Here is a 72,089-nt window from a genome sequence, read left to right as displayed (position 1 = left end):
GATTTCTCCATGCAGAGGCATCCCTGGAGTGAGTAGGAGCACTTGTGAGGAAAAGCATTCAAGAAGAGGAAGTCTTACAAGATTAAGAAATTAATTGAATTCTCCTTGCTTCTTTTCTTTCCTTATGCTTTATGGAAGGCAGTCCAGGTTTCCCACTGCAAAAGAATACTTTATCTGGAAATTTCTGGGTTTAGTCCCATATTTATTCACTCTGTGATCAACTTTTCTACAGCATATAATTCTGTTGATACAAACAGAATTAGTCACACTACTCATGTTACATATGTGCTCAAATATTTGTAGGCAGCAGCTCTTAGACGATACACAAGAATTTGTCTCATCTAGCTCTTCCTGTTCCTATGAAATTACTTTTTATGTATCAAAGGACTCAACAGTTCTGGAACATCTGAAAGGATGTGCAAATCTGCTTCTGAATATTTTTGGCTAGAAAAAGAAAATGACTAGCCATCTTGGAAATCATAAAAATATATTAGGAGCGTTCTTACTTCAAAAATTAGGAAAATGAAGCATGAAAGTTGACAGAATAAATTGTAGTGATAGAATGAGGTGCCTTATTGATCCAAGAGCCTGGTGGTTAATGCATTCCCCAAGGATAAGGAAGAAACAGGTTCATTTCCTCAGTCCAAGATTCCTGGAGCCCAGAGCCTTCTCCCCACCCCCAGGTTTCACCTCCTAAAAGCTGCCTTCTGTACATTCAGACCTTCACACCTCTCATCTCTCCTTTTTGTGCTCTGTTGCTTTGTGCTGAATATAAGAACAGCCCCATATCCACAGACCCTTCTGGAAGATGCGATACCTACCTCTGCCCAGGTTTCAATAAATATTCCTTTCAAAAACTGCTACAGCTTCTCTGTGAAAAGTGAATCAAATTCTCCTTCTCCTTCAATTTTACTGGAAGTACATAAAAGTGAACACATTTAAAGGATTTTTAACCAGCTGAGCTGAACCTAGATCAGAATGTCTTTTCACATTTCAAGTTCTGGCAAGTAAAAATGAATCTTTAAATACAAGTTCATCTGCTTTAAATTTCTTTCCCATTTCTTAGGTGCAAAATAAATTATTTTAAGAGATCTAGAGTGGCCATCCCATGACAGCCCTGAAATAAATGAATAGTTTGCAATCTTTGTGAAAACCTTGCATTTATAAACTGTGAAGTATTAGCATTTCTTTTGCTTTAAAGCTTTCATGGTTTTTTTTCCCCACTAAAAAGCACTTGGCTTTTTGTTTGTTTGTTTGTTTTTTGAATTGTATAACCTATCTTTCATACTGGTAAATGTATATTTTTTGACATGGAGAGTCCTTTTCCCTGTCAAGATGTTCCCATGATGATAGAAATGACACATAATTTCCAGAACTTCTGAACAATCACCCAAACATTGTTCTCATTTATAAACAACAGTAGAATTGTTGGGATCTTCTTAACAAATGTGATAGTTGGTGTGAAAGAATCACTGAGGTTTTTCAGGAAGATATCCCGTGCTGCTAATCAGATTCAAGTGTCTTCATTTAGGCAAAATCAAACACGTTAGTCTTAATTTCCGAAGCAAATTCTTAAAAATTGCTCTCACAACATAGAAGGCATGGTTGAAGTAGAAGTAGACCCCTCAGGAAGTGTTTTGCTTCTGATTGTGACAGATGACTGGTTAAGCAGTCACTTATGTGTTCTCCTATATGAGCCTCTCTATCTCCATTTTCTTAGCACGGAAGTCCTATCGTTGACTATGGACTCACTTCAACTTGCCTTAGTGCTACAGGTTACTGTTAGTGACTTGAGTAGGAAGTGTGTGGATGCTTTTGAGGGGCTCCTTTTACTTAATTTAGCCATAGCCTACTGATGTCAGTCTGTGGTTCATTGTTAAAACACAAAGCCCCTTCTTAATGATTTTAATGATTGCCATGGTGTTCTGGGTCTCAGGTACTTATTTCTATTGCTTTTCAGTGAAATTAATATAGAGTAATCTAGCTACACATGAACAGGCAGATAACATATGACCTTAAAACTGAATTCTACCACACTAGTACTGGCTCACTTTCTTGTTGATTTCAGTAGGGATCTGTGGGTGGACAAATATCAGATATTTATTAAACAATCATTTAGTTTCTTTTTTCTTTTTTATATGCAATCATGATTAACTCTACAGAGAAAGAGAGAACCACAACTGCTGTGCTCATCATACACTAAGTTAGACGTCTTGTGCAAAGTTTTGGTTTAAAGAATTCTCGGGTTATGCTCCAAATCTAAACAAATTCACTGAACAGATTCCTATTGACTTCAACGGGAGCTGGACTGGACCCTCCAACTCTGGATAAGATAGGGCATTCACAGAAAGGAATATTTCTTTAAGTACTTGAATAAAAATCAAGGTCTCAAGAAGCTCAAGTCATCAAAGCCTAAACCTGCATTTAGAACAGGATGCTAAGATCAATGACCACTGTAAGCTACTGAGGGTGAAAGAGCTGTTTTAATGGATGATGGATGTGTCTCACAACACACTTTGCACAAGTTAAGCATCATTTATGTTAAAATCACTGTTGATTTTGGTCAGAAAGACTGACGCCTACCTCAAAACTCCATGAGTAGCCACCCAGAAATGGCCTCTCAAACGCTTGTGGACAGGGAATGAAATCTGACATTTGATTTTATGTCAGCACTGTGAAAACAAACAAACAAACAAAACCCCTTTGATTTTTTAAATTTTCTAATTGAAGTAGAGCAGTAACTCAAGACTTTCATCTGCTATAGATTATACGTGCATACACAGGTGTTTACCTACCTCTTTTTGGTTCTTTGTTTCTATTCTGTCCTGCAGCTCAGAGAAACTATGTTGTGCGATTCATAGACGATTGAAGTCAATGCAAAGATCCTCATAGACTCATCTAACTCTGGGCCAAGTCCCTGATTTTATAGGTAAGCATTTATATTCAATGATCCTTGGCTGCTGCCCGACCTGACATAAGTAGCCTAATAAATATACAAAGCTCTGACATATTCTGCTATCAGGGAAAGGGCCAATCAGGAGAAAAAGATTGAATGCAAGTTAATGTCAGTCTCAGCTGGAATAACTTGTGTTCTTCAGCATCTGTAGCTCTCTGTTGGTTCAGGGTTTCTTTGGCTAAATGATGATGGGCTTTTCATACCTCTCAGCTCAATCAGAAGTCCAAATGTAAAGGCAACACTGAATTTGTAATGCTTTGTGGAGGACTTTATGTCTACTACACCAGTGTGAATAAGCATCTTCATAATCTGTTTTACTCTTTGGCAAATGTGACAGCTACTCTCTTGGTCCAGATGGCAGGACTCCACTGCTTGTGTGATCTAAATGTGTTTGTAGTTACAAACACTGGCCCTGTTGGTTTTCTGTTCCTTGTTTGCATCAGCTTTGTCTTTTTACAAACCTTGTAAGAACTTAAAAAATCCAAGATGCAAACTCAAATAAGGCATGATCTTTTGAGATAGATGAGTCTTGCAATTCACATGTGCAGTGACAATTAGCCATAGTTTTTGTATCTGTCAGCTCGTCACATGAAAATAGTCTGGCTTGTCCACCAAACTTACTGCAAATGCATAGTAGACTTGTTATGTTTCAGACTCATAACATGTATAGATCAGTCCTAACACCCCACATTCAAGGTGATCTGTGTTGCTATATATGGCCATGCTGTCAATAAAACCCAGATTCAAGGCAGCTTGCTCAGAGGTGAGACTTTTTGGACAATGGCTATAAACAGCCTGATTGCTCACGAAAAGAAGAGATCTGGGAAAAATAGATGTTCTTCTGTGTCCTTTTGTGGCGGGTTGACCCTGGCTGGACACCAGGTGCCCACCAAAGCCGCTCTATCACTCCCCTCCTCAACTGCACAGGGGAGAGAAAATAAAACAAAAGGCTCGTGGGTCGAGATAAGGACAGGGAGATCACTCACCAATTACCGTCACGGGCAAAACCAGACTTGACTTGGGGAAAAATTAATTTAATTTATTGCTAGTCAAATCAGAGCAGGATAATGAGAAATAAAACCAAATCTTAAAACACCTTCCCCCCACCCCTCCCTTCTTCCCAGGCTTAACTTTATTCCTGATTTTCTCCACCTCCTCCTCCCCAGTGGCACAGGAGGATGGGGAATGGAGGTTGCGGTCAGTTCATCACACGTTGTCTTTGTCTCTCCTTCCTCCTCAGGGGGAGGACTCCTCACACTCTTCCCCTGCTCCAGCGTGGGGTCACTCCCACGGGAGACAGTCCTCCATGAACTTCTCCAACGTGAGTCCTTCCCACGGGCTGCAGTTCTTCACGAACTGCTCCAGCATGGGTCCCATCCATGGGGTGCAGTCCTTCAGGAACAGACTGCTCCAGCGTGGGTCCCCCACGGGGTCACAAGTCCTGCCAGCAAACCTGCTCCAGCCTGGGCTCCTCTCTCCATGGGTCCGCAGGTCCTGCCAGGAGCCTGCTCCAGTGTGGGCTCCCCACGGGGTCCCAGCCTCCTTTGGGCATCCACCTGCTCTGGCGTGGGGTCCTCCACAGGCTGCAGGGGAATCTCTGCTCCACTGTGGACCTCCATGGGCTGCAGGGGGACAGCCTGCCTCACCATGGTCTTCCCCACGGGCTGCAGGGGAATCTCTGCTCCGGCTCCTGGAGCACCTCCTGCCCCTCCTTCTTCACTGACCTTGGTGTCTGCGGAGTTGTTCCTCTCACATCGTCTCACTCCTCTCTCTCACTGCAACTGCTGCTGCGCAGTAACTTCTTTTCCCTTTCTTAAATATGCTGTCCCAGAGGTGCTACCACTGTTGCTGATGGGCTCGGCTTTGGCCAGCAGCTGGTCCATCTTGGAACCCGCTGGCATTAACTTTATCGGACATAGGGGAAGCTTCTAGCAGCTTCTCACAGAAGCAACCTCTATAGCCCCCCGCTACCAAAACCTTGCCACGCAAACCCAATACACCTTTCTTACACTCTGAAATGCATTTCTTCAAGCAAATGTTGTGATGAAACAAATTCAGCCCTGTGAAGAGAGAGCCAAAAGGAGAGAGAATATTAACTAGTCTATAAAAACGTGCATCTGGCCTGGGTGGTACTGAGGAAAGAACATCTTTTAAAGAGTATAGGTTTGGACCTTGCTCATGAATACAGGAGCCAATAACAGGATGTTAGAGTGGATCCAACAAGTTTTGACAAGTGGGAATCTGGGCTGGAAAACAGGCATCAATGCTTTTGGAACTGCTGCATTGGATATAACCTGAGGTCAATGATTTGAAAGAGGAGCCTGTAGGAAAGCATTGCAAACAGATAAAATTATTACATTTTTGTGAATTGTTTGGCTTCAGTAGCTTACTGTGGCAGTAAATTTGATATTCTAATGATGGGTTGTTTGGAAAGAATTTGTTACTGGCTCTGAATGTGCTGCATTTCAACTGAAATGAAAACCCGCAGTTTCTTGTCCCAAGACTGAAATAGCACTGAAATGCTTTCTTGATATTATCTGGAATTTCTCTGTGTATATACTTATTTATATTCTTTATTTTGGTCACCTGTGGTACAAAGGCAGAACCTACATTTATTCTTAAAATATGAACATGAGCTCTAATTTTTGCCAAGTCACACTTTGATGGTGATTTGCGTTAATCATCCAAAGCCCACAAAACAAGTTTAAATGATAAGACAACAAAAGTAGTTGCAGCTTCAGGAGTCTTTGTCTTGTTTCACCTAAATAAGTATTGGTCTGCTGGGGTGTTTCAAATGTAATTCTCTTTGATAGACCACGCTTTTTGCTTATTTATGTAAAAACACCTAGCTGCTTGCCAGTGGTAATGTAACACTCACATTGTTTGTGTAGCAGTATAGAAAGGCAGCCTATGAACGGTATTGGCTGTTTCAGGCTAGTGTGTTTTTATCAGTGGCATGTAAACTGAGCATTCTATGTCTTTTTTTAAAATATATCTCAATCACTGGAAATTTTCTGAGTTCTGAGATCTATACAGTACCAGATTTAATTCAGACAAGACTACTAAAGTACTGAAGTTTGACCAATTGATTCCTTAGTAGAACTTGGTAATATTTGCAATTAATTGATATTGAACTAATAAAAAACTGAGGGAAACTAGCAACAATTGTTTTTCTACATCATATTTCTTTGCCACTGATATTTATATACTTCCTTTATATTGTCTGGTGGCAAAACAATGATCTTTCAGGACTGGCTTGTAAAATCCGTATCTGTCATGTATCTGGGCCTTAATTTATAACCCCCTCAGGTATCCTTAAGAGGAAAAATTGTCTCAGAAATATATATTAAGAAGATTTTCAAAAGCTTTCTTTGTTGCCATAGCTCTTTCTCTACAATTATCATCTGGAACTTTGTGACTTTTGAAGGAGAAAAGCATGCTCTGTACACAGAGCTTGAGAAATTCATAGCATTTGAGTTTTTGAACTCACCAGTTTCTCTACAACAGCAGCAGTTAGGCATATGTCACACTGGGGTCTGAACCTGGGTTATCTCACTCGTAAAAAATTGTGACAGTGTCTAGCAACATCTATGACGTCCAACGGTTACTTTCTCAGAATTATAAGCACTGTGTCATGCTTTTTTACATAGATGTTTAATAGCTAATCCTCATGAATAATAAACAGTAGATGAAAATTACAGTTCTGCTAATCACTACCAAGTAAACAATTTTCAAACCCCAACATTTTAGGAAATATAAAATGAGATTTTTGAAAAGAAATTACAGTTCTTAAGTTATTTTTCTGAAATAAATGAAAGTGTTATTTCAAGTCATACCACAAATTTGACCCTTATTTCAGACTCATTAAAAGGTTTGCTACACTTCCATCTATTTAGATGGTTGATGGCCTTTGCATTGCAGCCAAGTGTCTAATAGTCATGGGCTTTGGATCACATAAAGAGTTGTGTACAGATCAGGTGAAACATCATATCTTCAACTGAGATGCGTTGGCTGGAATAACTAAATTAAACCATAGCTCAAGTTATGGATGTATGCATGTGTGGTGGGGAGACAGAGTAGGAAAGAGAGCGGTGGCTCATCTTCCCATGGGGAGACTGAGATCACTGTTCTAAAGGTAATAGGCTAAGTCCACCCCAGGGTAACACCAGGGAAGGAACTCCATGAGAGCCTTTCTTGGAAAAGTACTTAAAGTATCTTGAATAAATGCAGATAACCCAAAATATCTAAGTACAAGACACTTTTTGGAGATTTCAGGAGATAAATAATGATGAGCCAGATTTTGCTTTTAGATAAAACTGCTCAGTTTGGCACTAAGTTGTAGTGTAAAATTAAGATGAAGAGCAAAACTGAATATAAATTAGTTGAGTGGTCTTTTCAAGATAAAACTCCACTGAAAAGAAAAAAAATCCTGAAGAAGGTAAATAAACAACAATTATTTTTCTCACATATTAATGGAAACAAAGCTGGCTTTATATAGGTAAATGCTCCTAGCATTAAACATTTACTCACAGGTTGCCATCAGGATTGGAATGAAATAATTAAAGCATGTGGATATAATCTGCATATTTCCTCAGAGCAGTGAATCCAGACACAGTTGGGCTAAATCCCTTACAAACAAAGGAAGCATTTTTCATAGTATAATTAGCTGATTAATCAATAATTGTGTAATTACTTAGTTACATAAGGCAATACACAGTTTGAATTTCCTTCTCATGGACCACTATAAATGGCGTATTTGCAATAGCTGTGAAAGCAGTATAAGGAACTCACAAAAGGGAGATAGGCTTGGAGGTTTATGAAGTAATAAAGTTTAATTGGCTGTATTCCATTAAGATTAACAAATACCCATGTAAAAGCACAAAACAGTAAGCTTTGCAGATCTTCTTAGCTATAATTCTATTTACCTTGTAAAGTCTACCTCTGTAGGCATACTCTAGATTGGCTATCAGATGGATACCAGCTTGCAAAAGCTCAACTGTGTCTCTTCTTCTCAGAACACCAAGAGTGCTGTCAGGTTTTTGTGCCTCAGTTCTCTCTTGCTTTCAGTTCACTGTCCTGTTATTGTCCTGCTCTTTTACTATCTTTTGTTACAGTCTTCACTCTAACTCAGATGCCTAATACATTCTTATTCTGGTATTCTGTTAAATGTATAAAAATATCTTAACGTGATTTGGCTTTCAGTGACATTGGTGGTGTTATAGCTTGTAAGAAGGTCAGCTTAGTTTTGCAATATTTATACTTCAGATTTATTTAAACCTTAAATTAGAGGGAATAAATTAATATTTATTCAGTCCAAAAATAGTACAATGATTACCATGATTCTGAAATGCATTTGATTGTACTAATAAAGCTAAGAAACTGTTCTACAACATGGAGAGAGAATGGCAGAATTTGAACAAACTGGTTTACATCACTTTGCAGTGTCAGAGTTTGTTTCACCAAATTACCGTTTTGCTGAACCTTCACTGAAATATTTCCTGAAGGATATACAAATAGTGGGGTTCAGTATTTTCTCACAGATGCACTTGACATGTAAAAATAACACCTTACTGTGCTATTGTCTTGCAAAGCAGCTACCGTGATTAGTAGAAAAGAGTAGGAGTGGAGAGGAGAAAGCCATCAGTTATAGAAAGTTATTCTGTGTGCTTGTTCCAAACTGTCCTGGTTTCAGCTAGGACAGAGTTAATTTTCTTCCTAGTAGCTGGTATAGTGCTGTGTTTTGGATTTAGTAGGAAAATAATGTCGATAACACACTGATGTTTTTAGTTGTTGCTAAGTAGTGTTTATACTAAGTCAAGGATTTTTCAGCTTCTCATGCCCAGCCAGCAAGAAGGCTGGAGGGGCACAAGAAGCTGGGAGGGGACACAGCCAGGACAGCTGACCCAAACTAGCCAAAGAGCTATTCCACACCATATGACATCATGCCCAGTATATAAGCTGGGGGAGTTGGCTGGGAGGGGTGGATTGCTGCTCGGGAACTAACTGGGCACCAGTTGGCAAGTGGTGAGCAATTGCCTTGGGCATCACTTGCTTTGTATAGTTTAATTCTTTTAGTATTACTATTGTCATATTATTATTATTATCATTATCATTATTTTTCACTCGTTTCTGTCCTATTAAACTGTCTTTACCTTAACTCACAAAGTTTTTTTCTTCCGCTTCTCTCCCCCATCCCACTGGGTGGGGGGCAGTGAGCGAGCGGCTGCGCGGTGCCTAGTTGCCAGCTGGGGTTAAATCATGACACAAACGTGCCTGTGCAGCTAGTATTTTCACTCTTGTAGGTCATATTGACCAAAATTATGCCTGGAAATTAAATTCTTCTTTCGAATTCTGTCTGAGACATTGCATAGATTTTTTATCCCCCCCCCCCTTTTTTTTTTTTGATGAAGCATCTTAAACTGATATTGGGGAAGAGTTCAGAACAATTCTGTAGTGACAGTCCTTTGCAATGATGCCAAGGTGCATTTCTTTGTTTGCTTATGCAAATGAATTAAGCATTGCACAGATGAACTTAAACCTAAATAAATCCAACAGATCCTTTAATTTCTACTTGGGTGGCTAAGTGTTTCACCCATCAGCTACTGTGTTATTTCTATCTTTGCATCTCTTCCCTGCAAGCAGGTCAGGAAATAAAATTAATTAATTTAGCATACTATCTGGTTTCGGCTGGGATAGAGTTAATTTTCTTCTTAGTAGCTGGTACAGTGCTGTGGTTTGGATTTAGTGTGAGAATAATGTTGATAACACGCTGATGTTTTAGTTGTTGCTAAGTAGCGCTTATCTTAAGCCAAGGACTTTTCAGTTTCCCATGCTCTGCCAGCAAGCAGGTGTGCAAGAAGCTGGGAGGGAGCACAGCCGGGGCAGCTGACCCGAACTAGCCAAAGGGCTATTCCATACCATGGAACGTCATGCCCAGTATATAAACAGGGAGGAGTTGGCCAGGAGGAGCAGATCGCTGCTTGGGCATCGGTCAGCGGGTGGTGAGCAGTTGCATTGTGCATCACTTGTCTTTTCTTGGGTGTTACTTCTCTTTTTTTGTTATATTCCTTTTCATTACTATTATTATTATTATTATATTTTTATTATTATTAGGTAGTATTATATTTTATTTTATTTCAGTTATTAAACTGTTCTTATCTCAACCCACGAGTTTACTTTTTTTTCCTGATCCTCCTCCCCATCCCACTGGGAGGGGGGAGGTGTGAGTGGCTGCGTGGTGCTTAGTTGCTGGCTGGGGTTAAACCACAACACGTACACAGCGTTTCCCGTTCAGAAAACATAGAGTTATCCCCATTTTGGTGCCTTGTCATGTGCAGCTAATAAGTGCAAAAGCTAGAGAGTCTTAAAATACAATACTGACATCTTGGACAGGTAAGTGCTTATAACAGTGTATGGAGCTAAACTGTTCCATATCCTGTGAAAGCATGGAAGAACATTTTTGGGCTGGTTTTCATGGCTAAATTTAAATAAGCATCTGATTTATACACACGTGCTATACTTCTTAGTAGTAGATAGTGTGTTTCTGTGACAAACTGTTTATCTCCTTCATAGACATTTTCCCATCATCACATGCAAGAGTGCTTTCTACTGCTGACTGTGGACAGCAGATGATGATCACTCCTCGACTGCTGCTGACAGGGTCTCATTTCTTCCCCCGAACCTTCCAAATCCCACTGCAGAAGCACAAATACAGTGACAGCAAATACTACATGTGCCACGGACAAATATTAGGCAGCGTTAACTGCTACAGTGACGAACAGAAGGATTAGTGACTAATTTGAGGATGTTCTTCTTTTGATAGTGACAAAACAGTGTCATACTGTTCAGTCATCCCTAGTTGCTTTCTGTTACACAGAAGGCATCTCCCACAGGCTTCTCTACATGGACGTGACCTGCTACTAGAGAGCTGACTCAAAAATCCCTATGCGAAGAATTATTATATTTTTACTGAAACATGAGTTTTTGTGTGAGTTTGCCTTCAGTCAAGTGAAAAATAATTCAGCATTGTTAATTGGTAGACGAAGTGCAGAAATGAGTTTCTGAAGCATTGTTAAGTCTGGTATCAATTGCTCTGTATGCAAAAGGAGTACAGAATACATAAAGAGAAATCCCTGAAGTACAATCTTGAATGTCTTCATGGACTAAGAAATAACACAAAATAAGTAAGTATAGAAACAAGTTTCTGCCAGGGATCATCTAATTTATCCCCAATTCACATTTGAGTTAAAAAAAAAGAAGCAGCTGAGCATGATCTTTACTAATGCTAACTCCAAGCATCTACCAGTCCTATTGCTCCTGCATGAACGTCATGACACTGAAACAATTGAAATAAATATATACGTTTATTTCCTTTAGCAGTTGCTCTTGATTTCTGTGGGTATGCCTCCAAGTTTTTTAAATACCTCACATACATGGATTATGTTGCTAAGCTTCTTTTGAACCACAAAACTTGTTTTTTGGAAAGGTGATCAGACCTTATTTTTCACCAGGAACTTTATCTTAAACTGCTGGAATATGAGGACTTAAAAAAGCATAATTTTATCTACCCAGTAGTACCATTAGTACCTGAATATCAGCTGGTACTCCATCAAACAGGCAGCTGGAGGAAGATATAGCTATGGAGTTGCCCTCTAACATTTCAGGGTTGGGGGTTTCTGATAGTCTTTGTGGAGAATGGATCAAAAAAAGTGAATTGTGCTGCTTTATTACACTTGGCTTAATTGCTAAACTATTGGCGATCATTTTTCCATACCTAATGAGAACTAAGCGAATAATTTCAGCCAAAGTAGTAATTTGAAGAAAGACCATATATTTCACCTGAGTTCTCTATTACTGACAAGAAAATAATATTTAGGGTCTCTCACTGCCTTCTTTTTTATTATTCAAACCTCAGTTCATCTTCCCGATATTGGGGGGAAAAATCTCAGTAGGAATTGTAATTATATCTTGTTTGTATTGATTTATTTTAGCACGCTCTGATTTTCCACAAAACAGTTAAGGACCAAAGTAAAATATCATTGAATACCCATTCCATAGCCTTAATGATTTTTTAAATAATTTATTATAAACTATTTTAGGTGTCCAGATAACTTGGCACTAACCTTGGCATAGTCCAAATTGCAATACATGTATTAAAGAGTTACCACTTTTGCTGCATGTGAAGGTAATCACAGAAATTATATTCATATTAGTTATTGCTTGATATTGAGAAGGTTAGTAGACTATTGGAAACATTTGGCACTTTCACTGGAACTGTTATTTAAAATGGGACAGTGGAATCCTCCACATATTCCCCCTCCCTCCCCCCCAGCCACTGTTACTCTAAGTAAAATTGCAGGCAGAAAACTGTAAGGCATTGAAATCATATGAAATTTTCTCTAGTTTTCCATGAAACTAGTGTGCAGTATATTTGTGTAACATTATTCTTACGAATCCATTTGCCTACTGTCATCTGCAATGAGATTCTTTGTCTGCAATCTGCCACTAAGTTATTCCTTTTCTAAAGTCTTCATTCCTTAGGGTCCAATACTTCCCTTTTTCAGCAGACAAGATTCCTTTTAGAATGAATGAAAGCATGCTTACGCATCTATTAAAAAATTGTCCTAATAATATTTACCTGGCCTTGAAAAAATAACTGTTTTCATTCAGCCTGCCATGCTCATGAGGAAGTCCTCACTTCTAAAGGAAAAATCAAATGATGCTCATTATCAGCTTCTCTTCCCTTCCTATTTTCCTTAGCAAATCTCAGTCATGCTGGACTCCTATTGGTAACCTCATATCCTTATTCCTGTTTGAAAAACACATGGCATGGAAGATACTCATCTTTCACACAGAAAGTTGGAATATGCCATCATGGTACGACTAAGCAGAAGCAGCTGAATTAGTAAACTGCCATATGATAAAAAGCACCCAATTTTAGGTGTTGCACTCCAAGAAAGTTATGAACCAAATGAGAGAATCCAGGGGATAAGAATAATTTTCAGATGTACAGTAAATATGACCTAGAAGGAAAAACTGAACACTTTACTTTGCATCTAAAGAAGAGTGGAAACGTAGATACTTCACTAACAGGAGAATTGCCTCAAGCAGAAAAGAAATGGTCTGTCTTCCATGCATGTGAAGGATAGGATAAGAATTATCAGCTGTAGAAAAAAAGACAGAGAGATTTAAATTGTACATTAGGACAGCTTTGCTAATGGTAGATAATAAAGCACTCAAATAAATGGTCTGAGGATGATATGGAGTTTCTCTAACTGTAACTTGGACAAACATCAGTGATGAATTAAATCAATATTGCTGAGTTTGTCTTATGCAAAGAGATGGGCTAGATGATCTTTAAATTTCCATTTTAACCTTATCATTCTGTGACAGTAAATGTCATAAGCGAGGATCACGTTTTTAACAAGGAAAAGCATACCCCCTGTGCAGTGTCAGTTTATGTGACTACAGTGAAAAATGTTATTTCTTTGGTTTCACCAACACAATTAACTACAGTTTTTAGAAAGAGTGGCCTTGGGTGGACTGGTGTAGTTTAAGAAGACAGAGATATTTGGTTTGGGATTAAAGTTTATGGCAGGCTTTTTGCATCTATCTGGTGCTGATCTGTAATCATAAACCAGCAAGTGATAAAACCATCTGGAATGTGTTAATATTCTAGATTACATTAACGCTCTTAATATATTGCCAGTGTTGCTTACCTGCTACCAGCACTAGAAAGATCTGAAGTACTGATGATAGGATGTTCAGCAATTCTTCTGGGACTCTTCTTCCAACTTTCATGACCATCCATTTTGGAGAAGAAAACCCTTATGGAGCTAGCCGAACAATAGTCACCAGTTTGCATTTCAGAAGTACAGTACTGACGAGCACACTGCTTATCATCAGTCTAATTTGTAGACTTCTTTTTAATTGCCTAAAGAAAATAAAAAAATGAATTAACTGGAACTCCTCCACACCACTTAGAATATGATTAGTTTGTCATTTACCCTAGATTAGACTAGACTAGATTAGATCAGATTAGTTTGCTCTGATGGTGAGATTAGGACAAATGGCCAGTCTCACTAAATTCTCTTTTGTTCAATGAAACCTTAATTTTATATTTAGACATAGCACTTAACAAGAATACTGCCATAGGACACTGGCAATAAACACTGCTTCATTAGCATGAAGTTGTGAGTGGATGGTGCTGTCAAGAGTGTGCTGTCAAGAAACAGAGTGGTCATTAGCATTCTACTAGAAATCACATTTATTTTGATATAATTGAATTCTCTTGTCCTGCACTTCAGTTTCACAGTGGATAATTAGACACTGAGAATCACAATTTAAATAACTTTTTTAATTTATGTGCTGTGCTTGCTTTCTATTTGCCGGGTGACATTTCTATTAGAGCTCTAACTTTCTCTAGTAGTTAGATTTTTTAGACTTCAGAAGTTAGATTGGTACAATTAATGTCCAATTATATACATAGCAAAACTGTCAAATAGCATGGGGTTGAATCACAAGTCAAGTTATACAATAAGGCTAATGGTTCAGAAGTGCAAAGCAAGATCTTTGGGTTTATTTGTACTAAAGCAGTAAGAATGTGCAAGACAGAAATCCTATTATCACCCAAAGGCAGGAGATGCTCTGACTGACAGAACTGCTTATGAATGGGGTAAAGCTATGGCTAGTCAGGGCATTAGTGACCTAGACTGCATGCACATTGCCTTGAACAACTGTTCTACCTGATACATGGGCTGCAGCTTGATATCTGAAGCAAAAAGGTTATGCCAAAATTTTGTGTTGGGAAGAATAAAACTTTTGCTGTCATCAGGCACTTGCTAGACAGTTTTAAGCACAAAATAAAAGACAGCTGACATCTGCTCTAACTTTGCTAGTCTCCTTTCTTCTAGCAGAAATCAGAGCCATTTTCACTGTGTAAGGTTTCCCTTTATTCTTGGAAACTAAGCATTGGCTCCTTTCATTAGTGAGACTGTTCCTAAAACTTTTCCACCAAGCTTTCCATATCCAACTTTCTGCACTGTACGTCTATTTAATATTGGAGCACAAATAGTTGTAATAACTTTCTGTAAGCCTTCTGATCATTTCTTCTGCAGCTCTGTTGATACCAAAAACTTAAACAAACTTAGGAAAAAAAAAAAAAACCTCAGGTGGTTTTTCTTATCTCTCTTTTTCATATCCAATATTTCTTTCTGCACTAAGTAGTTTTCTTCTACGATGTCAGACGGAAATTATCATAGTTGTGACCTGCTGGGTTAAATACAGTACACTACAAATGAAGTATTCTCTGTTTAATGTTTGAGAATATTTGTATTTCCTACTTTTTTCATTTTAAAGAAAGAACACTATTTTTCCGAAATATGATTAATATTGTTCATTTTTGATACTTCCATGGCCTGGGGACATTTTACAAAAAATGTAATAACTTCATACTGCATAGGCAAGTGAAAAGGACATACTTGCTAAGACTAATGTAGATCAGATGACACCAGCCGCTGCTGAGAGAACACAAAGTTATTGGAAGCCTTTGAAATTCTCATTGACTGGATTTGGAAAAAAACAGCATTTGTTGTTTACAACAGGAGCAGCTGGATGCTTGAAAATCTGGTCTTTCATTTGTATGCTTTAGGCCTTTTTCTAAACAGAGAATTTACTCTGGCTTTGTTAAAGTAACCTCAGGGCTTATCTACATGGGCATGTTTGTGAGGAATAAGCTAGGATATGAATTTTTAAGTGTCACAGCTGGTTCCCACAGAGAGGATGCTCTGGGATGTAAGTGCCTTGCTGTAGTTAAGGTTCATCTACCAGCAGAAGAACAGATTCTTTCTGCATTTTGCAGCTATGTAGTCAATTCCTTCTGAAAAGTTGCTGTTCTTTGAGTTTTTCTTTATTTCTCACCTATTGAAATTGGTTTGTTATCTCTTGCTACAAACTTTTTTTCATTATTATCTAGAATATTTCAGGTGCAACTACAATACCATGATAGTATTACACCAAACTGGTTTTAACTTCTGAGACAGCTTGTGTGCTTCTGCATTTATATATTGTGTATTAAAAAAAAAGAGGATTTAAAATTTATTTCCCCCAGGTGTGATAAAGAAATTAGTAACTCCAATCTGAAGCTCTTTTAAATTCTATTTCTTGAATATATCTGCCTGCTTACTACTGACCCTTGAAGTAAAGAAAGTATGACAGAGCAAACTGATTGAATGTTCCCAGTTCTGCTCCTGCAGAGTTTTATGGAAATTGTGACATTCACAATTGTTGATAGGGTGCTCAGTTCCTTTAGCTGGGACATACACCTTTTTTTTAAAGTGGAAGCAGATGTTAACTTTCTGTATTTTCACTGTAAATTTGCCAGTTGGTGAGAGATGAAGGTGTAGCAGGAAATTTATGGAAATTACGTCAGTATGTTAACTATTCATTTTTGTTATTCCCCTCATCTCTACAATGTAGAAATAAGCAAACACCCACAATCTCTCTCTCTCCCTCTCCAGTGGGTAAGCTTGCAAAACGTACAAAACACTGAACTCCCTATGCAATAAACATATTTGCTCTGTGCAACAGGGAGCACTTTTGTTTTCATTATTTTCTGTACTTAATAGGATTTTTCCACTTCATGTGTGGATTAACTTTGATGTGTAGTTCTGCAGATGCACAGTTTTCAGGTAATGTACCAGATAAGCTACAATTCTGCTGCCTGATATTGGATCACTGGGACTGGGAGAAACTTATGCTTGTGTGGCAGCATGATGGCAACTCCAGTTAAAAAAGTAGCAGACTTGGTCTGCTCCTCCTTTTTCTTTATTGGCTTGACTTTATTTGCCGTGATACCTTCAAGTGATGGAAACACACTGAAACAACACTCCGTGCTAACAAGGAGGAGAGCAGAAAAAAGGACACATGCTTGCTTGGGCAAAAGGGAAAATAATTAAAACCAAATAGCTGTCTGCATTTATAACATGCTAAGTGGTCATTTATATCATTGCAAAGACTGTACTGGAAGACTGTCTTGCCCACCCCCTACCCCCAATCCCCAAAGAAAAGTTAGAGTTTTTATATCTATTCTGTATTCACATTGTAAGTAGTAATAACTGAAATTTTTCAGTTATTCAGCATAACAGAAGTTTTATAACATGTTTTTTTTGATAGGTAAATGTTAGATCTGGCAGAGAAAGGGAGGATTATCACTGCTAAGGATATATTTTAAAGAATTAAAGACGGCAAATAAATTAATTTCTTTTTTCTTTTTTTTCCTTTTTTTTTTGTTCACTTAATGAATTAAATTCTTTAAAGAGCAGAGTACATCAGTACTTTTCCCACATTCAAGCAGGAATCTGTAAGGGTATGTGGGAGGAGACTGTCTGCTCCTTTAAGCGTATCTGGACAAGGACCTTTTTAAGTGCAACAAGGGATAATAAGAAGGAGGAACCCAGAGTCAAAATATGTGGAGACACAGACCTGACAAAACAAACATGGAGAAAATGACAAGAAACAAACCTTGCCACTCACACTAGTTGATGGGCTGTCAAGAAACTACAGGTGCCACTTCCAGGAAGGTCAATCTGGGCTTTGCAACAGATAAGACTGTAAACCAGGACTGGGACGGGTGTAGGAATCGACAGAGCTGTACAAACCCACGGGGGACATGCAGGGGAAGGGGAGCAGGGCAGAACAAAGCAGGGGTATGCAGAAAAGGTACAAAAGGGGCTGGTTATGTGTAAAATGGGGCTGGTCAGTACACGTGTGTGGCTGAGCCCTGCGCCTGACCACCACAGCCTGTCCTATCTTCTTATATCTTCATATTAAATCTTTTCCTAACTAGCTCTCTGTGTAATCTCACTCTCTATCCTGTGTGTGTGTGTACTGCAAGGGCCAAGTGCCAGCTAGTGGTGAGACCTCCGTGTGTGAGGGGACAGGGTGCCAGCTCCTGGAGTCAGACTGCATGTGGGTGCCCCAGCCCGTGGTGTCAGCTACAGCAGCGAGTGGGGTCTCAACATCAGCTACTGGAGTGAGTGGGGGTCTTTAACCACCAGCCATGCTGCGGGAAAGGTGTGTGTCCCAAAAACCAGCTACTGAGGGGGGACCAGCACGAGTGACGCAAGTGAGGGGCTCAGCACTGGTGGCTGGAGCAGGACTGCGGGCCACAGCCCCTGTGCTGGGGGTGACCATCTGTATCTTCCTTAGCCCTAGTGTGCATGGCAGGGTGTGTGTGTGTGTACTCGCTGGTAAACATCAAGCTGGACCGTCTGGGATGAGTCTGTGCGTGCTGCGTGTGTGCAGCGAGCATCGAGCTGGACCAGCTGGCAAGTTGCTACACAGCGTCGTTACCATTTGAACCCGCAACCAGGAAAGTGGCAGCTGTGTCCTGCAGCCCAGGCAGGGGCCCCAGGTCTTCCAGTGGCTGGGCACGGGGAAGCCCCAGGCAGGAGCAGCTGGAGTAGGTGGCCATGCTCCTAACATCCCATAACAGGATCTTGATAATTTCCCCCTCTTTTCAAATTGCATAACTCCACAGAAACTCATGTAAACCCCTTCACTGTATACCATTCCTCAGTTTACTTGGGACACATAATTTTTTAATAATGTGGCTTCAGTTGCACAAGGAGGTGTGGCAAGCAGTTTAAAGCTGCTGTTACCTCATACACTAAATGAGAAGAAGTAGTAGATGTTTACTTTTACTTGCTGTAAATACCTGTATTATAAGGTACGACTGGGTGGCAGATTTAAACTACTGTTGATGACCATCTCCATGACCTTTCACGATAATACAAATATTTTTCTCAAAGCTTCCCTGAACAGGTAGCTGATGAAGAAAGTCCCAATTTGTCTTTCTTTGTGCTGAAGCCATTATAATGGCTAATTCAAAGAATGATTCCCTCTGGTAGCTACCAGCTATTTGAATTAGTTACTGCTAAATGCCATCTGTTTTACAGTTACTCTAAAATACGACAAACTGAAAAGATATGCCCAAAGGATCTTTCACGCAAATGTGCGCAGGGCAGGTTTTCCTCAGCTGTTTGGTAACTGTCTAGAAGCGAGGCACTATTGGTTAAGAGAGATAGGCAAAAGTCTGAATGTTCAGTACTACCACACTTACTGTTTTGAGTTAGTAGAGAGATCAGAGATCAGCAAAGTGAAAGATAAGATGAACAAGTTCTTAAGAAACCAACAAAAAACCTGATCCAAACCTTCTTCAGCTAGAAAAAGCATGAAAATGCCTACACATGTTGTGCCACGATGAAAGGCAGCTTTTGTGGTCTAATCTTAAAATTCAGGAACTACTTTCTGATAGTTGTTCTCTCAAATATTTGAACAATCAAGGAATTCATTATTTGCAGCATTCTTTCCCTCAGTGCAGTGAAATTTCTTCCTTCTTTCCCAATGCTTCATTTTCTTAGAATTTCATCCTTGTTCTCTTCCACAAACAGCAACAGCCAACTCCCATTGCTGGTTCATCTACCAAGGCATAATTATGCTTTCAGTGCTTAGCAAATAGTACACTTGTGCTGCTGCTTCTCCTCTGCTGCATTTTCAGCTTTTACAACTGTGAATGTGCTGGGGAGAGGCACAGTAATGACAGCCAGGAGAGCTCCACAGTCATTTATTGCAAGGCTTCTTCTTTGCAATGCTTGTGCACACCCGCAGAGACTCTTCCGTCTGTAGGAACAAGAGGCTGATCACACGTCTGTGAACCACACAGGTGCCAGCGATGGCTGCTAGTGCCGGACAACTGCTGAGGTAGATTTGTGCCCAGAAACAGACTGGAACTTCCAATTTTTATCACAGAGAGCTTTGATTGACTTGCTATCAGCAGTTATCGTTCTGAGCTAGCCTTGGAGCAGCACCTGATACACAAAAGATTATAATAGCCTTCTGGACAACCAATCTTTTGCAATCCATTCTACCTTATTCACTTTAAAAACCCATCCCCGATCACTGGAGTGCACATGGCTAATTTACAAACAAATCTAAAGGTTTAATCAAAACTGAGCAATTCAACAACAATAGAAAATAAACTTTGCAGTTTCTACCGCTTCACTCTGAAATTGCTGCCTGTGCTTCTTGTTGGGGGGGGAAAAAATCACTTATTTTAGATGTGAATGCTGTATCTTTTCTTATTCATGCAACAGCACAACCTGTTAGGTTATGTGGTAAAAGCTCTCTGCACACCTGCAGAGGAGCACAATGGCTACCAGGAACCGAAATTATGGACTCAGAGGAAGGGACAACCCGTCTGGGCCCCTCCCAGCCTCAGCCCCACGGTTCAGGCATGAAGCCCATCAAGACTGAGATCAAGTGGTAGCTACATGGTAAATAGAGTGTCTGACCCCAGCTGCTGAGTGGATCCACCTTTTATCTATGTATATGCATACATGTTCCCCATTAGTAGATGTCCATCCTGCTCAGCCAGAGAGGGGAGCAGGATGAGGCCACCTGAGCTGTCTGGATTTGTGTGACTGCTCTGTGTGTTTGCCTGTGCTGATCCATGTGGCTGGCTGTGTATACGTGTGGTGTATATGTGTGTTTGTGTGCATGTGCCCACTGGGAATGCATGCTCAGTCTTGCTGCTGGTCAGACCTGGGGGCATGGAGCTGCGGCAGCCTTGCCTCTGTCAGGCTGCTGGATCTAGCCCTATTCCCCCTAAGACAACGTACACGCCCTCTAGCTTCCGAAAAAATCAATTATGATCAAAGACACATATTCTCTCTTCTCTTCTCCCTCCCTGGTTTGCTCTGTGTTCAAATTTTTCAGTCTTGATATGATCAAAATGTGCTCAGCAGTTACCTATTAACTTTCCTGTGCTATCTCCGTCACAGTTTCCAAATGAAACTTCCCAGCATTTTAAAGAAGGCTCAAACTGCATATACTTCCTGAAACCACTTTTGCCTTTTTTTTACTTGTTGCATACTAACATTTCCAAGAACTGTTGATGAGGAAGTGTTGGTTTTGTTCCACTGAAGACTGATCCAAACTCTACACTGAGCTGCTGGGAGAAAAAGATGTTGATGTGCTGGTGGGACGATGAGGTGGAGAACCTGAACACCACTTTGAGGTTACAATGATCCCTTGACTGCCTTTCTCTTTCCTAGGCTCTGACCTTTGCTCCCCAGGTCCTGAAAGGTACCTTTTATCTTGCACTAAAGCAATCTCTCACCTCAAGCATATTTAAAATGGAGTGAAATGGCCTAGACAGCCATTATTACAGCTGAAAACTTCTACTTCATGCTTTAACAGTCTTTTTCATAGAAATGCTTTTCAAATACAATTAATGCAAAACTGTGCTTCAGGCCTGCCCATGGCATTTTTCCACTTATTTTCCCTTTGTTCCACTGCACCACAACAGTCTCCACCCAAGTCTGCTCTCTCACTTCTTTACCTCTGGGATTTCTTAGGTGACCTGGGGCTTATGCTTTCCTTTATGCCTTTGTCACTAAGTTGCACTAGTACAAGCGACTATTTTTAGTCAAATGAGGCTAGTCTAGGAAGTTTTAAACAGGCATTTCTCATATTTTTTTCCTCTTCTATTGTAAAGACTCGTAGTCTTACTAGAGCAAGTCTGTACTGATGCAGAGCACAATCGCACAACAGCATGCTGATGTGTATCCACAGCTATGAAAAAACAAATGGGTATTTAGCTCTTTTAAAAGTATGGATGAGCTGCTTGATTTAACACAACCAAGCATCACAGATTTCAAGCATTTATTGTCATCTTCAGCTTCTTCACCACTCCTGGTTTAGTTTTGATGGATCGTCTGTTGCATTAAGAAGTGTTATAATTTCTTCAAACCCAGATCCATTTTGCTTGTGTGCTAAAATGATGTTGCATAATAGAAACCTCAATTGTTGCACTTATTGTCATTCAAATAATACTGACAGGATAAAAGCGTCTGAATCCAGGCAGAAAATATATTTTGTAGTTCATCACAAGAAAACTAGATTTCATGCTGTCTTGCATAATAAAGAGTTTATGCCATTTTGGTAAGTTTAGTTTTAACACTTTAGCTGCCTGGTCCAAGACTCAATTTAAATATGCAGTTTTAAAAATGCTGTTTCTACTTAGTTTGAGTCCTTTCAAAATCTGGAGAAAAAGTGGAAATATGTCAGACTTTTTTTTTTTCCTCATATTATATTGGCAGATTATTACATCTAATACAATATAACATCATGTAACATAATATTTTAATATTTTTATTTTCTATTTTGGTTTGGTTCATGTTTTCTCTTTTTTGTTATTATTCAGTCAAGTTGCAGATGTAAACACTGTTTTCTTTTACTACAAGAAGCTGTAGGCAAATTTGGAGCTCTTCATGATTTAGTAATGATCAGTGATTCCTTCTTTAGTTAAGGTCTACAGGATAAGAAATACATATTGTTTTCTTCATTAGTCCTTTTGTAAAGACGATTCATGGGGGAAAACTGCTCTTTATGAAATTTGAATGTAACTATGGCAATGTATAACTTGGGGGAGAGGGAGGGAGGGACCGCCCTCCCAAGCACAATTTATTTATAAGAAGAAAACTATACTAAGGAACTGATATATCCATGAAAGTTGTGGAGCACAGAAGGTAAAACGCGACAAGTGTTCCCTGTACATTCCCATAACTGTCATTCATTTAAAAACTGGGGAAATATGCTGCAACTAATATTTTCCTGACATTTTCATAATCTCTTCTGTAATCTCTGTTTTCTAATTCTACAAAAGTTATTAATTGGTGGCTTGCTGTTCAGGGAGTGCTGTATAGCATAAAACAGGTTAACTTAGGTCATGTACAGAAGAATGAAGGGCAACAAATACAAATTCTATCAATTTTACTGGGACTTGTACTTCTCCTCCACAGTTCATAAGTGAGCAGTGATCTGTAAAAACACTTGCAGATGAATAGGTTTGGAAATCCGGATTTCTCATCCAAACGCTACAGGAACGCTGCAGTCAAATTTGGTCTTAAGAGTAATTGATATTTGCAATCCAATGGAAAGTGTGTGGGTTTTTTAGAAATCTAATTATTCCTTGTTGCTATAGTATCCTAAAAATTTTGACAGGGAAATGGAGAGCAAGAATCTGTAAATGAAATAGAATGACATATTGTCTGCCCATAGCATGAAAAAAAATACAAAAATATATGTCTTTGAGAAAGAATTTAGAAAGAGACCTGAACTGCTAAGACCTCTCTGAATGAAAGTCTTTTTTTCTGAGCTGCCTCTTCTGGAAAATGGATACGATGATCTGTTAAAGAAGCTTGGAAATTGCAGCTCTTTTTGCAAAGAACAGCTTTTAAGCTACAGACTTAATGGAACCGAATATTCAAATCCTCTCCTCAGACTGAATTTGCTGTCTCCATTCAAGACACTAATTCTCCACATCAGTACAATTGTGAAATAATTACGTTAAATGTGGTGAAGTGCTGGGATGCTTTGGATACTGGGATGCATGCTAGAGCTGAGCAATCAGGACAAATAATTCTCCCTTCCCACTAGGGGGACAGGCTTTGATCAAAATACTGTAACCGTCACTCTGCGTGGAAATACATTAACTATATACAAGGTACTGATGTTACTTTTCTCCACACCCTGTGGTCTGACACATGAGCAGTGCTCCTGTCACTCCAGCATGATCGGCATGCTGGCCCCACATATCCCTCAGGCACATGCTTAGATCAAGGTAGAGGTCTCTAGGACTAAAATAAGGTGCTTGTTTTGCGTAAGAAGTCTGTCTGTTAGAAAGAGGACTGGGTAGGTAGGGCAGGAAAACGTGGTACACAGAGGAAAATACACATTCTGCATACTTTACCTCATTTTTACCTCATAGTAAAGTGTGAGCATGCCTTTTAGAGATCCTTTTTACGGAGTTTGTGTGTTACTTGGCTTTGCTGTCACTTGCCAGAAAAGTGAATTGTTGTACCCCTCAAGAGCAGCTCTGAAGTGAGTGTTTTTCATGTGCTAGAGGACATGTTGTGGCTTCAGCACCGATTTGGAGACATTGGGTCCTACTAGGCCATGTAAGAAGAAGGGACCTGTGATCTGGGAGTGAGTTTAAGAGACCAGGTAAGACTTACAAGTGCCATTTAGACACTGTGGGCTTCTCTTGAAAGAAATACTTCCATCCAAATATAGCAGCCTTGGGAGTCACTGGACCAAAGCTGTGACCAGTTCTCTCCAGACCAGAGAGTTGTACTACTGAATGATAAATGCCTTTATATTGATGATTTTTTGTGTGTGTTGATGCTTTTAGAAAAGAAGCTTGTATGTACATGGTTGTATTTTTCTCTTTCTATATACTGAAAAGCCGAGGAACATCTAGAATAAATGACTTGCCTGAGGTTACTCAGGAAACTAGCGATACAGGGGAGAAAGAACCTCTTTACTATTTTATCTGTAAGACTATGCTATGTCCCTGTACGCTCCACACAATCACACTCTGCAAAGACTTTTCCAAACTACCACAATTTAAGAGTGACTGTTGCTGATGATGGGGAATGGCTGAATTTGGGGAACATCCTAACTTGTTCACCTCACATTACTTTTCTAAGAGGCTAATGCAATGTGCTGAACTGGTGAATTTTGACTGTAATCATGGTTTAAATTATGATGCTTCTTCACCTGACAATGAGAAACACAGCAGAAGCAATTTGAAAGGCAAATGTCTGAACGTCTATCGTGGTAGCAATGGTTACATGTCTGATCTTATTTGTGGCCCCCAGGAATTTTGGTGGCATTTAGAAACACATTCATATTTAATGTGAGCTTCAAAGTGCATGTGGGAACACAGCAAATAAGCTGCTTGTAGGTAAACCAGTTGTTGAAACCAGAAATGGTTTTGATTTCCTGTTAAGCACACACTTTGTATGTGAGTTCAAACATGTCCCTGAAAATCTCTGCCTCAGCTCCTCCTTTCTCCCAGTCCTCTGATATATGTGTTTGCATCCCAAGCTTTTGGGGTGAAAGAACAAGACTTACCATTAAAAGCTGTCCTACCCTACTCTGAGCGGGATTTCTAGAGCTTACTGTGATGCAAAAAAACCACTGTGATGCAAACAAAAAACAACTGTGGTAGGCAAAACAACTACAACAACCAAAAAAGCTTAAGTTGTGAATGCTGACTGGCAGCAGATAATTGTGTGTGTGTGAATATCTGAGGGAGTGAGTAAGTGTGTGAGATAACCAAGCAGGGTAAAAGCTCTGATCTTGCTGGTCCTTAAATAAGCCCCAGTAGGCAGATAGACTATGGGTGCACTTGAACACTTAAGCTTTGTGAGAAGATGGAGCAAGGAGAAGAGTGGATTACTTTGGCACTGCGGTGCTTTCTTATTTGTCCACAGTTACCAGCAGAACTGCATTAAGACTGCTCCAAGCTGACAGTCCTTGCAGGGTAGCAATGGGGTACAAGAGAAAATACGTGAAGCCTAAACAGATATGGTATCAAGTCATACTGACTCAGGATAAGCATACTGTAAAGGTGAAACAAGGATTGATTTGATGTGGCTCTCAGGAAATAATCCATCCAAATTCCAACTTAGGCTGGCTGGGTGCCTGTTGGATACAACAGAACTGTTCCCATACCTTTACAGCATTTTGAAGACACAAGCCAGGCACAATATCAAGCAAAGCTGGCTAACTACAATGCTACCATGGAAGCAGAAATTAGTGACCCAAATTTTACTTTATGTTTGTCAGTGAAATGTCTTGTGGCTGACCCACAGCATTAAAAGTTTGCCAGTGATCCAGAAGTTACTGTAGGAGGTTACTGTCACAAAGATGTAGGGGCATCATAGTGGTGGCTTTCAGCTGGCTAAACACAATGATCCTGGGATATGTGAGATACTCTGCTGGCCTCTAGTTGCTACCAGGGGAGCACAGGTCTCCCACCTACTACTACTACCAGTCTCACGAACAGCAACCAAAGCAAGACCTTCATATAAACTAAACCTCTGAGCAGTATTTAATTCCTGTGGAAAGAATGAATAGTGCTCCCTCCCCCAAAGCAAGCTAGCTCTATGTTCATGTATATCATACAGCTGACCGGGCTAATGGCCTTAAAGACAATAGAAAGCTGCTGGTCTACCAGTTTTTAACTATATTGTGTGTGTTTTCTCTCAAGTTCTTGCGGTGCTGAGTATATTAAGGTATTTCACCATAATGGGCTTCTCCATGCCTGTGCAATACTAGTGCACATAAAATACAAGCGTGGGCTGTCAGAGCTGCCCCTAGATAGCGGGCACTACTCTGTGTTTGGTCCTTTGGAAAAAAAACGATCTGACAGCTTCTGCAATTACAATCCTCCATCCCACCCCCGGTCAGTGAGTCTGAATGCTGACTTAGAACAGTTTGCACAGGTTTCCTGGGACTTTCCCAAGTAGTTGTGAATGTCTGACAAATCAGACTAGACCTTTTGCAAATAACATCGCTGGAGAATATGGATGGTGCTGTCACAAACAGTCAGAAACAAATCAGCTTAGCTGAAATTGCCAACCAACTGAGATGCCAGTCTGTGCGTTTGCAGAGCTTCATCTTGAACTGTGTGGTGCTTTATATGTATACAGCTGTAATAAGACTTGGGTGACAAATTTGTAAAGCAGTAACAGATATCTACTTTTTCATATGCTAGCCTTTTGGCTTTAATTGAGCATTTAATAAAAAACAACAGGTAAACTATCATTTACACTGTAAAACAGACAAAAACATTTTGTAGTATAAGTGATTGTATACATGCAAAGTAAGGAAAAGGTTCTTAGGCCTATGGCTTAAATGAAATGAAATAATATGGAGGGTATGCCATCACGGTGTTTGTTTATTCACTCTGCAGTGTGCCCCTGAAGTTAATCAGATTGCACATTGAGAACTCCCCAGCCAGTTTACATCAGCTGATTGTCTGACCCTGTCACACCATAGTTCAAATTTTAATTAGTGCTAGAGTTGAGAATGGCATTGTAATCTCCACTTAGTAAGCTGTCTCCCCAAAATGCTGTAATCAGCGTGATTTCTACACCACTTCGGCTACATATTGGCAGCTAAAGGAAGTATTCAGCAAATCCATCATATTTAGCAAAGTTAGGTTTAATCGAATTTGATAAAAACAAGATAATCTTGAGAGTCTGGAAAGGTGAAACTAGGGGGAGCAAATTACCCTGCCTGGAGGAGTTACAACTTGATGACTCAGCCACAAAGCCTGCATGAGGGCAGGCCCAGGTGCTTAGCAATAAGCTTGCTTTGTATCTGCAACAGGCTAAAAAAGCATACTGGTCGGACAGCTCAGCACAGCCAGCTAATCGCTCGTTAGCACTCACGGTGACACGATCCCTCATCTAGAGCAGGGTAGGGAATCCCAGGCAATTTTAAATGCTCATTAAAGCAAATCACTGTGTCCACAGACAAACAGGCTCCCCAATATTTGGTTGCAAGGTCTGTTCCCTGTGCTGCAATTGTAATTATCTGATGGTTGTGTGACGTACCAAGAGCAGAAATGTAATTGCACCATCCTCTGATATTTATTCTCATCCAGCCTGCAGGTCCGTACTGCAAGCGCTTTTCTCTGCTTGTCAAAGCCTTCCAATCTCTACCTATACCAAATTACATCAGCAATTTTGAACTTCCAGCTACAACTGTGGCTCTGAATTACTTTTACGTGATGTGGCCATCGCCCCTCCAGCAGTATGAACCTCTGCAGTTACAAAACTTTTCTTGCATTTCTAGGGATTAGCACTAGATGGCAGTGCTCTGGTGACTAAAACAAGTTTTAAATCACCTTTCTGAAATAAACCACCACCAACGAGGATTAAGAACAGCTTCTGGATTCATGGGGGCAGGGACTATTGTCACTACTGTTGAATTTCTGGAGGCAGTGCACTACTGTGCCAGGGAGACAGCTGATCCTTATTAAATATCTGTGACAACATCTGAGAGAACATTGACTTCTTAGGCTACCTTGGAGTTTGTATTTTACTGGGGAGGGGGGAGATAACAAAATACACAGGAGAGCGAGCAATGGACATATAAGGGCAGGATGGGAAGCAAAGAAGAAGCAGAGCAACTTGGAAAGCTTTGCTCTTCATATTACCCTCAAAGAGGGTATAAACTGTACTACTGCTGAGTGGCACTGAAAGGGAAGGTAGGCTTTTGGGGCAAGAGTAGGCTCTTGAGGGATGGCAGTTTCCCAGAGAGCTCCTATTTTGTTCCTACCACCCCATGTAAGTTGTGTTTACATATCTGCCAATGCAGTATCACAATGCTTTCTTTCACAAAGTGGTTATCTCCCTTCTTGGTCTGTTTGTACACATTGTGTAAGTGATGGGTTTATGCATACTGTATGAAGTGATGGCTTCTTGTGGACCTTCCCAGAAGGTATTTGAAGCCTGGCTGCTCTCCTGAAAAAGGTGATTTTACAGTCAGTAGACATGATTTAATTTCCAACTTCAGTGTCGGCGGTTTCACAGTTCACTAGCATGGATCTCTAATACAACACAAAATACAGGGATTAACCTCATGAAGATCAAGGCATTTCTGCCTCTGTTTTCCTTGGAAACAGCATCACCTTCTAGGCACTCATCTTTTCACCATGTGAAAAGGAGTCTTTTCATTGAAACAGACATTTCTTAAACTGAGCTGTTAAAAAAAATGAGAAGTAAATCCTGTTACCCAACTCAGTAGCCTGCTCAGAGAGCTGCCCAGGTCCCACTCACCATGCTTATGGAGAGTTATTTCCCCTTCCTCCTGTTTCAAAGGACTCTGAAGCAAAGGAGAAACTTCCACTGAGTCCACTTTGCTATAGCCCAAAACCAGTTGGGGTGCTGGTGTCCAGGACTCAGTGACATACATATGCAAACTTGTAGTTAAATATTCCAGCACATCTAAGGGCAGGAAAGTCAAGTAAGCACTAGAGAGTATTTTATTAAATCAGAAAAGAAAAAGAAACAATAAAAATAAAATAATATTTGCAAGAAGATTTTATTAATGCTGTAAATTGCATTCACAGAAGCACTCAAGAGGTCTCTAAGCAAAATGGAAAACATTCTTTTCTCTTGTACTGACAGATAACTTTTAATTTTTTATGACTGGGCATTGAGATCAATATCAGCAAGCTTTATCTCCCTTGCTTTGCATGTTGGAAAAATACAAAGCCAGGAGATAAACTGCTCCTCTGAAATTGCATTTGTGTTGGCAGTTTATTTTATGTTTCTGTAATTTTATTAAAACCACTTATATACATCCAACATGATTCCACACAGAGTCTGTAAAATGAGCTATTTAAGCTGCAGTGGTTTGCTGCATAAACATATTTATCAGGGATAAATTGCCAGTCAGCATGTATGTTGTAGAGAAATGGTAACAAAAAACGTATATATATCTCCTTTCATTTGGCATTTTCCTGTATTTTAATCAAATCATACTTTTTAAACTGGTATCATTGTTCAGTCAAAAGCTCCACAGTTTAGTGAAATTCTTGCAGTGCCATTGTCAAGATTAGGAATAAGCGGCTTTCTTTCTACACCAGCCCATACACATAGCTGAAGTACAGAGCAACCCCTGAAGATATCTTCAGGCAGTCACATAGGACTCAGAGTTCAAAAGAGAAATACAATTATTCTAGAAATTTCATGTCCTCCTTTTAATTACCTGTGTTCAGGACTAAAAAAATCACTCTTTTTTTCCTTCTGCAGCAGCACAGGATCAGCAAACTCCAGCTCCTGCAAAGACTCAATTTTGATGTGTAGTCTTCTCATCTAAAAATGCTAGTGGTCGTTTCTCTTGTGACACTGTGTGTACACCTGAACAAGCAGCATAATGACAGGACGAGAAGCAATGGACACAAGTCGTGACATGGGTATTTCCAATAAGATGTAAGGAAAATCTTTTTCAGTGTGAGGATGGCCGAACACTTAAATAGGTGCCTAGAGGGGCTGTGCAGTCTCGATCCTTAGAGACACTCAAAACTCCACTCAACAACACCCTGAATCATCTGATCTGACTGGCCATGCCATGAGCAGCCGGTTGGACTAGGTGACCCCCAAAGGTCCCTTCCCACTTAAATTAATCTCTGATTCTATGAGTCTAACTGGAGAACAACGGGGAAAAAAGGGAGAAATGTTCCAACTTTATGTCTATGTGTGAAATAAGTAATCTGGGAATCTCATACTGTCCTGTAGCGGAAACAAATTCTCTCTTAATGTTGAAGCACCATATTGAGCTTCTATTTTATTTCTTTCTATTTCATTTTTTAGACTTCTCAGTGGTTGACTATTCCCAACCCAACTTTATCTCTTTTTAGTTATCTTGTTCCATCTGATTGCCTTTGAGACTTCCCTACAGATGGTGGTACATCCTCTTCTCCTGATGACTCTGCTTTGATGTCTGCATTCATGTGTTTTGAAACAGCGTAATCATTCATGAAGCTCAAGTCAGCAGACTTTAATCTCTCTCTGAAGAATGCTGCATAGAGCTGACAGATATAAGCTAAGGACTCTTCTTTCTGTGAACATGTCTGAGTATAAATATTTTTGTCTAGCACTAACAAGACCTGCAAAAGCTAGCGAAAGCAGCCTGGCTCCCATCTCTTCCTTTGTGAGGCTGTAATCCTCCAGAGCACTCTGTGACAACACCAGCCCTTTCTGCAAAGGCAGTTTCTTACTTTGAGATCACTTTTTTCTGGGACAGCTCTCGCCTTTCTGTCAGGATATAAAACAAACATAGGATGGGTACCAGCAATTATGTTCCTTTTTTCCCCAGCTTCATCTCCTTCAGGAAACTGTTTTGGGTTTTTTTTCTTTTTTTTTGTTTGCACCAGCCTTATTCCAAAATGCTAATATGTGTTAGGCCCCCAGCTCTGACATTATTTCTTTAAGGAACCATTTTCCAGATCCTTGGCATATGTTTTCTCCTCTTTCATTGTGATCTGGATCCAAAAATAGTGGAGGATTTCCACCACAGAGGGTGAGACAAAGGAATGCAGAGAGGGAAATAAATGCAATAAAACTATTATCAATGTTCACTAACTGCAGTCACAGACACACAATATTGCAGATACTCCTCTACTTCGGCTTCATGCCTTTAAGATCTCTGAGAATTGGTTTCAAGATTGGTTTTAAACATTCAGCTGCTTCTTCCTGAGGTTTGTAGGGTGTGTGGGCATAGAATTATGGATCCAGAGACCTTCCCAAACACATATATATAAAAATATATATAGAGAAAAATATATATAGAAATAGGTGAGACATCTTCTTCCTTATTATTTTAAAACAAAACCTCAGTTTTCAGTGAGATATGGTAAGCTTTGAGGAGAAAGTGTTTTACCAAATTTGCTCTTGATGAATCTTCTTGAGGATATTCCTGATCAGCATCATGTGCTTTCCTTTTTTTTCTCTTTTCTAAACACAGCTAACAGTATAAATAGTTTTAAATGGTGCTGCAAAGATGGGCTTAAAGTAGGTGCCTTTTAAATTACCCTTGGGCTTTTTTATTCAGTTCTTCTGTGTCATGAAACTATCCTGGACCATGCTGTCTATCATCCGTTCTGTCCTTCTGCCAAATTATTGCCTTTCCTGTATGTAGCCTACATATATCCTATCTTATAGCTCAAAATCTCTACAGGATTGGGTCTGGAAGTACATACTGCAAAACTTGCAAAGGTGTTGGTTGGCTTCCCTCAGGCTCATTGTGAATGGCTTCTTTAGTGTTATTTCAAATGTCCTAATGTTCTTCCAATACTGAAACATTGTTCAGTGGTTTGGTTTTGTTTTATTTTGGGACTCTCCCCCCCCCAACAAAAAATGAAATTATGTCTGCATACTTCTAGTACTTTTTAAATCTTAGATTACTTCACTCAAAAGCACAGGACTGTGAATTTCCACCAATTGTAAACCTGCATATGATATGTGTATCAGGATTGAAATCTATAGATGTCTACAGCATGGGGGTGTGTGTTCGTATGTGTGTCTATGCATATGTATTTTTCACTGCCTGTAGGTAGACACACTATGCTGTCTGGCTTTGGTTTAATATTTTTTGTATCAGATGAGATCTCTGTTATAAATGAAATTATAGCAGTAGAGAAGATTGCATCAAAGCCAATGAGCTCACTAAAAATGACCAGTGTTCCAGCAGTGCATCTATACTGCAGAGTAGTGGGGAGATTCCCAGGTGGGCTTTGAACAAGCTACCTACTTGTGAACATACAAAAGATTAATGTGAGATTTATTTTTTTAATTTTCTTTTTTTAAGAAAGTGCCAGGCACACTTTTTCTTTCAGCTTGTGGATAGAAAATAAACTGGTTTATTTAGATTTGCAGAAGTTGTGACTGTAAGGGATTTTTAACAGATTAAGTTACTTTGCGCTGAATCCCAAACTGCTATATTAAATTGCCTTGAGAACCCAAATTGCTCCTTCTACATCTAGCATGAGTATGTCTAAACCCTGCTTCAACACACAGGTCCTAGTCATGTAAAAATGTATGAAGTCTTTGGCTCAATAAAATAAAAGCTCATCGTTAGTATTTGTAGGGACTGAGCAAGCTTTCTTCTTCTTTGGCTCAATTTATTTTTTTCTCTGCATTCTGCAGAATAGACCTCCTCTTTTAACTACCTTATTTAGACAGGTATAACACTTGGATTATCTGCTATTGGTATGTTTGTGTTTTGAACAACTGATTCACTAGCAGGGTTTGTTTCACCCCCATATCTGGGCACTCTGAGAGGCTGTTTTCTGCTTTTCCTTCCAATTCCTTCCTTCTTCCCCTCTGCCATCCTCTGTCTGCTGCTTCTCCCTGCTCATCTCTCTCAGCCATTCATCTCTGATTTGTGTGTGTGTTATCTGAAGGGCAGTGTATTTTAAATACTGGCACACTTTGGAAGGACTGCCAGACATGTAAAATGTGGAGAATGATAGCATTTTTGTACAAGTTTATAAATAATCCTGTAGAAAGGGAAAGAAGAAAACAGTTTGTATGTAGGAAACTAATTAGTATTTAATTCACAGCTGAGAATGTCAGTAGAAATGTTTTATCTTAGCTATTTTGATTTTGAACTCCACAAACCTCAAGAACACAAAAAGTTATTCCCTACATTGGGGAACAGTTTAAAATTTATTTTTCTGCTTTCCTGGTATAAACCAGTTTGGTCAATATAATGTCAATTAAGATAGATAAAAGAAAAAAATTATGCATAAGCAGCTAGTTATTGCAAAATACAGCTTTGCAACTGAGAACTGCCATGTAAGCATATGATAAATATCATCCCTGCAAATAATCTCTCTCATTTTAACATATAGACAGAAAGTCCCTGCTAGGAATAAAAAAATAATTAAAAAAGAGTAATGAAAATGAACAGAGGGGAAAAACTGGAGCTTTTATCCCACAGTGCCTTATGAAGAATATTTTTATGTTGGACTGAAGTGAAAGGTCATAAAAACATGACCTACTTAAAATCAAGTATTGAAAGTGAGAAGGCTGCCATGACTTGCTTAATATTTTTGGTAAGCCTTCTGGAGAGCCTCCAATTATTTATTTGTTCATGCTAATATAGGCCATGTTGCCTTCTTGGAGAGCCTGGTCTGTTTTTATATGGATGCTTATATTTAGCTTTCTACCTTTTCTTTTATAGAAAAAAGATTTCTTAGCTATGACCTTCTTGCAGACCCTGAGCTCAAGGAAAGTATGAACTACTTGGTCTACGAGGCAAAGCTGTTTATTGTAGATGAACCCAGATTTCCATTACTAGCTCTGTTACTGACTTCTGACAAGTTTTTCTGTATCTCTGGATGTTTCATCATACTTTGTTGTGTATAAATTGATAGCTCCTGTTTCCTATGGCTTAAAATATGCTAGTGTTTCTTAGGATAGCTGCCATTTATGTACTTTTGTGAAATACAAAGCTTTTGCACCTTGGACTGCTTAAGCTGGCATTTATGTACTTCTGTGAAAGTTTCTGCATCTAGGACTGTTTAAGCTGGACTATGAACAAGTGAATTCATTTAATTTCTTTGCTGGATTGTTAAATATCTCAGTGTATTTCTCTAGCAAAGAATACTTTGGTGCAAGAGATCTTAATCTTAATTGATTTTTCCAAGTCCTTCTATATTGGAAATTCTAATATCTTAGAATTGGGATCTTCAACAAGCTAAGTAATACTTTAGGAGGAAAAAACTGATTGGCTGCATCCAGAAACTCATTAGTCATCCTAAAGGACTAAATACTTTGGATTTTCTGAAAAATCAGATTCTTTCTAGGTATCCAAAGTTCAAAAATTCATTTTTGCTAAGGAGAATCCTGAGCTTTAAATAGTTTTTAAAATAGTTGTGGTGTCTGTAAAGCAATCTCTGATGGCTTTGAATGGAAGAATGAGTCAGAATGGTTGAAGAGGTTATTAAAATATGTGATTGAAAAACTTCAGTTGCATTTCTACATAGTGCTTGCACTCATGTGGATGGCAACAAACAAACAGATGTACATGTGTGCATGTGTACACATGTGCACCGTTCTTCCAAAAGCAGATATTGATATGCTTTTGAATGAAAGGTTTGGTATGTGTGTATGTGTGCAGCACAGGCCTTGGCCTCAAAGACAGATAAGTCTTTGTTCTTCTGTGAAGGAAGGAAGCTCAAAAAAGCTGGGGTTTGAAATCCTATGAGCAAGAAATCATGTTCAAGTCTTTACTGAGATTTCCCACAGGACTTCTGGAACCTCTAGGAGTATTACAAGGGAAGAATCCTGCCTTTTCTGCTTCGCGTTGGATTCTCACTGAGCGCCACAACAACTGGTGTTTTACATTCGGTTTCAAAACATCTCACCAAGTACACAAGTTTCCTTGCCACCATTTTAACTCATGGATGAGAGGTAAATGAACTAGGTCAAAGTCAGACTGTTTCAAATAAATAAAACTTGAAACTCTGTAGTCATCAAAACATGTGACTTCTCAAAAATATTGGAAAAACAGCTTTCATTGAATATCTGAGTGCCTTGTTTCCAAGTTTAGAACGGCTTGTGGCAAATTGTGCAATTACATGGGTTTCCCTCCTCTTCAGTCTGATGAAGCCTTTGTTGTCTCCATGAGGCATCACTGTGTGTCATCCACATCCACATTGTCAGGAAAACCCTCTAGATTAGCTATCTTATTTCCAATTTTCTTTTAGTATAAAAGCCACTCTCAGTCAGAGCACCTTTCATTTCACTAGCTGTAGTTAGGTTTATAGTTACACTATAATAAAGCACTTGAAATCTTTTATGAGTTGAAGGAATGAAAATCAGCCATCACTAGCCTTGTTTAAACATTTTCTGACTTGAGATGAAACTTTATTTTAATAAAAATAAACAAATATTTAATATCATGTCCCCTCACTTTGCTATTAGTATGCTAGTGTCCACCGTCTACGTAATTTTATCATGGCCATTCATAATAAATGCCCATGAAAACACCTTATTTGAGAAATGACTTCTGTGGGGATGCAGACATTTTATATATTTCTTTTTAATGGGGTTTTTCTTCCAAGCATATTTTCAAAAAAATCACAAATCACAGAAATGAAGGTTACAGCAGCTAAGGCCTTCAGGTAGATGGATCACCTAAGGGATGACAGGTATGCTAAAACATCTGTGCTAGTAGATTGAGGTAAATGAGTCATCCCCTCAATGAACAAACTGTGTCTCTGATGAGTTCTCCTTTCTCCTGACAAGAGCTCACTGATGAGCAGTGCTGTTACACTGACTTCAGTTTGGGTCCTTATTTGCATGGACCTTGAATGAATCTAGGAAAATGGAAGACAGAAAATCCAACAGCTTCTAGGATTTCCCCCATTCCCACATCACACTTCAGGTACTTGATGAAATCCTTATTCCACTGAAAAATTCAAGTTAACTGCTCACCAGCTTCAGCTCAGAATGCGATCTTCTCAAAAAAACTTGGTACTGGTGTCTTTGGTGTGTTTAGTGTTTTGGTTATAGTTTTTTAATTGCTCAGACATCAAATAAGTGGACTTTAAGATTGAGACTATTGTTTCCATGCCAGAGAACTGACAAGTGTGTGAAGTCAAGGACAGCACTGTCTTGGTTTCCTTTGTTTAATAATTTGCAGCAGACCTGTTATTTAAAAATGACCTATAGTCACATTTGCTAACACTAAATGACATGCCCTGTGGCCTTTGAAGACTGGTAAATCTCAGATGGAACTATTTGCTAAATAAAGGCTTATGTCTTGCTCCTTCATCACCTCATGTTGCTGAAAGCTTGCCTGTGCAAAAACACAAAGTGCAATTACACATCCAGACACCTAACCTAATTTAGGAAAGTTTTCAGACACAGATTTATGCTTTCCTACACAGAGATGCTTTTCCAGGGCACTTCAGGGTCTGGGGGCTGCTGGGACTGGAAGTGTCGGGGGGTCACCTGGGGGTGGCAGGGCAGGATCTGGCAGCCAGGACCTTCCCACTGCTCCACCAGGGAGCAGGGTAGCTGGGGGGCAGCCCCAGGCCTGGGGAACTGGCAGCTTCCTGGGGACAGGGACAGAGTGAGCCCAGGCTGAGGTGTCAGCCTGTGGGTGGGATCAAGATCAGGTGCGGTGAGGGGACCCAGGGGCAGATACAGGATACCTCTGTGGTCAGAGACCTGGGAGTGCTACGTGGAAAGAAGGAAAGAAAGAAAGAAGGAAAGAAAGAAGGAAAGAAAGAAGGAAAGAAAGAAAGAAAGAAAGAAAGAAGGAAAGAAAGAAGGAAAGAAAGAAGGAAAGAAAGGAAAGAAAGAAGGAAAGAAAGGAAAGAAGGAAAGAAAGAAGGAAAGAAAGGAAAGAGAAAAAAGAAAGAAGGAAAGAGGAAAGAAAGGAAGGAAAGAAAGGAAGAGAGAAAGACAGAAAGAGAGAGAAAGAGAGAGAGAAAGGAAGGAAGGAAGAAAGGAAGAGAGAAAGAGAGAAAGAGAGAGAAAGAAAAAAAGAAAGAGAAAGAAATTAGTCCACTGGAGGAGCTGGTTGTTGAAGGAAGAATGGGCTGTGGAGACAGATTGGGCAAGGAAGGGAAAGACTCTGGCTTCCCTCTGCAGATGCTGAACCCTCTTGCCCCACTCAGCCCCTGTGAGAGAGGTCCCTGTGCCTAGGTGTTGAGGCTCAGCCGGCTAAAGCATCTGCCTCAGAAGCAGGGGATCCTGGAGACAACTCTCAGCAGTGCCTGCTTCAGGGCTTTCAATCGGAAAAATGGAGCTGTGAGCGATGCCCAGGACACACCCTTTCCTATGACCAGGCCTGAAGGATGACTCTGGTCCAGAGGTCACATGCCAGGATGATCCTTTATCCAGCCTGCTGCCCTCCTCTTCCTCTACCTCCCATATCACTGAAGGAAACCATGTGTCGTGGTTTAACCCCAGCCAGCAGCTAAGCACCACGCAGCCGCTCGCTCACTGCCCCCCCACCCCTGGGATGGGGGAGAGAATCAGGAAAAAAAAACTTGTGAGTTGAGATAAAGACAGTTTAATAGGACAGAAAGGAATGAAAAACAATGATAATGATAATAATAATAATATGACAATAGCAATACTAAAAGAATTAAACTATACAAAGCAAGTGGTGCACAATGCAATTGCTCACCACTCGTTGACCGATGCCCAGTTAGTTCCCGAGCCGCGATCCGCGCCGCTCGGCCAACTCCCCCTGTTTATATACTGGGCATGACGTTCCATGGTATGGAATACCCCTTTGGCTAGTTCAAGTCAGCTGCCCCGGCTCTGCTGCCTCCCAGCTTCTTGCACACCTGCTTACTGGCAGAGCACGGGAAACTGGAAAGTCCTTGGCTGAAGATAAGTGCTACTTAGCAACAACTAAAACATCGGAGTGTTATCAACATCATTCTCACACTAAATCCAAAACACAGCACTGTAGCAGCTACTAAGAAGAAAATTAACTCTGTCCCAGCCGAAACCAGGACACCATGCCTCTCCATTCCCAGAGCTCCCTGCACTCTCTGCACACAACTATGATCCCACACAGAAAATCTCACTAATATGCCTGATGAAATTGCATCTGATTCTGTCCCCAAGCACCCCCAGTAGCACTGCCCTGGCATCAGGCCTCTCCTGGAGTGGCTGGGAAAGCCCCGTCATGCCAATAAGGGTCCCCAGGGCAGCAGCTCCCTGTGCAGCTCGCAGAGATGGGGCACCCATGCACTGGAGGGGTTTCTGGCCCTCCCCCTGTAGAAGAAAATGTTAGGGGCTAGGAAGAAGACAGCAGGACTGGGCTGTACTCAAGTCTTCCAGTTCCCTCTAGATCCTGGATTGTACCTGAATGCCCAGGACTGAACTGTGTGACAGAGCTGCACTCTGGAGTTATTCCCAACTCACCATCTCCAAATAGCCCATGGTTAGCAGAGGTACAGAAGAACATTGCCAGAGGGATGCTTTTCTGAGCTCTGGCTATGGCAGTGCTCTGGACAGTGCCCGTTTCCTACAGGAACTGCAGGCCAGAGGACTCTTCATTTTCACTCTTCCCATTCCCTCCTCAAATCATCACCATGGGATCACTCCAATGCAAAAGCTGACTGGCAGCCCACGGCCCATGGAAAAAAGAGCTGTGACACAGGTGTCCACCACCACCTGGAGGTACCTCTTCCTCTCCTTTGATATTGCAGGGAGCACAGGCTGGTGATTTCTAATTAACTTGTTTTTTGAGAGCTGAAGTTATGTTGGTGTCATTGGCAGCACGACGGTTTGAAATGAAATGGAAAGTATAAAAATGTCTAGTTCCTCTCAATGGCAGGTGGAGCCTTCTCTGAGGTGGGCAAAGCCTGGCTCTGTCCCCTGCAGGGGTGTGCAGGCACAGACCTTCCTTGCAGGCTGTATTGGGGCCTGGAAGGATTTTGGCTGATGTTTCTGGACCTGGACTTCTCATTTCTTTGGCGGGGAGATGGAAAGCCGCGCATGTAGAAGCAGCTGTGGCTCAGTGCACACCCACAGCCTGAGACCCAAGGAAGCCATAGGTTGAGAGGGATGAATTGGTCCAAACTCATGAGCAAGGGCTTCAACTTGGCTCCAAACCATGCACGAGCCCTCCCATCCCACAGCATGCAGCGCTGTCCATGGGCCTCCCCAAGGAATTAACAGTTCCCTAGCAATACTGACTCCAATGGACGCTCTGCCCCAAGGCTCTGCGGCCAAGTGCAAAGGTAGTGACCAGGGGGAAGAGGGGTGTGATACAGCCCTGAAGTCTCTATGGAGAGGGAGAGTCCTCTTCACTATTCTCTCCACAGGGCAAAGCGTTGCCACTGTTGCACCTTCCTCTTTGCTCCCACTTGTTCTCTGCCGAAAGGCTACAGTGATGTGGCCCAGTGCTGGGCCACAAATAAACTCTTCCTGGTTTGGTTTCTAAACTTGCTATTGTAATGAAATCAGGAGCTCATCTTTCCAAGTATTACTAAAAATGCTTTCTCCTCTACAGATCTGCTATGGATATGCATATGTATCTCTAGTTCACACAATATCAGGTAAGTGCCAGTGCGACTTTTCTGTACAGTATCTTTAATGGGACATGAAAATCAAAAGTGACCTACCTGCTTTGGATTCTTCTCTAATGGGGTCTGGACCTTTCATTAGCCAAGATTTCTGAGTTAATGCAATGTGTGTACTCATTATTTTACAAGAAGATTTAGAGCAGAAATTGTCATATAGCCTACATGAGTATAGCAATTCAACACTTTCTAACCAAGTTATCCAGGAAATAAATGACAAAGTAGAAGTTGAAAAAAAATTAAAATCTTGCAGTCAACCACTTCTGTCTTGGATACTTCAAAAAAAACCCCCCTCAAGTCAGCATCTGGTTGATGATCCACAGCCATTCTCTTTCTTAGGTAAGTCTGTAGATATATGACCAAATACCCTTTCAGTAATGAGTAATGCTTCAAACTGACATATCATGTTCCACTAAAGAACTGGAAACATTTGCAATTCTCACGAGTCACATCTCAGTTTCCTTTTATTGATTTATTTTCACCTAGACAAAATTAGACAGAAAGAGACTGATTTGTCTAAAGTCATGGTGGGAGTCACATGTAGTACCAAGCCCCAAGAGAACAAAAGGGAATCCCCTTTTTCGTAAGTCTGCAAAGCAATCATCTTGTGACTGGTAAAACTAAGCTCTTCTCTGCTATCTTAGCATGTACTGATCTAGTGGCACATTGCCTTATTGGGATTGCAGATAAAGCAGATGATTAGCCTTGGGGTGAGATGATGTTGGTGCAGAACTATCTGAATGTTTCAGCATTCTCATTTTTCTATCCCATTCCATACAAGAAAAGATTAAAAGAACAAATGTATAAAGCTGATGAATGGGGAATAATAGACTTGTCCATTCTTCTTACTATTCATGGGTACTATGGATAAAATGCATTTATTATTTTGAAATCTTGAGAGGTCTACATGTATATTCAGGACCTCCTGTGTTAAAAGACAGGAGAGTGCCTTTCTTGCTTTAGAGCACTGCGAGGATTCATTTAAGAGGTGTTGCAAGAAAAATGGCTCAGTTACCTGACTAACAGGTGTTTGATGGCACCAGGTAGAAAAGGAAAATGCTGTTAGGTTTGTTCTCTAGATCAGGTGGCCGACCACACAGGGTGCCTGGAGAAACACTCCTGCTCTGTGATGGGGCATGGTGGCCAACTAGAGAATGCAGCAGGAAGGCACCACGCTGCTCTGAGGGGTTTCAAATTCAGCAGGGCCTTTTTAGGCTAATCAGACTATTTCAGGTATTGACTTCTAGTGCTGGAAATGATTGTATGTCTTCTGGCAAGCAATAAGATAGGCCTATTTTGCTCTCAGGGACTCTCCAGTCAGGATTGCCTCCCATGATGTTCCTGGTACTGCACCTCAGCAAACTCTCCATGAAGCAGTTCCTCATACGCCTGCGGATGGGCCAGTTCTTCTCCCATGACTTCTAGAAGAGCTCCAGAGTTTCTGCAATCAATGGCTCAAGCATCAGTTTGACTTCCATGTCAAAGGCCAGCACTTGAGGCTGGGAGTCAGGGAAGCAGAGGTAAAGGGATCTTGATCATAGTCTCTCTTAACAGCTTAGCAAGGAGAAAGGAGGATGAAAAAAGCACTTGTGCTGAAGGCAGTGCTGTGAAGTGGAGCTGCTGGCCCTTGTCAGCTATAGCAGAAAGTATTAATGCAGCACGGCGCAAAAGGACAAGTGTGGTGAAGTGAGCTTCAGCCTGTCTGATGGACTCATTCATATCACAGTCCCATCACAGCTGCACTGGAGGCTACCAGGGAGAGGCATACCAGTGACCTAGGCTCCATCTGTGCTCACATCCATGTTCTGACCTCTGCATTAATGTTTTGAGCACTCAGAAGCTGTCTGCATTTTCACAGATTCACCTCAGTAACAAACTGAAGAATACAGACCATCAGCCCTGCTTTGTGACAATCCTCAGTTCATCCTCCCACCTGCGGAGCTGTCCGTGTGTGCTGGTGATTCTTCAGCCGATAGACTGAAAAGTCAAGCAATCTCCTTCCCGAATATCTCAGTTCACTTGTTAATCAGAAACTCTACCAGCACCTCCACCTGCACACAAAAAACCACAATGGGATGAAAAGATATCAGACTGACTTTTCCACTTCTGATCCTTGCAGCCATGTGTGTTTTCACATGAAACTCCTCCACAAGGGTTCAAGAGAGGAGACAGCAAGGTACCTATCAGCATGAATGCTCTGATCGGCCTGGAAGGGTGTAGCTGGTTGGTAAATTCAGTGTACCTTGTCATTCATCTTCATCAGCAGTTAGAGTGGGAGCTGTCCTTGACTGAGCTCAGCGTATTTGGCCTAATGCAGATGGCAAGATTACTGGAATTCATCCTGCTGGTTGTAGAGTTTTGGCTGATCTGGTGGAGTGGAGAAAGCAACTGCTTGAGGAGGAAGAGATTTGCTCTAGGCAATTGTCAGCCACCCTAGGGGAACACAAATGTAGTATGACACCAGTGCATCAGTTCAGTGGCTGCTACTTCTTTATAGAAGTGCATTTCTACTGAACTCACAGAAATGATGCTACCGCTAAAAAAAGAAAAAGCATGTGCTTTTCTCAGTGACTTAGCAGAAGTGCCATTCAAAAATCCCCAAAGGCAGCTCAGCATGAGCTTAAGATCTGGACCAACAGGTCAGCATTTCAGAATCCCACGTCACTGAGTAGATCAACAACATTAATAAATCCTATAACATTTCACGGGAGGCTTTCCTAAGCCACATGAAAGCTTGTGGTTGTGTTGTGTAGCTTCCAAGGTATTCTAAGTCAGCTTTCAAGTCTCCTGCTTTTCAATTATGAAGCATGGCGTCATTTATTTCCATGCCTGATCTATAGCAGAGTGACTACCTTCACTAAGATACTGCAGCCCCTTTCCTCTTCTTATAAGCATCATTTTGTGAAGCATCTCAAAGGCCTTAAAGATGTGTTCTGACCAGAGAAATGCTTTCCTATGTTACCTTCTCTCCAAATCCAACTACGCAGCAGCAAGAGCTAGCTAATAGAAATGATGGGCTTTTAAATGAGGCTGTCAACTTGCAGGGAAACCCCAGTGGTCTACTAGTCACTCCATAACAGTGGGACTGCTTGCAAAGCTTACTCTTTCAGTCCTTCTAATTTGTCCTGCTTGCTTGGCTTCTCCAAAGCTAGCATCCCTTTCTCATAGAGGTCAGCTAACGGAATTTTTAAGGGGATGCTTCAGAAGAAGTCCTGCAATGCCAAGAGGTTCAGATGAGGCTTTGAGCACTGCCGCTGAGTCCAGAGGAAGCATCCCTGAGACTCTGGCTGACAAGGAGGCAGGCTGGATTCAGCTACCTGCTCTCACAGGTACCCATCAACACTGACAGAGCAGGGAGCTTCTGGGCTACATGCCAGGTAAACCAGTATTAGTCTCCTAACAGGACCGAGCTCTTCTCTGCCTTCTGCTCTCCTTCTCACTGTTCTCTCAGTAAGCCTCCCTGAGGAGGATGCAGAGGAAGAAAATAAAATGTTTCCCATAGGCACACGACAAATCAGGTGCAGTACAAGAGGAACAGAAAAGAAGACAGAAAACAAAAATGCCAAACTTTTCTACATCTGAAACAGGCAGTTTGTCTTCCTTGTGCTTTTAGCTTGGAGTCCCAGGTAGGCCAAATCCAGTTCCTGAAGTGAGCCTGCAGGTTAGCAAGGAGGTAGCACAGCTGGAAGTCAGAAGAACTCATCTTCAAGGTCTCTGCCAGCAGGTATATAGGTTGGCTTTGGAGGTCACCATCCCCTCCTTTGTTGAGGGCCTCCTTCAGCTCCTGGCACACTTTCTCACTGACAGCTACTTTGAAGACGCCCTCAGATGATGGTCCTCCTGCATACAATATAGGCAGGAAATCCTGCAGAGTATGCAGGCAGGGGTGGACGAACAGCTACATTGGTGAAGAAAGGCCTTGTGACAAATGAACCTTGCCTCAGAGACAGGGTTTGCCAGCTGAAAGCAGATCTGAAGCTTTTGGTGACCAAAAGCTATCCCTTTGACCAGGTAATGGAGGACACAAGAATACACCCCTGTACATCTGGTCCATCTTGTTCCAGCTGTCTACACACTCATCTCAGCTGAACCGCCACTGATGTAAACCTGGCATCACTCGTGCCATCCTGTACACTCACTGCTAAGGCTTTTTACAGGGGGGAGACGCAGTTCCAACGATAATGTGGGCATGTTTTAAAAACTCTCACATCCCATCTCCTGATGGAGCCTGCCATACCCCAGAGAGGACAGAGGGTGACCACCCTGAGCTCGCAGGATGTGAGGCCTGGTGGATCCCCCCCATGGCAGAGCACCTTGCCTCGTGCTTGCAGAGAGACAAGGAGCCTGGGGCATTGCCTCATATTGGAGCAACCTGCCCCCGGCTCACAGAAAGCCCTTGTGGCCCAAAATATTTGCTAGCCCCTCTTGATTTGGTAAGTGGAAAAGCTTTACTGCGGGGTTTGGATGGTTTAGATGGAGAAATGTACAGGATTTGTGTAGAAACACGTTCAGTCCCTGACTCTCACCCAGCACATGCAGTCTGTGATGACAGACTGCAGGGCAGAAGGCCCCAAGCAATCAGGGGAGAAGCATCAGGCGAGAGAGGTAGATCAGGCAGGGGACCACGCCATGGGCTTGCAGCCCCAAGGGCCCCATGGCTCCTGCTGCTCTGACAGCTAAACACTGCCATGCTCTCAGCTCAGCTCCCTGACAGGCTGGCCTGGACATGGGGGCAGAAGACAGAGGTGGCACAGGGGCCGGTCTGACCCTGTGCCTCAGCAATGGCAGCTCAGCTTCTGGCTGGGCCCTGGTCCAGGAGGAGCAGTGGCCACAACCCCACCATAGCAGCAGCGGGGCAGGGGCTGCCCAGGGGCACCAGGAACATCCCCCCACAACCCATGAGAGGCTGAACATGGCAGCATTTGCAAGGCCACACCATGAGGCCTAGCGTCTCCATGGCAACACTGTGGGGCGGGCACTCCTCGGGGTCCGTGCAACAGTAGGGGCAGGGCTTCCCTGAGCGATAGTGCCAACAGCCAGTGGGAGAGGGGTGAGCTGGCTGGGGGCCAATGGGAGCTGGGAGGGGCGGGGCGTTAGTGGGGGCCTGTCCCCTCAGCGTGCCTGGGGCGGGGGGGAGGGGGGCGGCAGTGGCCGCGCAGGGCAGGGCTGTGGCAAGGCTGGAGACCTGGCGTTGCTGCGGCCTCCACGACCCTGGCAGCCAGCTCTGCAGTGGTCAGTGGAAAAGCATTGTATATTCCAAACCAGAGATGGAAAAGAGCCATCAAAATTCATGAGGGATATTAATTTTAATATATATGAGAAAGAGAGTGACAATATGCAACCAATCGTGCTGTGCGTGATGAATTGCTGTCCACTCACATGCAGTGCTTGCAGTAATATCCATTTGCAGTGATATATCATTTTCTTTATTATTTAATCTCATAGCTCTTTATTAGCACATCCAATTTTATGGTTATTTCAGGGCTTGTGAGGACATGACTAGAAATTGTGTGTAACATCCCTCCCCGTGTGACACAAGAAGGCCTCAGTTCAGTAAGTTCACAAGTGAAATGCTCTCTTGCTTTACCTTGGATGAATGGTTTATGCCACATCTCACCTTTTTAATTTGTTTTTTTAAAAGATTTTCAGCGAGGGAGACTTCTCCTTTTTTCATGTAAAATTGGGAGTGGTCTGTCTCCCTGAATGCAGAACAGGTTCCTCCTGACTTGCAGTGATGAGACCCAGGGTAAACGGCCTTTGAGGAAATTCCTGAAGAGGTTTTCACCTGGGAGTCTTCCTGAAAGAGGAAAAGTTTGGAGCAGGTCACTGGTTAGAGCATTTCTAGGCACAAGTTTTGCTTCAAATCTTGCTTCTGCATCAAATGAATGTTATAAACCCAAATTTCAGTTGTGAGGAGGGACCTCTAAATTAATCTCAGAGAACACGACAACCATCACATTGTAACAGATCAGCTACGATGTTGGACGGTGTATCTCTTTAATCAGCTCCACTGAGCGCAACGGTATTTTCCAAGTACTTTAATATTAAGTGAGATCTTTTGTAAAATCAGAACAAAACAGATGAGATAATGCTGGCCAAAGGAGGTGGTTTGTGATATAATTACAGAAAAAGGCAATGGATGTTCCAGATGTCAATTAGGATGATGAAAAATTGTACAAGAGCAAGTGTGAGAATATTAAAGATGATTATAGTAGTCAGAGAAATAAAAATATCAGAAAAAATGATTGTAATATTATGAAAAAGTTTCAATAAATAATAAAGAATGCAGTTTCAACAGTCAGATGGAGAGTATTTGATAGCATTACAATCTTGACAAGGAAGCAGCTGTAAAATGCAGGAGTGCTGACTGAATTTCTTGAAAAAGAAATATGAAGGCAAAGCCAAAAAAATGGGATCCATTTTCTTCCAGGTGGGAAGCACTGTTGAACTATAAAAGCTGCAGATCTGTTAGAATAAAGGATGGCAGCAACCTGCTTCAGTTGAATAGCCTAAACTGCGAAGAAGAGTAGCCAAGAACACAGGAATTGCTTCAACAAAGATTTGGATTCTCAAAGGACTGAGAAAGTGTTTGCAGGATGAAATGTGGCTGAGCAATGTGATTCTTCACTTTTAAGGCATCCTTTCATAGCCCCATAGGAGGAGAGGTGAACATCTGATTCCTCGGTTTCCTTATATGCGGTTGGAAGTGCTGGTGCCAAGTGAGGATGAAGAGCTCCCAGATCAGGACTTTGTACAGGCACCTGTGGCTGTGCTGAGTGTTGAGCAAGTGGGATATCAGGACTCAAGGAGTTAATGAGAACACTGAGACAGTATTTAATTAAATGAGGGGAGAGGGGAAGGAAATATTGCTTCAGCAATGAGCAGGTTTTGTATTCCTTGAAGTACCTGACAGTTTACAAAGAAAGCATCCCTATTTTCAGCTACCTTAAAGCCTGGAGTACCTAATCCATTGTGTCTTGTGTATCATGTTAATGAGTAATTGGACTTGAGTTTCCAGTACTTGAGCTTCAGGAAGAACTGAAGCAGCAAGTTTGAGAACAGCTATCTGTAAGAAAAAGGAGCTAGCTTAAGACATTTGCTAAATCCATTTGGGTTCAGTGTCATAATATTAGTAGAAGAAAGCAATATGGATGCTACAAATACAGTTTTTGTATATCCAGAGTTACTTTTACAGATGTTAAAACTTGTTTTGCAGACTAGAAAGCTGATTCCTAAGTGAGGGAGTGGAACCATGGGTTTGACAGCCATGTAAGGTTTGGTTAGGAAGTAACTTTTAAAAATTATTTTTAGGTGACAGGAAAATATCTCTGAATAAAGTCAGTAATATTGCAGTATGGGGGATAGCCACAATGGAGTTTGTCACTGTGCTGGTTTTGGCTGGGATAGAGTTAATTTTCTTCATCGTAGCTAGTAGGGGGCTTTGTTTTGGATTTGTGCTGAAAACAGTGTTGATAATACAGGGATGTTTTCGTTATTGCTGAGCAGTGCTTACACAGAGTCAAGGCCTTTTCTGCTCCTTACACCCCCCCACCAGCGAGTAGGCTGGGGGTGGACAAGAAGTTGGGAGGGGGACACAGCTGGGACAGCTGACCCCAACTGACCAAAGGGGTATTCCAGACCATATGACGTCACACTCAGCATATAAAGCTGGGGGAAGAAGAAAGAAAGGGGGGACGTTCGGAGTGATGGCATTTGTCTTCCCAAGTAACTGTTACACGTGATGGATCCCTGCTTTCCTGGAGATGGCTGAACCCCTGCCTGCTGATGGGAAGTGGTGAATGAATTTCTTCTTTTGCTTTGCTTGCGCACATGGCTTTTGCTTTGCCTATTAAACTCATGTCTTTATCTCAACCCACGAGTTTTCTCACTTTTGCCCTTCTGATACTCTCCCCCATCCCACTGGGGGGGAGTGAGCGGGGGGCTGTGTGGTGCTTAGTTGCTGGCTGGGATGAAACCACTACAGTTGCTTTACTGTAATTTGTTTAGGTTATTAATTCCAGCTGTTCCACAGCTCTGTGAATGTTATGTGGTCCATTAGTCAAAAAAAGTTCTTTGTGTGTTTTGTTTTGGTTTGGTTTGTTGTTTTGGCTTTTTGTTTTTTAACTTTTTGGGAAAAGCTGTGAAACACATTTTCCAGTCAGCTTTCCAGGTGGCAGGGGAAAGTAAAGGGATTGTGTTCTTCTTTCTGAGTTAGCTAATGTGTGGTATTTACTACAAGGCTAAATCACATTATAGAGAGATAGTTAACATACAGCAATTAACTGACAGTTCCTAATATGAAGTAAAGAACACACTTTCAGTGCTGAGCATGAGATAAAAGCGTTGCAGCTGGTAATCCAAAGATGTATTCTAATATGATTTGAAATGTGACTTTAAGCATTTTTTTTAAAAAAAGTGCATTAATTAAAACACAGGAATTTTAAAACAAAGTGGGATGCTTTAAAACACTTTTTATGGTTCTAAGTGTAATAAAGTTGCATCAAGCTAATGCTTTTCATTTTGTTAGTGTGCTGGAGATGCTTAAATAATAGGGATGATTGGGAAAGCCTATTTTGACAACTTCAGTGACAATGTCACCCTGATGAAATACGGAAAGGCATCTACAAAAGTGCTCTTTATATCTTCATTAGTTTTCTGCTACACGGACACTGCATCTCGTGATGATACACCAGAACGAAATGGATTTGTGAGTTTGCCTCTGGATTTGGAATTAAAAACGAGGTGCCTGTATGAAGAGAATCCAGCATTGTTGACTCTTGAGAACTTGCTTAGGTAGTGATTTAGACTGGAATAGCCATTCTGCATGTTCTTTCTTGTGCTTTCTCAGCATTACAAATCCCTCATTTCTTTTAGAATAGTATCTTTCCAGCCTCACGTTGTTGTGTAACTTTGGTGCTTTAAATTCCTGCTCCATTGTGGTTTTTGTGGGGAACCTAATCTGCAATTCCAGTTCTTCTTCACTTCTGCAAAGGAAAGTAGTAGGCAGGTAATGTATACCCATTTTGTTTCATTCCACCTGATGTGCAAGTAAGCTAGAGTCAACCGTAGGTGTTGACCTTGACTATTTTACTTCCTTCAAGAAGAATAAGTCAAACAGAGAACCTTGCTCATTCAAATAGCTCTACAGTGTGTTGTCACAAAATTTTATTCTCCATTGCAAGCCTGTGGTCCTGGGGTGGATGCAGGGGGAGCTTTATCAGTATTGGGAAGGATGATAAACAAACAAACCAAAAGCAGATCTTACCGTTAGGTCCTTCCTGTCATCTCCGAGTACAGACTGAGCCTTGACAGTTTCTGTGTGAGTCAGGAATAAGTCTACCATTTTGTGCCATTCCACACAGTGCTAGTGCTAGTGAACATACCTTTTCCTCTCAGTCAGTTTAGTATGGTCTTAAACAAGCTGTGGGTGAAGTTTTGATTTTGCTAAAGGATTGGATTCTGCTCTTGCTGGGACAGCACTTCTGTTCGATGTAACCCTTCAGACTGGACAATTATAAATGGCTGTGGCCTATGAAGCATTCAGTATACTTCTTGGTTTTATGTTCTGGACTTTGTTCTGACAAACAGTTTACAGAAGTGAAGCAATGTTCAACATCAAGACTGGAAAAAGAGTGCACCTTTACAGTTGCAATTTTCAAGCACTAAATCTGGAGGTGGTTCTGTTTCATGCCGCTCCTGGACAGCAAAATTGTTCCTTGGTGGTGTTGGTTCTGCCTCCAATCTCTAATATCGTTTTTCATATTCAGGTCTATTACTGTAGTCATTCAGCTTTGAGTCATTGCTTCCATTATATCACCAATCACCAGGTCACTGCCTTTTGTGACACTCGTGACAAAACTGACTGAAATACTTCTGGTTTGGAAATGGAGACAGCTCAAGTTTGCTGCAAGTCAAACAAACCCGGACAATACTAATCCCCAACACACACTCCTTCCAAGATGAGAAGAATTCAGATAACTAGAAATATCTCTTTGGTTTCCTCCCTTTCTGTCTCTTCTTTGCCTCTAACCAGTTCTCCAGTGTGTGTTTGTTCATTCGTCCTTTAGGTTTACTCTTGCAAGGTATTGTGCAGGCTTAGCCAAGGTCATTCATTAAAATGTGGAAGTGTAGATGCAGCGACAGGCAATAGTGACAGCAGGTTCCTCCCTGTCACAACGTGTTCTTGACAGCGCTATATTTATGTGAAGAATACATATGAAGAGGTGAAATACTTCTAGATGTCTTCCAGGAACAGGGCAGCACATTCCTGAGTTTTGCAGAGCAAGCGGACTTCAGTGTGTATCACAAATAGGTTGTCTGATTGCAGTACATTAGCTCATAAACAGATAATTACCCTTATATTTTCTTTGCCTTAATAGCTCTTGGATAGGCCTTTGCCAGAGGGCTAAGTCTGTTTGGTTGATCAATTTCTCAATTACCCAAATAGAAAAGAAGGAGCAGGTTAAATAAAGAGTGAGCATGAGTCAGATCTTGGAGGGGGGCAGTTGGTTTGCCTGAGTTCAGATCAATTTATCTGAATACCTGAATGTTTTTCAGGTTGACATTGGCTGGAATATAGTAAAAGAAACATTTCAGTTTCCTGCTATAGAAGAGTTTTGAGCATCCTAGAGAAAACCTCTTCTGTGCACCTCTGTGTTTCCACTTTTCTCTGCTATCTGCTTTTTCTGTTTCCCAGCACTAAGGACAATGCTGACAAAGGTCAATCTTCTCCTTTTTGCAAAAGAAATATTTTGCCCTGTTACATTGTATGGACAAACCCACACAAGATGCTTTGTGATTGTGGAGATGTGGTCCGAAATGAAAGGAACTCTTCAGATTAGGTTGTACTGAAGGCCTGAGAAAGTTGTAGGGGAAAAATACTACTTAATATCTAGTTCTGTCCCTGCAAGAGCAGAGCCTTGCAGGAGGGTAAGGCTGTTCAAGTTAGGAGGAGCAGCTCAGAATCAAACCTTTGTGAGGAGGAGAGTCCTTTTTGGCACAAGTACGAAAATATCTGGAACTACCAGAATGTTCCTAGGCTCCTGTGTGAAAGAGTAGCCCTTCTGTATTGGGTTTGCTTGGCAGGGTTTTGGTAGCAGGGGGGGCTACAGGGGTGGCTTCTGTGAGAAGCTGCCAGAAGCTTCCCCTATGTCTGATAGAACCAATGCCAGCCAGCTTCAAGACGGACCCGCCGCTGGCCAAGGCCAAGCCATCAGCGACGGTGGTAGCGCCTCTGTGATAACATATTTCAGAAGGGGAAAAAAGTTACTGCGCAGCAGCAGTTGCAGCCAGAGAGAGGAGTGAGAAGATGTGAGAGGAACAACTCCGCAGACACCAAGGTCAGTGAAGAAGGAGGGGGAGGTGCTCCAGCCACCAGAGCAGAGATTCCCCTGCAGCCCGTGGGGAAGACCATGGTGAGGCAGGCTGTCCCCCTGCAGCCCATGGCAGTCCATGGTGGAGCAGATATCCCCCTGCAGCCCGTGGAGAATGCCACGCCAGAGCAGGTGGATGCCTGAAGGACTCTGTGACCCCGTGGGAAGCCCATGCTGGAGCAGGCTCCTGGCAGGACCTGTGGCCCCATGGAGAGAGGAGCCCAGGCTGGAGCAGGTTTGCTGGCAGGACTAGTGACCCCATGGGGGACCCACACTGGAGCAGTCTGTTCCTGAAGGACTGCACCCCGTGGAAGGGACCCACGCTGGAGCAGTTTGTGAAGAACTGCAGCCCATGGGAAGGACTCACTTTGGAGAAGTTCATGGAGGACTGTCTCCCATGGGAGTGACCCCACGCTGGAGCAGGGGAAGAGCGTGAGGAGTCCTCCTGGAGGAGGAAGGAGCGGCAGAAACAACGTGTGATGAACTGACCGCAACTGTGCCGCCTGGGGGGAGGAGGTAGAGAAAATCAGGAATAAAGTTAAGCCTGGGAAGAAGAGAGGGGTGGGGGGAAGGTGTTTTTAAGATTTAGTTTTATTTCTCATTACTCTACTCTTGATTTGCTCGGCAATAAATTAAATTAATTTCCCCGAGTCGAGTCTGTTTTGCCTGTGACAGTAATTGCCGAATGATCCCTTCCTGTCCTTATCTCAATCCCTGAGCCTTTCGTTGTATTTTCTCTCCCCTGTGCAGTTGAGGAGGAGGAGTGATAGAGTGGCTTGGTGGACACCTGGCATCCAGCCAAGGTCAACCCACCACACCTTCCCATACTGTCATTGATGAGGGAAGATGAAATTTTTCTGATCCAAATATTAGTTTATTAAAAAAAAAAGGGGCAGGGGAGGAGAATTAGGACTGTCAAAGTTGTGCGATGGCTTGAGCTCTGACTGACTTCCTAGTTGTTTCGTAAATGAAACAGTAATTTTTCTTCTGCTGTAAGCCTGACCTAACTGATATATTTATTTGTTTTAAACACTGCAACTAAGGTCGTTGTCAGCTCTGGTGTGACCTGCATATTATCTAGTGAACAGAAAATCCATTTTTTTCCCCCTGTCTTTCTTGCTCTTCCCAAGGCATCAGTTTAATCCTTTAATAAATACATAAATACACACATCTGGGTTCTCTTAGAGATGTAGTCAGAGTGATTACTTATGGTACTTGCACTGCTCCTTCAAGGAGTGGTGCGGCAACTTCCTCCTCAGATCTAGGTAGCTCAGCTAGCGCAGCACCATCCCCACTATCTTTTGGCCCAGTGGTGATTAGCAGGTGCAGAAGCCCAGGATATATGCAGAGTGAACTTTCTTGGACCTCAGCCCTTTGAGTTTCTTTGACTTAAAGCTGCTGGAATGCCAGTAGGATCTGATGACTTGGAAGGGTTGCTTTCTGGTTCTTTTCATACATGGAAATTGCAGCAGCACTTGATCCCCACTCATCTGTTGCTCTGCTGCACACCTGTGTGCTCTAGTAAAGCAGGGCTTGCTAGAATAAGCCCGTGTGGAAGCAGCTCCAAATTTTCCCTTACTGCAGGGAAGCAAAAGCTCTGTACTTTAGGCCTACCTCTTATCTTAACTGCAAGTGGGTGAGATCAACAGTAGCAGCAGCAGGAGGGGGAAAAAAAAAAAAAAAGCCTCATCTAATAGGGTTTAGTTCTGCTTTTGGAGGAGGCATCTCCAGATGGCAGCTCAGCATTGCTCCAGGAGAACAGTTATCTGAATTTCATGGAGAGTAGGTCTAGAAGGGAAACTTGTGAATGAATGATTGCTTCCATTTCAGAATCTGACAGCAATCTTTTGAGTGACTTCTGTGGAGCCTCAAATTCTCAATCCTGCAGAATATTAGACAGCAGAACATGCTTCAAATTTCACCCTTTTCCATAGCAGCTTTAACTGTTTCTATAACCCTTTCTGTTGTATTGCCAGGTCCCACTTTGCACCTTCCATTTCAGATACACTTACCCATTTTGTAGATTTTCAGGATCATATGAGAACTGGTGTGTTTAACAACTCAAGGAGGCTAATAAGGAACCCTTTTCAATGTACGGTGTTCTTCCAAAGTGATGTCTCTTTAAGGCATCTCCTTGATGTTAATCTTTCTGAGTTTTTCTGCTGATTATTTTTATTGGATTTTCTAGAATACAGCAGTGCTTACAACAAAGGTGATATATATTGCTATGGGAAACTGATGTTGATGTGATGAAGCAGTTATGAGAACATCTAGATATGCAGCAAGTTACAGCTTTTTGGTATCAGGTAGCTAACATCTGTCACAGAAATGGAAAATGAGAGACATTTCCTGGGAGGGGAAAAAAAAGGAAGGAAACAGAAACACCACCATCAAAAGCCAAAACCAACAAAACTTGACTAGTTCTTTGGAGTTTTTTGTTCAGGGTATGTCTCCTACCTAGCACAGTGTGCCCACACTTGAGATTCCTGGGCACCGCCATAATCTACATGCTTGTGAAGCTAACTTTTGCAGGGCCCTGCAACTAGTGGCACCATTTTTTGGAACATGAGACCTGGGACTGAGTGGATTCCCCCATACACAGTGGTTTCGATGGTGAGAGGTACTTCTGGCTTGGGGGGTAGGGGAAGACAACTGTGCTGATCACGATCAGACTCTGTTCCTACTCTCATTTTGTGCTGATTCTTCATTCACAGTATTGTAGGATGTTGTCTTCCTGCTTAGCTACCACAGCCCAACAACCTCAGAGGTTCTTCATCTTCTGCCTTTCTGTGGGTAGGTCCTGTCTGGTCAGGGGGAAAGGCTGTTGTGAGACTGTGAGAAAAGGAATAGTGGAGTTAAACTTACAGAAAAGATTCAAGAGGAATGTGAAAATGTCCAGCAAAAAACAATAATAGTAACAACAAGGTGGGGGGAAAGAGCAAGTAGGAGGTCATAAACTCATACTGATAACATATCACTGTTTTTTGTGTTGTTTTGTTTTCTTTTATACTGCTATTAAATTGAAGAACCCAAATCGTCGGGACTCATTAGGCTGAGTGCTGCATGGAGACAGCAGTGAGAGAGCTCCCAGCCCCAAACTGCTGCTGAACTAGGAAATGCAGTACATATTTAAGTGTGTCCATCTGTTCAATGGTAGAGCCTGGGAAGCTACTAAAAGTCTCAGAATGAAGGTCAAACTTTTTCGGGGGTAGTGAGCCTGTGTGTGTAGAAATATTTTCACTGAAAGTGTTGTCCCAAAAATCAGGATTCTTTCACCTGGTGTGCAAAAAAGCCAATTAACACACAGAGTCGAGATATTTGTTTATTTCATGTCTGCGCAGAGATGGGTGCTAGGTGGTAACTCCACAAAGCTAGCACACCCGGTTAACACACGGTAAAGCATTTTATACCTTTCGAGCAACAGTTATCAGTATTTTTACAGTTGTGCTTAGTTACTCTCATTCCTATTGGTTCTCACAAGTCTCACCTCCACTTAAAGTCGCAGCATCCTCTCTTTTTACTGCACATGTTCTGTGAGGAAGGGGCTTCTGTTGGTAGGGGGCTCTCCCTGCCTAAGGGTGGGTTTTCTAGTATGTTAATTAGGATAGTTCACTCAAAGTTCAAGTAGCTCTTTGGTTGCCCCTGTGCTTATCTTGGTATTTCTTTACCCACTGACTTGGTGTCATCGTATTTCTCTTCTCAAGGTCATGCCTCGTTAACTAAGTAGCATCCTTTGTTTTTGTTTCTCGCATATCTCCAACAAAAGGACTGAGGAATTTAAAGATAATCCTTGTTTTTTAATGGTGTGTTTACCTATAGACACTTGTGAAGTGTGTTTTGAAAGAAACACTGTTAAAAAAAGAAACTGAGGGTGAGAAGAACCAGAACTAAACTCTTATGCTTCTAACATGTAGCTGTGCAAAAGTCTAGAAACTGAATACTGAATCCAGTCAATGATGGATATGCTATATTTCTTCAATTCTGCTGGCATCAGGTCTGGAGCCATGAAGCAGGCACCTACCAGCCAATACAATGTGCAGAAGTTGGGCCCTGTAGAGCTGTGATCCGAATTAGAGCATAAGGTCTTGCCAAGACCCAGCCAGCTGGAAACTCTCGGAATGGAGGAAACACATCTGAAATCCCAACTCCACCTGGAATTTCAGTTCGTTCTTAGTCTGCACATCCTGAATGAGCAACCTTCCTTGAGGACAGGTGATTCTGCAATCTTTTGTGAAAAATTGTGCTCTTTTCTTTTACAGAATAGCCTAAGATGGTAGTGCTGCTCTTCAGCTGGGTCTATAATAGCTTAGGAGTTGGTTCACTCACTCATGAAGTGAAAAACTTGGGCTCAATGCCTCATCAACTTAAGGGGCTATGAGGCTGTATCTGTCATACACAGGGAAAGTCCTTAACCACAAACCTGCAAACTTGTTTAGGGAGAGGCAATTTCCACTTATCTGTTGGGAGAATGTGCCCCAAGCAACAAAGAAATGCAACTTCACAATGACAACAAAAAGAGGAAGAAAAGGACCTTCACTCTGTCATCTACTTATTAGGGTATTTATCTAGCAAACAAGCACTTTTTATTCTGCTCCCACTTTCAGGGATAAATCTGTATTTTTACTTCATACAAAATACTGTAAGAAAGAGCTTCATTGTGGCTATAATGGTGTATTTCATCTGTGCTTCAACTTTAAACTAAATCAAGACTTGGGCCACATGATGAATAATTATCGTATGCTTCTCTCATAATTTTCCTGTTTCACCAGAGGTGGAAAAATCAGACTACTTCTGCAGTTCTCTGAATTAACCTTTTATATACCACAACTCATTACATTGAGCAAAACATTTTTCCCTACTTTGGACACATTTCTATAGTAACACCAAGTGTAAACTGTTTTTCTTACTGCTTTTGGTAACTCTGCAGTATATTTCTAGCAGCCTTGGAGCTCATTAAATAAAACTCTTCATGCCCAAAGGATGGGAGACAAACCTCTCAGTAGACTCTTTCTGTGCTAGCAAGTGCTAGATGTACAAGGGTGATTAAAGCACATTATAACTGATGCACAGTGAACTGTATAAAATATTGATTTCCTGACACAGACAATTCAGTTAAGAGGTATGAATAAGGAACAGGCGAATTAAGCACAAAACCATTCCTATCCAGAATTTATGGAGTACAGCTGATTCTGGCATCATGGTCTTTCTTTCATAGGCTTTCACAAATGGTTCGTCTTCGGGAAGGAGCAGGAAGACCTAACTAAAAGGATTTAGGAAAAATATGAAACCAAATGACACGCAAAAACTCACTGCTGTTTTATGCCTATTTCTTCAAAAACATCATGGCAAAAAAAGAAGCATGGTATCAAATAATTTTACAGTAACTACTTTTATTATGAGAAATAACTTTTACAGAATAATTTCAGATGATTAAATGTTATTTCTGCATGATACACAAATAGGTGTTTCCATCTTTACAGTATTTATGAAGAAAGATGATCCATCATTTGTATAGCCAAGATAAAAAATTTCCAAGTGTACCTATGAACCTTGGATAAACAAATCTCTGTATTTACTACTGAGCAATTAATAAAATGCGTATTTCTAGTTATGAATGTACAAACTTTTTAAAGATTTATAGGTCATTTCTAGTACATATCATTGGGAAGACTGCCAAAAATATTTCCTCCTAAGCAAACCACAAATAGCTATTGTCAAAAAGGAAGTGAAGTGATATGCGTATGAGGATAATATTACCGCTTCATACCTTATGATTAAAAATAAGACTAAATTGTTCCATGAATACCAGAGCTCATGAAGCCCAATCTCTTACTGATCTTGATCCTTCATATGCTAAGCGTGCTAGGTACACCAGTTCACCTCTACTTCCTGCAACACTTTCAGTACTGAAGTACTCCTCTGCTTCCTCTCTGACCCCAAAATACCACTACTGTTCTTGTGCAGGCTCTAAATCACTGCTTATATCCCCCTAAGTTTCTTCTTCCCTCTTTATTGTTGTCTGGCTAAGAAAGGAGATGAATGGCCTGGGGTAACCAAGCTGATTGGCCACCAACATGTTAAACAGAAAGTACAGGTATTAAAATCATACTGTTCTCTTCTTAAATGTACAAATTAGGGCCTTCTCTAAGACAGCTGAATTTGTAGAAATTTCATACCTTTGAGACTTCAGTCTCTATCGGATTTTCTCAAAACTGAACAAGAAATTCAAAAGTTTTTGAGAATAAGAAATGCAGACAGATACAATCAGCATGATGCCTATAAAAACAAAGCTTATGGGAGGAAAGCTGAAAATCTTCAATGTACTGTATGAAAACAGTCTGAGGAACAATAGATTATGCTGTACGTTTTATAGCTGTAGTCCAGAATAGTTGATGGACCTGTTGTTTTGTCCGTTTGAGTCTTCGTGATCCTGTCAAAATCTGAATTAATTCATCAGCATCTTATTTGAGGTTGCTGACTGGACTTTACATTTTACCATAATTTTTTTCCAAATAAAAATTTTGTAGTTTATTCTAGCTTCATAAAATGCCTGTGTATAAATCACGGATGTGTTACTTCAGTGGTGGCCTTTTGACTATTAATTTTAGTATCGTTTGGGTATTACTCCCTGTCTGGAAAGTCGTCAGCACATACTGCAATTTAACTCTGGTGGCCTGAGTGCAAATCAGTGTTCTTACAATGTTTCATACAACAGTAAGATACAAGTAATGTGCTTCAAATATTAATACAGCTGTGAGATTCCTTTAAAAACTTCATGTCTGTTCTTCAAATCAACACAAAACCCAATGCAGAACTCAGCAGGTATGAAGCTACGAAGACAAAACCAAGGCCTGAAATGTCTACATTAAAGTCTGCCCATCAAAACCATAGAATGCATTGCTCTATGGAAAAGATCATGCAGTCTCAGTTTTCCTTTCAGACTCAAGAACCTGATCACTCTCTAATTCTAGTGAGGAATATAGAGTTGCCTATGCAGGAATCCTTGTAATCGAGATAATGAGAAAATGTCTAGTATTTTTGTGTCTAGAAAATAAGTGAAATTTTTTTCCACTTCAGAAATTTGTATTTTGTTGAGCATCTAATCAAGTTACAGATAATTATAAAAACCAGTAATTTAGAGTTGAATTTGTCAAGTGCAAGTTTACAGTAGTTTTACATGAATGCTCAATATTTTGTTTGCCATTCACACTGTTTTCATCACACAGATTTCATCATACCACAGAAGAATAAATAAAATGCACAGTAATTCCTTTAGAAATTGTAAGGGGGTTTATAACTTTAACCTCTTTCTCTTGTCTGAAGTGAAAAGTGGAATATGAAAAAAGGTTTTGTTTAAGCAGCATGAAGAAGCAGCACAGGTCATGGGCACAAATTAGTGACAATTAGAAAGTGTATTTTTGTAGTTTCAGGTTACTTTAAAAATCACATTGTGCACTGATATACTTTAATGTGAAGTGTATATCGTCTATGGGACTAGAGTTAGGGATCTCTCAGTTTCTGCTGTAGAGCAGGCTCTGAAGTCGTTCTTTATCTCTGCAAATGAACCAGTACTATTTCAGGTGGTCTTTTCCTTTTTTTTCCCAAATAAAATATTTTACGTCGGTAGCAACAAAACACTTGATTCATACAGAAGCGATCCAAGCTTTTATGTTTATTTCAAATTGTTTGTCCTTCACCCTCCCTTCCCCCCCCCCCCCCCCCCCCCCCCCCCCCCCCCCCCCCCCCCCCCCCCCCCCCCGGCCAGAATATTCTGAGAAATTGATCTCCATTTCAGAAAAGCAGTCAGTTCCTCTGAAATTCTGCCATTCAGCAAATGCAGTGATCAGAAAAAAGAAAGTGACCTGCCTCTACACTGAATTGAATAAGATAAGAATTTGGACAAGAGCCCACGAGGGTTTATATGATGATGCCTTCTTTCAACCTCATATTTTCAGCTGTATCTAATGGCCAGTGAATCAAATAATTCAAGCCTGCGGAACTCATTAGCAGGCTTTGGTAAGCTTTTGACTGCAGACCTATATTGGTGATAATTAGTACTGGCAATCTGTCTGAGTATTAACACGTTTGGTTTTCAATGACAGAGAAATCACTTTAAAGCACACTTAGAAGATAACTGGTAAGACTTACGGGATCTGATGAGCTCCCTAGCATTCATGTGCTTTTCATAGTATTTTCTGAAAAAACTGCTCTTTTTCAGCTCTGCAAAACTGTGTTAGAAGTAGTACTGAGCCTGGAAAAGTTTCTGGTTTTTGTCCGGCTTCAGACACCATAATTACAATACTTCTTATAGCTCTGCAGCTCTTCTACTTTTCAGGATGCAGTAAGACCGTGAATAAGGATGAAAACATATCAGACAAATTCATAGGAGTTGGTTCCTAATGGTCAAACAATTATCTTTGAACGAATACTGCTTTTATTTTGCTCAAGGTGTTGTGTGTGGTAGTATAGTCATGTGACTTTTTATGAAGAATTTGAGGAAAGCTTCCTAAGATTACAGACATTTTCAGTCCTCTGAAAAAAATACATCGTTAAAGAAATTTATTTTCCTGTGTTTTAGAGCTGATATGAGGATATGATAGAGTACCCTGTTGCACGGACAAGGAGAGAAGGATGGCATAAACTACCAGTGGACTGGCAAACTGCACACTAACTTTCTCTGCATGGGAAACTGGTGCCTTGAATCTTGATTTTCTTGTCATACCTTTCTGCTCAGATGACACCCATTAGTATGACCTCAGACCTCCTCAGGTACTGAGTATGTCCATGGTTCTCTGAGGCCAGCAGAAGCAGCAAATGCTCCTTTGATAAAGAAGCCAGCAGTGGGCTGTAATGACTAATAGTAACTCCAAAACTACCTACAGCAATTATGAAATAGTTGCTTGGCTGCTCTGTGTCCTGACTCCAGGGCAGCCTAACTCTTCTGTAACTGTCCCAAGAAGTCTGTCCACTCAGCCTTATGGCAATAGCAGCAATGGATTTGTCTCAAATTGTATTGCAGCTGGTCACTAGATTAATTGCCCCAAAATTTTAACTCTTACTCTGTTGTTGGGGTCTGATATGCAAAGGTGAATCCTGATGCAGAGGTGTACCTTTCTCTGGATTTTTTAAGGCTGTATCTGGAATATATGCTGATATATAATGAAACTTTCTTTCTGCAGCAATTCAGTGCCAGCAAAACATGGCATGTGACAACTGAGAGACAGCGTCCTTTATTCTTGCCTGCCAGTGACTGTATGTCAAGACAATGCATGCAGTGTGCATAGTGAACAGAATAAGCATTACTGGCAAGCAGTTACAAATGTGTAATATAATGGTTCTGCTATAAAATCTTTAATGCATTACCCTCACCACACCACTCTGCTCTTCTGGGTGTGCTTGAAAAATTTCAGCTCGTGGTGCATTATGGGTGCTGTGTAAATGCGTATCTGTCAAATCGCTGAGTAAGTACTGAAGGTGGAGGGGGTGGGAAGAAGACTTGTTATGTTTGCGACTGACACCAACCCAAACAGTTTAGCCTTTACAATTTTTAATTAACTCTGTGGTCGGTCATATTGGTGCTCATGATTCTTAGGCAATTCTCCCCATTTCAGAGATGTTTTTACCTAATCTTCCCATTACATGAGGGACCACACTGGAACTGTCGGACAGTGTCCTCGTGCTGTACAAGTGTATAGGTCATAGTGATACCTGCTGTTAGCTCAAAAAAAAAAAAAAAAGAAAAAAGAAAAAGTGCTGCTATGAAGCTAATTAATCTCAGAGAAGGGCAGGACTTGGAAGATAAGGTACAGCCCTGCACTAATACTGCTTTGTGCTTTGGGGGGCCTGGGCCAGCATCACTGCCAGCACAGTGTTGCACTGCTCCGTAAGGAGCACACCAGACCTCTCCAGCCTGCCTTGGAGTACTCTGTGCCATGCTCTGTCGCACAAGATAGACCTGGCCCAAGTCACGGCTCATCCTGGCAAACCACCCTGGCCACCAGAGTAGGCTGGCTGCAGCCTATTTTTAGTAAAACATGGGTCATTTCCTAAGAGATAATGCTGATGTCTTGCAGGACAAAATGATGCTGCATGCTTTTTCTTTTAGCTTTTTTCCTCACAGGCACCTTATGCTGGAGGAAAAGGGATGCATTTACCTAGGTGGAATGTGTCGTGCTTCTAATGAGGATAAAATGGTAAGAATTATCAACACTCATTGTTCAAAGTATATGCTAAATGCCAGTGGGGATTAAATGAAAAATCCCTCCATTTTGTATTCTAGACATGTTGCTGTGCTTTCAGTCCATTTTATAAGGGTGAAATCCTGCTGAAGACACTGAAGTTGTTACTGACTGAAAAATTATGAAAGAGAGGGCAGAAGCTGGTATTTCACGTTTCCCAGAAATAGAAAGGCACCTGCTTTTTTGTAATATAAATACTATCAAGGGTTTCTATGTTTAGCACAAATATTATTCCATGTTAATGGAAACCTATAGCATAGCGTGATGTTTTTAGGCAGCAGATGTGGGAAGCAACACAAGAATGATTCAGGAATTGTACAGATTCCAGCTTCTGTCTTGTCTGTTGAGACAGTGTCTTATTAAATACTTCCAACTATAATGGAGAGTATGAAAGGGTTAATCTTAACACCTGGGTTTGGGAAAATAAACAGAATGTGACAGATTTGTACTTTTGCCACAGCATGCTGTGAGGTTAGTTAGAAAAGGGGAGATCTGCTTCTCTTCTACCTTTTTTAGGATAATTTCTGTTAAACTGTACTGCATTTCTGTTCACTTTATTTGGTTTCATTCTTCTTAAAATTGTAGTGGTTGCAGAATATTGTGAAACTAATTGGTCTGATTTTACTGTCTATGTTTAATAAATGCAATGGTAAACAGTTTGTGTAAATTTAGTTTAAGGAATACCTTAGATGCTCTACATTTTAGTAACCTGATTTTAAAACATATGCACAGTGTCCATTAATTTTATTACTTACAAGTATTACTTTTTAAGAGTATGGGGCTTTGGAATTCTCAGCTTTAAGGAGAATAACATGACTAGTGAGTAAATGGTTGCATTTCTTTTTTTAAATTTATCCTTGTTTCTCAGTGGCAAGAGGCATCCATGAGAACATTTCTGAAGGTTTGTAAGGGGTAGGGAATATGCCCCAGAGAAGCACCTGTCTTGAATATCCATTTTTAAAAAATCCAGCTGTCTCAGAGCAGCTCTCTGGAGGGAGATAGCTCAGTGAAGAAGATGCTTGGAGAGTAGGCTTCCCAGCAGTGTGAGACTCACTGATTCAGTGCAATTCTGCAGGGGTACGAAGAAATCTCTTGTCTCACAAGGGATCTGATACAGTTTCCTAGCTTGAGTACTTGCCGTTTCTGTCTGAAATCACTGTTTCTCAGCTGCAACATTGTCTTTGCTTTCTTGATCCGGCTCTGTTCTCTCATAGAAGAAACGATTAACTGTATTCATAGATCTCCAGCTGAGCTAGAACAATTGGAAGTAAACCAGTACAGATTCTGTTTTGCAAAGTGTTTATTTCAATTTTGCATTAAAAAGAAAAGGTTTGGAAGATCACTCTTACGATAAACTGTGGGATAGAGGTCCTGTTCATAACCTATATCCCACCCTGCAATGGTCAATTACCTGTTGATCAGAGCAGTCTCTAACGTGATGCAGTGATCCAGGTTCCTGGTGACATGTCAGTCTGTCACAGCCAGCACCAAACTGTTGTCTGTCTGAAGGCTCTTTGTCTCTATCTCTGTCTCTCCTGTCTGGCTTTCTGATATCAGGGTGTTTTAAGAAGTTGTACTTTCTTTGTTTACTAGAAGGAGAAGACTTGATTTTAAAAAAAGAAATACACAAAATTTCTGGCTGATGGGAATAAAAAATTTATTGGAGAGCTGATTAAACTATACATGATTTTCTCACCAGACCTTTCCTTACTTTTCAATCTTCCCCTTCCTCAGATACCTCAGGAGGTACGCTTCAGTGAAAACATGCTTGCAAATCAACAGTAAACTCCACCTTATAGCACAGTTTTTTTCAGAGGCACATGTTGTCTGCACAAGGCAGGTATTTGTGGGTCTCAGTTTCGCTCTAAAGGTTTCAGCATTTGTTTTGCAGGATTCCAGAAGGCGGGGTGATTTGTCTACTGCTTCCGGTGTACTGCAGAAAATCTGTCTCATCTGCCCTTAGATAATCACAGCTGGTAGACGATCACCACCTGGTGGGTTTGGAGCAGCTCAGTGAGGCTTGTCCTTGAAGATCAGGGGCTTAAACAACTTCTGTTCTGCACCAAGCGAAGGAACATCCTGTCATGCAAATGGCAGACAGATCTTGGTCCATACTATGTTTAATTTCCAGTTGTTGACAGTTCATTTTCACTTTTCCCTTTGAACCACGAAAGGTTGGTCACCTAGCTTATTGAAGTGTAATCAGGAGGAAGAAACTTTTACTTAAACAATTCACTTGTCATTATTCACAGTCAAACCTTGTAATAGGAGCAATTACTTTTATCCATTACTGAATCCAGATCTGGAGGGTAGGTGCTTTTATGTAAGAAAAAAGATATTTCCTATAAAATGTGAGGAATTTTCCCATGTAGAGAGAGAAATGCAGCAAGGACTGGGGCTGGGGGGGGATCTATTGCTGCCAGCTGGAGTCTAGGGCAAATGCCTGTGGCCTGTGGTAAGATTAGGATGTGCTCTTGTATATAAGTCCCTGCTAGTATTCTGTTATCAGTACAGCTACTGTCTTTCCACTTTGTTTTCTACCACCTTACATTACAACTAAGTTCCTATAAAGCAAATGGTACACATTGATATAAATTTATTTATTCCAGTAAAGCTGGACCAGTTTGTACTCTGGAGGGATGGCCTTTTATACATGGATACATCACATCTTGCACAATTTTATCACTGACATTTTGGTTCCTGTAACAAATGAGCATCTTGGAGTTGACCTTTTTCATGAAGCAAACTTACAAGTATCGCCATCTGGATATATCACTCTTTTTCTAAAAGAACATATAGGCCAATGAAACAAAAAAGTAAGTGATTAAATGTTGAAAAAAAAAGAAAGAAAAAAATGTCATATGACAAAATTCTGTTTATGTTTAAGCAAAAGTTTATAAACATCTTCTATGAGCATCTAGGTGTCTTCATCTAGAGCATCTTCTCCCTTACTTTTGGTTCTTTGGAAAAGTATGGTGCATTTTCTATACCTCTGCACCAAGACTACACATGTACTATATGTTTACAAGGTCTAAATCTCTTCAGTTTTTTCATTGTGCAAAAAATCTGTATATTTTATGCTTTGTCTCTGTATATAACTTTTAACTCAGCTATGTATACAGTAAGCAAGACAAGCTACTCAGGACTCTCTCTGAACTAATTTTCTTAAACCATAAACTTGACATGATACTACTAAGTTTCTGGTTCAGTGTATCATATATATGATGAGTTTAAGAGCATTTGAGTCTTTGAAAGGAGTTATCCATTTCATTAGGTTTTCGGTTCGAACCTACTTCATTAGAGGAGCTCAGGTGAGCTTCACAGGGTTCTTGTTTTTTTTTTCCTTTTTCCCCAAATCATCATCAACAAAATCCAGTTAATTTCAGTGGGGCTGAACACAGGCTGAGTGAGAAGGTGGCATGTGTCTTCTTATGGTTTCACAGATCATGGCTTTGTGCATATATATAACGATAGCTATGAACTTCCAGTACACCAATGGATGGAAAAGACTGTTACCTCCGATGCTCTGGAAATACAGATGTGGGTCAGCTCATTTTTTTCCAGCAGTTGTCACTGTTGTCATACCTTCCTCACGGTCGTATTTGTTGCTAGGAATAAATCACTTTCCAAGGATTATGCCTTGGTATGGAAGTGAATGATCCAGAGGTCACAAAATGAATTCCTCTAGGTGTTAGGTACTGTTCTTCCAAAGAAGGTATATTTGTAAATATTTCCAGACAAGATCAACATTGTTATCATAAATGGGACCCGGACTTCATTCAAAGAGCCAAATGTACAGAGTCACCTGCTGACAAGCAGCATTTATGCTTCTATTTCCCGCTCCCATGTAAGTCAGCCTGGCCTCAAAGCTTATGTCGGTAAGATCATTTACTTCACTGAGTTGTTGGGAACAGAACAAAATATATTGGTCTTTTTGCAAGTCAGTAACAGTTGTCACTTGATTCAGCAATGAGATTTGGCTCTGGATCAACTCATTCCCAGTTATGACACTTTGAATACAAAACTGTATTTTCAGGGGTCATTCAAACATGACTTTGCCATCTTCAATGCAGAACTAAGCTAATTTGTTGTTATGTCACAAAGGAGAAGGTAAAAAACCTTGAACAAGTCAGTTGATGCCCTTCCTACACACTCCTTCTGGCAAGGCATGAGTATTAACTTACCAGTATCTCCTGTGCTACAAAGGTGAGCTCATTGTCACTGCCTCTCTCTGACTGACTTGGATGGGAGACGCGATAAAAGTGCAAATGATTAAAACAATCCGTCTGATTTGCTGAGACATACAGGCAGCTTTGGCAAAGGTGATATGATCTGTATTTGAGCATGTACATAATAAACTGCTAGTATATTTATGGGAGAAGAAGAAATATTTGATTTCACCAATTTAAATAGCTTTATTTTATTAGTGAGGTGGAAAATTCATGTGTTGTGGTGTCTTAAAATACAGGAGGTTAACGTTCAGGACAGGGCTGGGAGAAGACAGCTCTGTACATTAGTATCCAGTTAAAGCAAGCAAGCAGTCCAAAACCAAGCCGTGGGTGATTGAATGGGATTATGAATCAACGAGACAGACTTCATTTAGCAATTCTGTTGTTTAAGAAAATGATAAAAACACCTGTACAGGGAAATACATCTATTACCCACTCTCCTGTCATCTGTTTAATAACCTTTACTGTAAGACTTGAGCATTCCCCGTTATATTTGGAAGTTGTAATATGGCAAAAAAAAAAAAAAAAAAAAAATCCAAGCACTTCAAGCTTTGGCAGCTTCCCCCAACTCTGAATGATCTGTATATTTTTGCACAGGGATGCTAATGACATAGATGCAAAGGGATTATAACCCTGGATTAGGCCTCACCTGTCTTTTCTTGGTTTTGCTTCTGAGAGTGCCAGCTCTTCTGGAGGCAGACAGAAGAATGCAAAGGTGGGATAAGCCACCGCCAGATACATTTGATGTTTCTGAAATCTGGTGATTGTGTTGGTGTAGAAAGCACTATACATGCTAAGGTGATGCACTCTCTGTATTCTTATAAGGGTTTTGTGATCATATTCATTCTTCAGAATGCAACCTCATTTTTAATCCAGCTTCATTACATAATTAGCTCACTCATTTGCTGCTGTTTAGTTCTTCTGCTCTATCATGTCTTTATTGAGAATTTTAAAACGTGTGCTGATTGACTTAATGGGTACCCTTATCCAAAAAAGACATTTAATTCTGAGGAAATTTCATGGCCAATACTTCTTGCACAAAGTCAACAATATGCTTTGCTGAACTGAGCTTATTAATGTCTGATTCTACGTGAATGCCAGCTTAGCTCTGCCAGTCTCCTAAGCAGTGTAATCACTAGGAGAGCACCTCCACCTCCTCTGGTCACTCAGAGTTTTGTGAACACTTCCTTAATATTTGCAGGATCTTTTGGTGTAAGAATTACTATGGCCATAAGTAGCAGAATCAGACTCTGGGTTTTATTTATATTCCTGTTTAGTATGGACTGTGATTAAATCAGTGGTAAGGGCTCTATTGATGGTTGCATTAGATCTTTTTCTAATAACAAACTATAATGGCTCATTTTCTGACTTCACATAACCCTGGCATAAAGATGGTGCAGAATACAAGTTTCTTCCTAAGCAAACACACTGTGAATTATCGTGGTTTCAGAACTAGTAAAAGAAAATTCTTCTAAACCTAATAGAAAAATAGCTGTTGTGAGTTCAGGCTTTTAGGTAGTTACAGCACTACTGATTTCTAACTGTTGGGAAACTTTACAGTTTTCTGTAATTTTACAGGCAACAGATATTAACTGTGGACTTAACATCTGGCTTATTGAAGCAAAATATGTGTCTAAATGCTTCCTTTTAAAAAGAGTTTTTGAATTTTAATCTCCAAAAACTTGGAGCACAGAAGGGGGTTCTGTATAGTTCATCTGTTACTTCTCTACTCTTTTACTTTTTAGCAAAAAACATTGAACATGGGGATCTTCAACACATATGAGTGATTGCTGCTGAGCCCCTGAATATGGGCTAGATATAAAGGAGATTGCTTCAAGGAGGACAAAGAAGCTGTCCTGGTTTTGGCTGGGACAGAGTTAATTTTCTTTCTAGTAGGTGGTATAGTGTTATATTTTGGATTTAATATGAGAATAATGTTGATAACACACTGATATTTTTAGTTGTTGCTAAGTAGTGTTTATACTAAGTCAAGGATTTTTCAGCTTCTCATGGCCAGCCAGCAAGAAGGCTGGAGGGGCACAAGAAGCTGGGAGGGGACACAGACAGGGCAGCTGACTCAAACTGGCCGAAGGAATATTCCATACCATAGAACGTCATGCCTAGTATATAAACTGGAGGGAGCTGGCCAGGAGGGGCAAATCGCTGCTCAGGAACTAACTGGGCACCAGTTGGCAAGTGGTGAGCAATTGCCTTGTGCATCACTTGTTTTGTATATTCTAATTATTTTAGTATTATTATTGTAATTTTATTATTATTCTGATCATTATTATTATTTTCTTCCTTTCTGTCCTATTAAACTGTCTTTATCTCAACCCACAAGTTTGGTTTTTTTTTTTTCCAATTCTCTCCCCCATCCCACTGGGTAGGGGGTAGTGAGCGAGCAGCTGCATGGTGCTTAGTTGCTGGCTGGTGTTAAACCATGACAGAAGCATCATACTTCCTTTGACAGTAACCTGGTAATTATTCAACTACAAATAGTTTTAAGTTGGCAAATCTGCTCTTTAAAATAAAGGTAAACTTTAATGAAAAAAGAAAAGCCAAAAGCCAGTGAAAGTAAGTAGAGGTTTTGGTTTTCTTGGTGTGAGGGGTTGGTGTTATTCCCAGATCTCAGATTCCCCTCTTGCATTTCTGCAGATGCCTCCAAAACAAAATGTAAAGCAAGAAATAAAAAAAAAAAAAAAGAAAAAAGTTTAAAAAAGCAAGCCCTTATTATGCCTGTTGAGTTAACTGGTATCAAATCAACACAGGCAGTTCTACTTCATTTTGAGATTTATGTATCAATCAACTTCATTTAATTGTTCACACCAGAATAAAGTAGGTAAAGGAACCATGTCCAGTCTTGTAGAAGGGAAGTGGAAAGGGAAGGAAGGGGAAGGGGAAGGGGAAGGGGAAAGGGAAAGGGAAGGGGAAGGGGAAGGGGAAAGGGAAGGGAAGGGGAGGGGAGGGAAGGGAAGGGAAGGGAAGGAAGGGAAGGGAAGGGAAGGGAAGGGAAGGGAAGGGAAGGGAAGGGAAGGGAAGGGAAGGGAAAGGGAAGGGAAGGGAAGGGGAAAGGGAAGGGGAAAGGGAAGGGAAGGAAGGGAAGGGAAGGGAAGGGAAGGGAAGGGAAGGAAGGGAAGGGAAGAGAAGGGAAGGGAAGGGAAGGGAAGGGAAGGGAAGGGAAGGGAAGGGAGGGGAAGGGAAGGGAGGGGAACGGGAAAGGGAAGGGGAAAGGGAAGGGAGGGGAAGGGAAGGGAAGAGAAGGGAAGGAAGGGAAGGGAAGGGAAGGGAAGGGAAGGGAAGGGAAGGGAAGGGAAGGGAAGGGAAGGGAAGGGGAGGGGAGGGGAGGGGAGGGGAGGGGAGGGGAAGGAAGGGGATGTGGCAAGAGGGAAAATGGACTGACTCAAATGCCAACTCCATGAAAGCCTTCCCTCTGCTGTAACTCACATGAAGTTAGCTTTGCAATCTGCCACAAAGAAACCCCTTGTTATTTCTCCTTGGAAGTGAGTGACATTCAAAGAAAAAGACTCTCCTGGTGAAATGTTTGCTTCTGGTACTTTCCTTTTCTCTTACATCAAGGAACATCAAATTTAAATGCCATCACATTTGGCAGCCATGCAGTTGGAGGGCAAACTTCTGTCAGGTAAGAGGAAGACATTTAGAGTGATATGGATCAGGCCAAAACCAGCAGGTTAATTTCCATCTGTCAGTGATAGACAGCCTTGCTCTGAATTAACTTTCTTGACTGACTTTCTGCCTTTGCTGTTAGGTGGTACACTGGGATGCTGCCACTTGGGATAAAGGCTTGTTTCCTTGAGTGTCTGAGCACATCACAGATATTCCCACAGTGTGCTGGTTTTGAGTCAAGGTCTGGTGAAATTAATATCACTTTATTTTCTCTTTTCTCTCTGTCTTACGATGTCTTTTACAGTGGTGATCTCAAGTGGTTTCTGTCTTGTTCCTTATAAAACCACAAAAAAGTGGCATTGTGGGTTTTTTTGAGTTTTTTGTTTTGCTTTGTTTTCTTTGTGCTGAAATGTTCATTTTGCTGAGACTGCTGTTGCACTGTTGCGCAGTGCTTTTGGTGGCTTAGCCTTTGTAAGGCTGTGGGACTTCCCTTTACAACTCTGGACCCTACCTTTTTACTTCGCAGTCTTTCATCTACACACTCAGAGGATTCCGGGCACTGCTTTTAACCTGGTGTCCCAGCTGCTCTCTTCCCTTGGCATTGCTCCTCTGAACCTCTGCTGGCTCTTGTCTCTTGTGGATAGTGATTGCCACTGATGTTTAAATCATCCTGCTCTTTCCCTGCTTCTTTACCTTTTTTCTTTCTAAGCTTCTAGTTCATAACTGTACACTAAAATCCCTTTATCGTTTGCCTCATAGCTTTTAGTCTATAACTTCGTATTAGAAAATACAAAGCCTAGGAGGCAGGAAATGGGTAATAGTCATATCGCTTTCCAGTAAATATTATCTAATAGTTAGATACCTATCTACCTACCTACCTACCTAAAATTAGATAATAATTAATAATACTATTATCAGCACTAATACTGTCATAAGCAGAAACTACCAGTTGGGGCATTGTGTTAGTCTCTGTGAAAACTGTAATTGTACTAGGAAGGAATGAATAAGGTTCATTTTCATCATCTTCCTCATCCTCACAGCCTCCTGTACTGGAGAGAAGGGTGCTCGTCATGGGATCCTGTTGCTCGCCACTAGCCAGCTGGCCACTGGATGGAAGTCTTTCTTTTTGCTCACCTTCTCTTTTCTTCTCAGTGTTTGTTTGGTTTTTTTTTTTACCCCTGGGGTAACTTTGAAGTTGATGTATGCACCCTCCTAATCTAGCATTTCAGCTTCCCCTGTGCAACAGCTGATATGTCTGTGGATAGTGGGAGGTAATGCTTGTTTAGTCAGTTTGCTATTCTTACAAAATCATCATATCAAATTATAAAAAGAGGCATTTCTAATGTTTTCTACTTGGAATATCATTAAAATGATGTTTTGCTAATACTAAATTAACTCTTATCAGTCTCTTCTTGGCTGCAGAACCTCTGCTGACAAACTTCTGTGAGTTGTCTTTGGTCAGGCTTCTGCTGTGAGTTAAAAGCAACAGAACAGAGCACCCTGCATGTTTTTTTTCTTTCATCCTTCAAATGAAAAATGTCCTTCTTTCTCATTTTTAAGCTTGAAGGTTTTGCGAATGATTGGTTTTCTTTATTTGGCAAGGAAGATTGACAACTGCCATCTTTTTCTAAAATATGTTTTACATACAAGCCATTTTGGACAGGTATACACCTGGAAAAGCAGTGTGCAAAACAGCTGTAAAAGATACACTTGGTTTCATTTTTCATTTTGACCTTGAAAGAGGATGCAGTGAGATTAGGTGAGGCCTCTGGCAGAAAGGCACTCTCAATTTTCACAGTAGCATTTGAACATGTGGTCACTCCCATGAGCCATCTGGGAGGGCGGCAGAAATGAATACCTGCTCCATCTTCAGCTCCAGTTGTCCACAGGCACTGGTGTTAGCCCATGCTGCCGGTGATTTTGGTCTGAATTAACACAGGGGGGCTGCGAACTCAGAGGGCAAAAGGCAGAGCCCCAAAGGGACCTACCTTCCTGTGGGACACTGCTGCAGCTGGAGCCACCAGGGATGAAGACCAAAAGGTTGTGACAAAGGGGCACTGGGTTTAGAGGTCCGTCAGTTCCGCAACCTGAATTTGCTTTTCCACTATTTGCCCTGCAAATGTGATGTTAAAATCTCATCCAGTTTTTCAGTCACTAACAAGAAAGTGCTCTGGCAGATAGAAGGGAAGGTGCTATTTCATGTTTGCTGTGGGTGACTGTTAAGTTGGCTTCATGTTATCTTAATTTTGGTTTTTGCTTTGCTACAAAGAATACAAAGGTATCTTACTGTCAATAAGAGATTCTATTTGTTGATTTAAGGAGAAGCCTATGCTGGTTATAATATTTTTTGTTACCTTAAATTAGCTGTTTAAATGAAATTGTCGACTATTAAAAGAATCCAGTAATACAAGAACAGAGAATGAGTGTTTCCTCTGTTACAGTAATGACTATTACTGTTACAAATTTATAGGTCTGGAATACAATAAGAGCCACAATGGATTACTTAAAAATGTCATCCAAAGAACTGTTAATACATTAAAATATGAATATTTTATGCAGGTCATTAACCTTGATAATTTACCTTAAAATAACTTTGAAATGGCTTGATTTTGATTAGTTTCTAATGGAGCTTGAATCATCTAGATGTTAATCTTCCCTGTGTGGCTGCCAGGTTGTTGATGTACTATCGGATTGATAATTATTCTTCTTTCATCACCTTTATACACTTTAACGTAGAAATAGCTTTATGTATTTAGTAATAGAATCAAGGAATAGTAGAGTTATAGGGGAACTCCAGAAGCAAGTCTGTTTGTTAAAATAGCTTGAGACATGCCTGAAGGAAAGATTGTGTCTGTGCTACTTTTTTCCTAGGGTTCTTTTTTTGTCCTGCTTTTAAAAATATCCAGCACGGGCAAGTCTGTGGTGTCTCCAAGCAACATACTTTGGAGCTTGCCTATCCTGAGAGTGGGGAAGTTTTCCAAATGTCTAACATTTCTGCTGCGGTATTAAATTGGTTTCTTTTTATGCTGTGCAGAATGAATGAGGAAAACAGATTGTTCCCTTCCTTTTTTTTTTGCATAGATTTGTGTGTATTTGAATACTGCAATTAAATTGCATTTGCCTTCCTGCCTGTCTTCTGCTCTTTACTTTGAAATTATTTCTTTCATAGGATAGCCTTTCTCACAG

This window comes from Gymnogyps californianus, chromosome Z (genome assembly GCF_018139145.2).
Source record: "Gymnogyps californianus isolate 813 chromosome Z, ASM1813914v2, whole genome shotgun sequence".
Lineage (NCBI taxonomy): Eukaryota > Metazoa > Chordata > Aves > Accipitriformes > Cathartidae > Gymnogyps > Gymnogyps californianus.
Note: the sequence above shows the minus strand (reverse complement) of the source record.